The 61,006-nt window shown below is 49.9% G+C and overlaps 2 protein-coding genes across 3 annotated transcripts; both read left to right on the forward strand.

Moving 5' to 3' along the window:
- Window positions 1-5,113: 5,113 nt before the first annotated feature.
- Window positions 5,114-22,856, forward strand: SZRD1 (SUZ RNA binding domain containing 1). The gene is made up of 4 exons (XM_082274572.1): window positions 5,114-5,179; window positions 17,643-17,689; window positions 17,934-18,185; window positions 22,199-22,856. The coding sequence occupies exons 1-4, from the start codon at window positions 5,129-5,131 to the stop codon at window positions 22,299-22,301; spliced, it is 453 nt and encodes a 150-aa protein (XP_082130698.1). The 5' UTR covers window positions 5,114-5,128; the 3' UTR covers window positions 22,302-22,856.
- Window positions 22,857-40,247: 17,391 nt separating this feature from the next.
- NECAP2 (NECAP endocytosis associated 2) lies at window positions 40,248-60,048 on the forward strand. Of its 2 annotated transcripts, none has more exons than XM_082274310.1 (8): window positions 40,248-40,401; window positions 40,476-40,576; window positions 52,676-52,780; window positions 52,853-52,934; window positions 54,671-54,788; window positions 55,104-55,224; window positions 56,860-56,941; window positions 59,909-60,048. In XM_082274310.1, exons 1-8 carry the CDS (start codon window positions 40,310-40,312, stop codon window positions 59,952-59,954), a joined length of 747 nt encoding a protein of 248 aa, XP_082130436.1. In that variant the 5' UTR covers window positions 40,248-40,309; the 3' UTR covers window positions 59,955-60,048. The 2 variants fall into 2 exon arrangements, with proteins under 2 accessions (XP_082130436.1, XP_082130435.1); XM_082274309.1 differs by having other exon boundaries at window positions 54,671-54,779; window positions 55,092-55,224; window positions 59,909-60,040.
- The last annotated feature ends 958 nt before the right edge of the window (window positions 60,049-61,006 follow it).

Genomic DNA, 61,006 nt, shown 5'->3' on the forward strand with positions numbered 1-61,006 from the left:
ATGTTGAAACAATTTTCGGTGATATGGTTGGTGATGGATGGTGTTCAAAAGCAATACGTGACTTGAATTCCCTCCACCTGTTAGAATTCCTCCTTACCGGACGGAATAAAATAAGTGCTCTCCTTAACCACTTAAGCCCCGGAGGATTTTCCTGCTAAAAGACCAGGGGGTATTTTGCGATTCGGCACTGCGTGACTTTAACGGACAATTGCGCGGTCGTGCGACGCTGTACCTAAACGAATTTGACGTCCTTTTTTTCCCACAAACAGAGCTTTCTTTTGGTGGTATTTGATCACCTGTGCGATTTTTTGATCACGAGCTATAAACAAAAAAAGAGCGACAATTTTGCAAAAATAGCAATATTTTTCACATTTTTTTATATGAAATTCCCCAAAAAAAAAAAGTAAAAATCAAAATTTTTTAACATTTTTGGCCAATTTGTTTTATCCTACCTATGTTTGGTGAAAAAAATCGCAAAAAGCGTATTTTGATTGGTTTGCGCAAAAGTTATCGCGTTTACTAACAAACGGAAAGATTTTTGTCATTTTTGTTGTTTTTTTTTTTAACGCGTAATGGCGGCGATCTGCGATTTTTTTTGCGGTACTGCGACATTGCGGCGGACAGATCGGACCCTTGACTGACATTTTTGACACTTTTGGGGTTACCAGTGACATTTCTACAGTAATCAGTGCTATACATATGCACTGTTACTGTAAAAATACACTGGCAGTGAAGGGGTTAACTTTATTTGGGAGGGAGGGGCTGTGTGTGTCCCTAGGGGCGTGATTCTTACTGTGATTGGCTGTGGCTCTAGCTGTAAGGACACTGATCAACGGATCTACATACTAGATCCGAGTAATCAGTGTCTTTACAGCGATGAGAATGACAGGCAGCTTGTTTACACAAGCTGCCTGACATTCTCCCTCTTCCCCCGACGATCGCCGAGTGGCCGGCGGACATCGGGTCCGCTGGTCACACGCGCGGGGGGGTGCGTGACCGCGCGGGAGCGGGAGCGCGCCTCCGCGGGCGCGCGCTCGCTCCCCAGACCCTCCCAGGCTAGTGACGTTAATTAACGTCACTCTGCCTGGCAGGGGCTGACCGCCGCAGTAAATCTACTTGCGGCGGTCGGCAAGCAGTTAAAGGAAACAAACAATCCCAGGTGCTCCCAAATCAAAAGGTGCTCCCCACCGTGCGTATAAAGTAGCCTGCTGGGCTTCTTACCAGATGGATATAGATAACATGCGTAATTGCATCCCTCTTGGACGGGTATGTCTCTGTATCCAATTGGTCCTTATCAGCCTCTGGTGGATATGGACACCGAATACTATTGCGCTGCTCACGGGCAGATAGGATCCTGTATTCCGATGGCACTGGTAGCCGCTCCTCAAATGTAAGCAAATAACTAGATCCAAAAATCGGTAGCTGTGTCATCCACAATGCACAAAGAGGAAAACTCCCACCTAAGCACCAAGATCCATAGGAGCTGACAGTTCACAGACCTATGGCCCAATGATCTCGCTGTATAGTGTGGACGCCATCAGATGTGCACCTTTGTGCATTGTGGATGACACAGCTACCGATTTTTGGATCTAGTTATTTGCTTACATTTGAGGAGCGGCTACCAGTGCCATCGGAATACAGGATCCTATCTGCCCGTGAGCAGCGCAATAGTATTCGGTGTCCATATCCACCAGAGGCTGATAAGGACCAATTGGATACAGAGACATACCCGTCCAAGAGGGATGCAATTACGTATGTTATCTATATCCATCTGGTAAGAAGCCCAGCAGGCTACTTTATACGCACGGTGGGGAGCACCTTTTGATTTGGGAGCACCTGGGATTGTTTGTTTCCTTTAAGGAGAGCACTTATTTCATTCCGTCCGGTAAGGAGGAATTCTAACAGGTGGAGGGAATTCAAGTCACGTATTGCTTTTGAACACCATCCATCACCAACCATATCACCGAAAATTGTTTCAACATAGACACATTAGTGTCTTGGGACTTTTTCTCACATATATTTATATGTTAGAGTTTTGCACCTATATTGTATATATTTGAGGTTGCACATCATTTGTTTGCATTTTTGCACATATTTCAGATATAGCGCACCACCAACTACATATACACCTGCAAGGCACCAATCTCCAACCAGGAGAGCACCCTGACCATGTGACGTGTCACCTGTCTATACCCCCGCATCATATGGCACCAACCTCCAGCCTGGAGAGTGCCCTGACCATGTGACGTGTCACCTACATATACACCTGCATGTCTGAACTAATTTAAAGGGTTGCGCAGTGGTTTCTGGGGTCAGTATAGCACATGTGGGGTATGTAGTAAAGCCACTACTACATGGTCTACTTGGCAAGGCATTCAGGAGGAGTAATGCAGTTGCTATGGGTAACCAAAGACTAGTGCAAGGTACATTGCAGCCAGCCGTAAAGTGTGGTACCTGGCATGGCAAGGGGTCCTCCAGTAGCGAGGGGGTTGGTGATCTGGCTCCCTCCCCAGCAATTGGTTTCCAGTAGCAACCAGAACCAAACTCATATTGCAAAGACCCATGGCCTGGTCACACAATATGAGAGTAAAGAAGCCAACATATGTAGACATACCCAGTCCTGGGACAAGGTCAAATGCCAAACTGAGCCCCGCCCCCCCCCCCCCCTCCAAAATGTATGAGCATTATGTGTCAGCAAAAATCCCCCTGCAAAAACACTGATCTGCATGCTTACCCCCCCCCCCCCCCGAAGAATAAATTCCACCTCCTCCCAGTACAAATTCACCCCCTTAATGAAATCCACACTCTCAGCACAATACTTGCCCCCTGCTGCCCCCCATATTCCCCCTTCCAACGCAAATCCCCTCCCCTCAATCTCCTTTTGGCGCCCCCCCCACCTCACACGATACCACAGTGCCCAGGGCAGCCGTCCCTCCTGCCCACCCCTTGTCCCGGACCTCCCAACTTACTGAGATGGGAACAGGAACACCTATTAGCAAAAAGTATGTCTGCATAGGACACACCCCCTGCCACGCCCCCTTAAAGTGGTAGTATACTCCGCTTTTTAATTTTTACCTACAGCTGTGCCTATAATAAGACTTACCTGTTGGTAAAATGAATATCTCCTAAACCTGCACAGCTTAGGAGATCTTCACCCTGCATGCAGCCGCTGACACCAGCATCTTCCCGGACCTTCAGAGCTCCTTGCCGGAAAGTGAACCCCCGGGCCCATGAGCGGGAATGACGTCATCGCGGCTCCGCCCACTCACAGGGCCAGAGCCTCCGAACCTGGAAGAGACGTCGAGGGAAGATGTCCGGGGCTTCGCTCTAAGGTATTTCATAATGTGCTAGTATGTGATGCACACTAGCACATTATGCCATTGTCCTGCAGGGTGTTTTTTTTTTGGGGGGGTACAACCGCTTTAAAGGAAAATGATTTGAAAAAATGATTGGTTAAACTCCAATAGCTTTATTTTACCTCTGCTGTTCCTTTCATTGGCTTTTGAAATCCACAGATGCAGCGATTTAGGAATCGGAGGAAAGGTTTGGCGCTGGGGAGGAGTTTCTGAAAGATAAAAATGTCATTTTATATAGAAATATAAAGACCAGACCAACATGAGGGGGAAATGAGGGGGGGGGAGGGGGAGTCCCTGGAAATGGGGGAGAGTCGGGAGCTCTGTGTACACATGGGGTCTGCGCTTTGTACATGGGGGAGGGGGGGGGCCCCGCTCTGTCGGGGGCAGAGGTACCCTGGACTGGTGGAGCAATCGCAGCACTTCCCTCCTCAGACAACAGCGAGTAGAGACACGGGACAAGTCAACCCCCTCGTCCAGTCCTGGGCATTGATGAGCGTTCACAACATTCCCATAAATGACGGCCGATTGAAGTACGGTGACACCCATAGAGATCAATGGGGGCCAACATACTGGATGTAAGGGGGACTCTGATGGGGATCCTGATATATAGGGGGACTCTGCGTGGACCCCAATATATGGGGAATTCTAAAGGCGACCCTAATGTAAGAGGGGGTTCTGATAGGGATCCTGATGTAAGGGGGGACTCTGATGTATGGTGGAACACCTGATGTAAGGGGGGACTCCAATGTATGGAGGAGACACCTTATGTAAGGGGGGACTCTAATGGGGACCCTGATGTACAGAGGGACTCTGGTGTATAGTGGAACACTTGATGTAGGGGGGGACTCTGATGGGGACCCTGATGTAAGGGGGGACTGTAATAAGGAGCCTGATGTAAGGGGGGGGGACCCTGATGTAAGGGGGGACTCTAATGAGGAGCCTGATGTAAGGGGGGGGACTCTGATGTAAGGGGGTCTCTAATGGGGGAACTCTGATGTAAGGGGGGGACTCTAATGGGGACCCTGATGTAAGGGGGGACTCTGATGTAAGGGTGGACTCTAATGAGGACCCTGATGTAAGGGGGGACTCTAATGAGGACCCTGATGTAAGGGGGGACTCTAATAGGGGAACTCTGATGTAAGGGGGGGGGGCTCTGATGTAAGAGGGGACTCTAATGAGGACCCTGATGTAAGAGGGGACTCTAATGAGGACCCTGATGTAAGGGGGGACTCTAATAGGGGAACTTTGATGTAAGGGGGGACTCCAATGTGGAGCTTGTTGTAAGGCGGGACTCTAATGGGGAGCCTGGTGTAAGGGGGGGGGACTCTGATATAAGAGGGGACTCTGATGTATGGGGAACACTACCCCCACTATTTGTCCTGGAGTCACAGAATGTTACAGTTGTCACCAGAACATGAATATAGGGGAAATCCCCCCAATGGGGACACCGGACTGGCCATGTGACCGGAAGTAATGCGCACAGATGGCAGACAAAGATTATACCCCTCCCTGATTAATATTTCTCATTGACAATAATATAGTGTGTGTGGGGGAGGGGGAGACACACAACAGTGAGCTTATAATGACACTGCTCTCTACAGACCAGAAATGGGAGTACCAAGATGGCGGACCGGCAGTTTCCGGTTGACGCTATGCCTTTTTCCGGTCACGTCTTGCGTGTCGGCCGCGCGCGTATACGTTTACGTGCTGGTGCAAGGGTTGCGCCTGCGCAGCAAAGGCCGGCGCGCGGCCTGGTTTCCGGGGAGCGGAAGATGGAAGAGGATGAGGTCGCGGAGAGTTGGGAAGATGCGGCCGACAGCGGGGTGAGTGGAGGCCGGAGAGTGAGGGGAGACCTCTCCTGTCTGTATAATGGGGGAGGGTCTGGAGTGATTGAGGCCTAAGGGGGAGGAGGAGGCTAAGGGTCTAGGGAAGGGGAGGCCTGGAGGAGGGGGTGATGTTGGAATGAGGCTTGCAGCAGGGAGGCTGAGACCTGGGAGTGAGTGAGGAGGAGGCTGAGGCTGGAGGAGGAGGAGGAGGAGGTGAGTGAGACTGGGGGAGGATGAGTAAGGCTGAGGCCTAGGTAGGGGGTGAGTGAGGAGGATGCGGCTGAGGCCTGGGGGGAGGATGAGGTGAGGGAGGCTTAGGCCTGGGTAGAGGCTGGGGGAGGTGAGTGAGGAGGCAGAGGCCTGGGTAGAGGCTGGGGGGTGATGGTGAGGAGGAGGGGGGGCTGAGGCCTCCAGGTGGGATGAGTATACTCCTAGGTCTGGGGGGGGGAGGACCTCTCCTGGGCCATTCCATATTATGTTGGTGTCTCCTACACCTTGGTGATGGGAGTTCCCACCAATCATTGATCGTCTCTCAGTATTGGGGGGGGGGGGGGTGTCTGCAGTCTCAGCAGGAGGGAGTTGAGTACAAGGGAGCCGTGAGGAGGTGACTGGAGAAAGAGGTGAGGTGGTGGTAGGGTGAGGGGTGACAGAAGGAGGTGGGTGAGGGGTGACAGGAGGAGGTGGTAGGGTGAGGGGAGGAGGTGGGTGAGGGGTGACAGAAGGAGGTGGTAGGGTGAGGGGTGAGGGGAGGAGGTGGGTGAGGGGTGACAGGAGGAGGTGGCGGTGGGTGAGGGGTGACAGGAGGAGGTGGCGGTAGAGTGAGGGGTGACAGAAGGAGGTGGGTGAGGGGTGACAGAAGGAGGTGGGTGAGGGGTGACAGGAGGAGGTGGGTGAGGGGTGACAGGAGGAGGTGGTAGGGTGAGGGGTGACAGGAGGAGGTGGCGGTGGGTGAGGGGTGGCGGTAGGGTGAGGGGTGACAGGAGGAGGTGGCGGTAGGGTGAGGTGTGACAGAAGGAGGTGGTAGGGTGAGGGGAGGAGGTGGGTGAGGGGTGACAGAAGGAGGTGGTAGGGTGAGGGGTGACAGGAGGAGGTGGCGGTGGGTGAGGGGTGACAGGAGGAGGTGGCGGTAGAGTGAGGGGTGACAGGAGGAGGTGGTAGGGTGAGGGGTGACAGGAGGAGGTGGCGGTGGGTGAGGGGTGGCGGTAGGGTGAGGGGTGACAGGAGGAGGTGGCGGTAGGGTGAGGTGTGACAGAAGGAGGTGGTAGGGTGAGGGGAGGAGGTGGGTGAGGGGTGACAGAAGGAGGTGGTAGGGTGAGGGGTGAGGGGAGGAGGTGGGTGAGGGGTGACAGAAGGAGGTGGTAGGGTGAGGGGTGAGGGGAGGAGGTGGGTGAGGGGTGACAGGAGGAGGTGGCGGTGGGTGAGGGGTGACAGGAGGAGGTGGCGGTAGAGTGAGGTGTGACAGAAGGAGGTGGGTGAGGGGTGACAGAAGGAGGTGGGTGAGGGGTGACAGGAGGAGGTGGGTGAGGGGTGACAGGAGGAGGTGGTAGGGTGAGGGGTGACAGGAGGAGGTGGCGGTGGGTGAGGGGTGGCGGTAGGGTGAGGGGTGACAGGAGGAGGTGGCGGTAGGGTGAGGTGTGACAGAAGGAGGTGGTAGGGTGAGGGGAGGAGGTGGGTGAGGGGTGACAGAAGGAGGTGGTAGGGTGAGGGGTGAGGGGAGGAGGTGGGTGAGGGGTGACAGAAGGAGGTGGTAGGGTGAGGGGTGAGGGGAGGAGGTGGGTGAGGGGTGACAGGAGGAGGTGGCGGTGGGTGAGGGGTGACAGGAGGAGGTGGCGGTAGAGTGAGGTGTGACAGAAGGAGGTGGGTGAGGGGTGACAGGAGGAGGTGGCGGTAGAGTGAGGTGTGACAGAAGGAGGTGGGTGAGTGGTGACAGGAGGAGGTGGCGGTGGGTGAGGGGTGACAGGAGGTGGTGAGGGGTGACAGGAGGAGGTGGCGGTAGGGTGAGGTGTGACAGAAGGAGGTGGGTGAGGGGTGACAGAAGGAGGTGGTAGGGTGAGGTGTGACAGAAGGAGGTGGGTGAGGGGTGACCGGAGGAGGTGGCGGTGGGTGAGGGGTAGTCTGAAGCCCTTGGTTGGCAGTAGTGCTCTTTGGTAAGTGTTCAGCAGAGGAAGATGGTGGGGAAGCTCTGGTGACGAGGAGGATCCTCACCTAAGCTGGTCGCTCATGGTTCAGTAGGGGGACGATGTCCTGGGGTGGGGGCGGGGATTTCCTCACCTAAGTCGGTCTCATGGTTCAGTAGGGACCGGCTGGTTGCTTGTATAAATGTCCATCTACAGATTGACTTCCATACAACCACCCTGGTGAACTTTTCCCTTGTTAATCACTGCAGCCTGCAATGCTGATTGGTGGATTCTGTAGGTGGGGGAAGTCCCCCCGCTGTTATACAATCGCTCATTGGGGAGGATTCCCTCATCCACATCGATTAATAGGCTGCCCTATGGCCAGATTTCCATGTGTCTGGAAGTCATACTGACTGGGGTTTACTGATAATAATTATCTGTACTGCTAATGCTGTGATACCTGATACCAGTCCTTTCAGGCTCGGTTCTTTCAGCTGTCAGCGGTATTCCCCACTGACAGCTGAAATGTAAAAAAAAGAGAAACCACAGCGCTTATCAGCTAAGGAGCGAGGCCGCCACATTCCTAATACTGATGACAGCTGTCAGCGGGGTTCCCCTCTTTATATTTGAAGTGTAAATGAAGTCCTGGTAATTGGAGCTGTAAAATAAAAAAAGCCGGGCTGTTTATTAACAACATCGCTCAACACGGAAACCAGAAGATACTTTCTTTTTTGTATCGGTTTCTTCATCTACAGATCAAAGGAATGAACTTTCATCTGCAGATTGGGCTGTAAAAGCAGAAGATGCATTCTAGGCATTAAAGTCATTGTAAAGGTTCTTTTTTTTTTTTTCTAACAAACTTGTTATACTTGCATGCTCTGTGTAAGGGTTTTGCACAGAGCAGCCCCCTGATCCTCCTCTCCTGGGGTTCTCTGGTGTCGCTTTTGGCTCCTTCTCTTCATTGGGTGTTGTTTTCCATGGGGGCACCCATGCGGGCACGCTCACAAATCCCTCTGCTGCATCCATTGACATAGACAGCAGAACTTGGCCCCGCCCCCCTCCTTCATATCACTGGGTTTGATTGACAGCAGAGGGTGCCAATGGCTCCTGCTGCTACCAATCTATCCAATAAGGATCTGAGACAGCACCTGAAGCTGCTGGGCTCTGTGCTCATTGCTGGAACATTCGGGTTAAGGTAAGAATAACGGGGGTTCTGGGGGTGGGGGGGGGGCAGCTGCACCCAAGAAGGTTTTTCACCTTAATGCATAGAGTATAAAAGTAATAAACTCAAGACTTTACATCTCCTTTAAGATAAAAGTCCTGTGTGCAGCAGCCTCCCCAGCCCCCCCCCCCGAATACTTGAGGTCCTTCTCTGTCCAGCAATGTCCATGAGTGTCTCAGCCCTCTGAGATTCTCACTCCGCTGCTGTCAGTCAGGTAACCAATCAGGAGAAAAGGGGGCGGGGCTCTGTTTCTGAAAGGACACAGAGAGCTGTTACTCAGCTCGGGTGCCCCCATAGAAAGCTGCTTGCTGTGGGGGCACTGAACAGGAGGGAGGGGCCAGAAGAGGAGGATCCTGGCTGCTCTGTGCAAATCCACTGCAACAGAGGAGGTAAGTGTGACATGTTTGTTGTCTTTAACAAAAAAAATAAGACTTTACAATCGATTTAAAGCAACCTGTCAAATTATAAAAAAAAAGTGTGTGTGTGTGTATGTGTGTGTGTGTGTGTATGCGTGTATATATATATATATATAGTGTATATGTGTGTGTGTGTGTGTGTATATATATATCTATATATATATAGTGTATATGTGTGTATATATATAGTGTATATGTGTGTGTGTATGTGTGTATATATATATATATATATACACACACACCTAGATCTAAAGATATAATATTATTATTTTTTTTATATATAAATGTTACTCTGTTTTAACATATTAACCCTTAATTTACTCCTTTTTCTCCCTCTCCATGTAATATTTTCCTGCTGATTTTTTTTTTTTTTTTTTCACTTTGATTTCCTACCTAAACAATTAACTTTTTTTTTTTTTTTTTTTTTGCTTTGTTCATTACTATTTCTACATCTTTAACATATTTGTGTTGCACATAAAAAAAAAAAAAGTGTTTATTACAAATCCTATATATATTTTTTTTTTTTTATTTAACTTTTTTTCAATGCTTTGTACCATTGCTGACAGCTGAAGTGTAAACCAAACTGTTGCCGACCAGTATCAGTAATTGGTATCGACGAGTACAAATAAAGTATTGTGCATCTCTTGTACTAACCAATCAGGTTATTGATGTCGTTCTCTTTGCTCTCTTATAGGGAAGCAATATTTACTGTGAAGTGTAAGGTGTGAGATTTCAGGGGCGGTGTATCTATATACCTGGCTATAAATAGTGTGTGATTTCCCTTTAAGGCTCCCAGGCAGTTATTAATACCTCCATGTATAGCGTTCTTTATTTGGCAGCCGTGTGATGAAGCATAAAATGCTGAGCGTCTTCCAGACTTCTCATCAGACGTTTCTTGGGGAGAAGGTGATGAGGGTCTCGGTGTTGTGTGATCCCGGGTACTCCCCCTGCTAGACCATGGCTGAGGATTAACCCCCCCCCAGGACTAGTCTGACACTTCGCTCCTATATGTAAAAATCTCTACTTTCTCTTACGTCCTCCGACAGTCGCCGCCTCTTCATATTCGTCACATATGGGGTATTAGACTTTGCTCCGAAGGAGTAGCTAGGCAACAGAATATGTTAACAATAAAGCTTTAACATATCCCACCCTCAAGGGGTGGTCCCCTCAGTCAATACCCTCCTACTTCCTGCAACCATATCTCAGTTTTAATGTCTAGCTTGTCAGGAGTGGCTGGCTCTCTCTGTGCTGGGACTTTCTGTCCCAGACTCTTTCTTCTTTTTAATATTTTGTTTGAGTTTTTCTCTCTACCTTTTAATTAGCTGTTATTTTGTCAGCGTTAGTTAGTTCTTCGGACGAAGAGGATCATGCGGACTGGGTCTCGGGCTGATCCCCCTGGTCGCAGGTCGTGGGTCAGTGGCTTCCCAGTCTGCCATCGAGCGTTCAGCCAGGTAACGCTCCTGGCATAGTGAACGACCCATCCCTGTTCGGTGCAGGGATGATTGGTGAGGTGGCTACCTCACTGGACGCTGTGCGGTTTCTTAACCCCCATTTTGTGCGTCTTGAATTGCGACTCTCCCTGCCTCATGTGCAGCGGCTTGTTCGCCTGTGCGGGTCCCCCACGCCATGTGAGGTAAGTGTATTTATGTGGGGACCTGTCTGTCTGGGGGGGGTGTCAGTCTGGGACTGTGTAACCTGCCTCTATTCACACTGCTTGTCTCCCTATCTCTCGGCTGCATGCTGTGGGCTGCAAGGGGGGGGGGGGGGAGCTGTATGACACTGTGTGTGTCAGGCTGGGCAGTGTGAGAAGCTGTGTGCTGTGGGGCATGTTTTTTGGCATGTTAGGGCATATACAGCGATCGCTGCGGCGATCTAACATGTATCCTTATATTGGAATGTAATGTGTGTTTTAATGCACTGTGGAGCGGCGTTTTCGGCGCCAAACGACGCCATTTTGCCTGCACCCGCTCCGGCCGCATGGTTTACATGCATGGCGGCCATTTTCTTGTAGCCTCCATAGGCTTACATAGAGCGCCCTGGCAGCATCACTTCCTCTTTCCAGGAACACCGATCGAGGCAGCAGCGGCGAGGGTCTCCTCAGGTTTTATCCTTCTGTTCTTGCTATCCATTGCCTGTGTTCAGTTTGCATATTCCCTGTGGGGGTCTCATTGTGCTTGAGTGTGGTGCGGTGGGCTGCGCTTGCCGCGCTTGCTAAAAAGGGGCAGTTAACCCTTGGTTGTCTGGCATTACAGGGGCAATGGATTCTCAGGAGGGCAAATTTCCTACAGTATTGGTGGAAAGCCAGGGGACCGCTGTTTCCCCCCCAGGGGGGGATTTAGCCACTATTGTGGCTGGCCTTGCTGCTCAGGTGCAAATGCTGGTGGCTGCTCAATCTACTAAAAGGCCCAGAGTTGCTCTTTCCTCTGATTCTGAGGGTGAAGGTGATGGGGCTGTTCTGGCAGGGGCCTCCTTATCGGGGTCCCGCTCCTCTCTTGATCTAGTGGGGTCTGAGGTGGAGGCTGAAGTTGAGGGGGTCGATAATTCTCCCCCTGGCTCGCCTGAAGAGCTTGCAATCATGGATGAGTTGATTGCTTCCATTAAGCAAACGCTGCGTTTGCAGGACGAAGTGTGTCCCCCCGCTGCCTTGGCGGCTTATGGGACGCAGAGGAAACGCAGGACGCCGCAGGTTTTTCCCTGCAATGCTGATTTTCAGCGCGCTGTTAAGGATCAATGGCGCGATCTGCGCAAACCTTTTGCGGTACCAAGTAAATTCAAGCTGCGTTATCCTTTTTCGCCTGCCACTGATGAACGGTGGTGTGTGCCTCCACCAGTGGATCATGCAATTGCGGTTTTGAACAAAGCCACTGCGATTCCTGCAGAGGGTTCCCCTGTTTTCCGTGATGCCACGGATAGGAGACTGGAGTCTCTTGCCCGTCATACTTATTCTGTTACGGGTTCTATGCTTAAGGCTCTGTTTGCTTCTCTCATGGCGGCCCAGGCGATCGCAAGTTGGACGCAGATGCTTAGGCGCGTTCTAGTGGCCGATTCGGCCTCGGCGGCGACCCTGGATATGGTGGATCAGATCCACCAGGGTGTCATGTATCTGTGTGATGCGGACCTGGACCTGATTCCGTTGGCTGCACGTGTGCACAGCGTGGCGGTGTTGTCTCGCCGCCTGGTTTGGTTAAAATGTTGGTCGGTGGACCAATCTTCACGTAAGACCTTAGCCAATCTGCCTTATGATGGGTCTCGCCTTTTTGGGGAGTCCCTGGATGTGTTGATTAAGGGGATCACCGGGGGTAAGAGCACTCTCTTGCCCCATTTCCCCAAGGCTAAGGGGGCTTCTGGGAAGAAGCATGCAAATTTTCGGCCCCCTCAGGGGTCCTTTCGTGCCTTTCGGCCGCACTACAAGGGCAAACCGTTCAAAGGTCAAGGCTCTCAGAAGAAGCCCTGGTCTGGGAAACAGAAGTCCGGCCAATCCGGACCTGCAGCCCATAACAGTTCGGCCTGAAGGGGCGCCCTCACCCAGTTTTGGGGTGGGGGGACGCTTGCTCGGTTTTCTTCAGCCCTGGTTGGCCCGTGTGCGGGACAGATGGGTTCTGGAAATCGTTCGATCTGGTTACAAGATCGAGTTTCTCTCTCGGCCGGAGAGCAGATTTTTTCCCTCAAATCTTCAACTGTCTCCAGAGCGCCTGCGGGACCTGCACCTGGCGGTGCGGGACCTGAGGGCTCAGGGAGTGGTGGTTCCGGTGCCTCATCGGGACAGGTTTCGGGGGTTTTATTCCAATCTGTTCACCGTGCCCAGAAAGGAGGGCAAGGTTCGTCCGATTCTGGACTTGAAGGCTCTGAACCGCTCTGTGCGGGTTCGCAAGTTCCGCATGGAATCCCTGCGGTCGGTGGTGGCTGCCCTGGTTCCGGGGGAATTCATGGCCTCCATCGATTTGAAGGATGCGTACCTTCACATCCCCATATTCGAGGGTCATCAGAGGTACCTTCGATTTGCCATTGCGGAGGATCACTACCAGTTCGTGGCGTTGCCCTTTGGTCTCGCCTCGGCTCCGCGGGTCTTCACCAAGGTGCTTGCACCGGTTCTGGCATTATTGAGGGCCCAGGGCATTTCTGTCCTGGGGTATCTGGACGACATTCTGGTTCGGTCTGCGACCGGACAGGGTCTGGAGGAGGAACTGTCTGTCACAATGCAAACTCTGCAGGAGTTTGGTTGGACGATAAATTTTCCAAAGTCGACACTGAGTCCGTCGGTTCGTCTCCCCTATCTGGGAATGATACTGGACTCGGTGCAGGCGAAGGTCTTCCTGCCGGAAGACAAACTCAGGACTCTCCGGGAGGAAGTCAGGTCCCTCAGGGACGTTCCGAACTCGTCTCTGCGGACGTGTATGAGATGTCTGGGGTTGATGGTCTCGGCCTTCGAGGCGATTCCTTTCGCACAGTTTCACACGCGGGGTCTCCAAGCGGAGATCCTGTCCAGGTGGGACGGGCGACCTCAATCTCTGGATCTTCAAATCTCGTTGAGTCTTCGCACCAGGGAAAACCTTCTGTGGTGGCTCCAGTCCCCGTTGGTGTCCGGGGGCAAGTCGTTTCGTCCGATCTCGTGGACGGTAATCACCACGGATGCCAGCCTGTCGGGCTGGGGTGGAGTTCTGGGCGTTCTGTCCGCTCAGGGGACTTGGTCGGAGGGGGAGTCTTCCCTTCCGATCAACATTCTGGAATTGCGTGCGATAAGGCTCTGTCTTCATCGCTGGACGGACCGGCTGCAGGGTTGCCCGGTTCGGGTGCAGACGGACAATGCCACGGCGGTGGCCTACATCAACCACCAAGGGGGCACCAGGAGTGCCCGAGCGGCTCGAGAAGTGGCCGACATTCTGTCTTGGGCCGAGACTCATGTCCCGGCGATAACGGCGGTTCACATTCCGGGAGTGGAGAACTGGCAGGCGGACTATCTGAGTCGCCAGACCCTGGATCAGGGGGAATGGTCTCTCCATCCGGCTGTCTTCCAGACGTTGTGCGCGAAGTGGGGTCTTCCAGATGTGGACCTGTTCGCGTCTCGCCTCAACAACAAGGTGAAGAGGTTCGTGGCAAGGACGCGCGACCCTCGGGCAGACGCGTCGGACGCGTTAGTGGCCCCGTGGCATCAGTACAGGCTGATGTACGCGTTTCCACCGATTCAGTTGCTGTCCCGGTTCCTTCGCAGGTTACACTCGGAACGCAACACGGTGATTCTTGTGGCACCGGACTGGCCTCGCCGGTCCTGGTACGCAGACCTCGTGAATCTGGCGGTCGACGCCCCGTGGCGTCTGCCTCTTCGAGACGATCTACTGTCTCAAGGACCGATATACCACCCTGCTTTACAGTCGCTGGCTTTGACGGCCTGGCTGTTGAGACCGAGGTCCTGAAGGAGAGGGGTCTCTCTCCGGAGGTCGTTCATACTTTAATCAACGCAAGGAAGTCTTCCTCGGGGAAGGTTTATTACCGTACTTGGAAGGCCTATTTTGCCTGGTGTGAGTCCAGGGGGTTTTCACCCCGCACGTACTCGGTGTCCCGTGTGCTGTCTTTCCTTCAAACGGGTGTTGATCAGCGTTTGGCGCTGGCTACGATAAAGGGTCAGGTGTCTGCTCTGGCCGTTCTGTTTCAACGTCCCGTGGCTTCCAACCCTTTGGTTGGCACCTTTTGTTCAGGGTGTGCGGCATCTGGTTCCCCCGAGGCGGGATCCTCTGCCCCCTTGGGACTTGAATCTCGTTCTCTCTGTGTTACAACGTGCTCCTTTTGAACAGATCAGGGAGATCTCGTTGTCTATGTTGTCCAAAAAGGTCGCCTTTTTGGTGGCGATCACTTCGGCTCGCAGAGTGTCGGAACTGGCGGCTTTGTCCTGCAAGTCTCCGTACCTGGTTATTCATTTGGATAAGGTGGTCTTGCGACCTAATCCTTCTTTTCTGCCGAAACGAGTTTCGGAATTCCATCTTAATGAGGATATTGTCTTGCCTTCGTTGTGCACGAAGCCTAAACATCCAAAGGAGGTGAGATTGCACTCTCTGGATGTTGTTCGGGCGATAAGGGTTTACCTTAAATCGACTGAGTCTTTTCGAAAGACGGACTCCTTGTTTGTTCTTCCAGAGGGTCCTCGGAAGGGCATGGCGGCTTCGGCCTCTACCATCGCCAAATGGATCAGGCAGACCATTGAACAGGCCTATGCTTTGCAGGGGAAGGTTCCCCCTGTGCCTGTGAAGGCGCACTCTACTAGATCTCTGAGTACGTCTTGGGCCTGTCATCATGGGGCTTCTGTAGCCCAGGTGTGTAAGGCGGCGACTTGGTCGACCGTGCACACTTTCACAAAATTCTACAAAGTTGATGTTCAGGCATCGGCGGATGCTTCCTTTGGCCGCAAGGTTCTTAGTGCGGCTGTTCCCTAGGGTCCCTTGTTGGGGACTCCTGGCTGTTGGGATAAGTTTTGTATCCCCTGGTTTTTTTGTCTTTTCCTGGGTTGTTGCTCCTGTTGAGCACTTATTTTTGCTGTTGCCCAGCTGGTTTCCTTCCTTTGGTAAGGTTCCTTTCTTTGATGTGGAGACTGCGTTGCCTTTCGGCGCGGATGCGTTTCCCACCCCTCATGTTTGCACTGCTTTGGGACGTCCCCATATGTGACGAATATGAAGAGGCGGCGACTGTGGGAGGACGTAAGAGTAAACGGAATTTTTGTAAAATCTTACCTGTAAAATTCCTTTCTCTGAGTCCTCCGACAGTCGCCGCCCCCGCCCCTCTTTTGGGGTTTGATTGTATACTCTACTGCTATTCCATTAAAACTGAGATATGGTTGCAGGAAGTAGGAGGGTATTGACTGAGGGGACCACCCCTTGAGGGTGGGATATGTTAAAGCTTTATTGTTAACATATTCTGTTGCCTAGCTACTCCTTCGGAGCAAAGTCTAATACCCCATATGTGACGAATATGAAGAGGCGGCGACTGTCGGAGGACTCAGAGAAAGGAATTTTACAGGTAAGATTTTACAAAAATTCCGTTTTTTTTTTTTTTTTGTTACTGGAAAATTACTTGGAACCCCAAAACATTTATTTATATATAATTAGCAGAGACCCTATAAAATTAAATTGTGTATGTTGCAATTAAATCGCAGCAAAAATCATCCCAAATGTGCCTGGCTCTGTGCCTAAGAGCTGCTTTGGCGAGCTTTTAGAGCGGAGGGAGGCCCATTCAAATAAATGGTGCCGCACCAAAAAGCTAAAAAAAAAAAAAAAAAAAATGGAGCCTTTGAGGCCCAGCAGCACCTGGTGAAGAAATGAGTTTGTTTGGACCAGCTTGGCCCAAACCAACAATTTAAACTCTTAGGACACCTGGAAATCCGCTTCGATAGCCTGAGTTTATCTAAAAATCAACACAAGGGGCGAAGTGTGATGGGTCCATTGTGCTGATTCTTCTTTTCAGAGAAATGTTCCTCTGTCCCATCCTCCCCTCCTTTACAAATGACAGATCTATGAATGGAGGAGGGGGAGGAGCTATAAATGAACTGCTGTTCACCCATTCATAGATTGTGTGTCATTGGTAGAAGTGGAGGTACGGCTTCTGTGAATGGTGGATCTGGCAGGAAAGGGGAGGGCATAGTTGGGCTCTCTCAATGAGCGCTCCCAACAGACCCCTTAGCTGTATTAACCTCCGCTGAATCAGAATATTTACAGCAGAGGGGGTTAATACATCTAGGGGTCTGTAGGGAGCTATCCATCGAGAGATCCAGACTATGCCCACCCCTCTCTACCATTCATAGAAGCCGTATCTCCGCTGCTACCAATGACACAATCCATGAATGGATGACAAGCAGATCATTTATAGCTCCTCCCTCTCCATTCATAGATCTATCACTTGTAAAAGCTGCAGTATGGCTTCCACGAATGAAAGAAAAGTGTGGGCATGGTCTTGATGAGATGACCCCCCCGTGATTGACAGATGCAGGAGCCAATGGCACCTGCTGCTGTCTGAACCAACAAAGACAGCGAGAGTCTCTTCTCTCATGCACTGTACTGAATCCAGATTGGGTATGTGTGTGTGTGGGGGGGGGGGGGGGGATTAGAACTGCACCTTCATTCATTGAATGTATGGGGGGTAAAAAAACCTTCGGTCTTTAGAATCTGTAGTGTCTTGCAAACCTGGCCTGTTAGTGGGCCCTGAGGAGCGGAGTTGGGAGTCGCTGGGTGTAGAGGGGGGGAGTCGCTGGGTGTAGAGGGGGGGGGGGAGTCGCTGGGTGTAGAGGGGGGGGGGGGGGAGTCGCTGGGTGTAGAGGGGGGGGGAGTCGCTGGGTGTAGAGGGGGGGGAGTCGCTGGGTGTAGAGGGGGGGGAGTCGCTGGGTGTAGAGGGGGGGGGGGAGTCGCTGGGTGTAGAGGGGGGGGAGGAGTCGCTGGGTGTAGAGGGGGGGGAGGAGTCGCTGGGTGTAGAGGGGGGGGAGGAGTCGCTGGGTGTAGAGGGGGGGGGGGAGTCGCTGGGTGTAGAGGGGGGGGGGGAGTCGCTGGGTGTAGAGGGGGGGGGGGAGTCGCTGGGTGTAGAGGGGGGGGAGTCGCTGGGTGTAGAGGGGGGGGAGTCGCTGGGTGTAGAGGGGGGGAGTCGCTGGGTGTAGAGGGGGGAGTCGCTGGGTGTAGAGGTTTTCTTACATTGTCCCTTCCACTCATGACGTCTTTGTGTTTTACATCTAGGAGATAGAGCGACGGTTGGAGAAGTTGAAGATTAAACAGAGAGAGAAGTGAGTATTGGTGACCCCAGGAGTCGTCTCTGCTCCGGAATTCCTCCAATCGGATGCTGATCTTGTAAATTCTGATTTGTGTTTTTGGTTTCTGTGTCATGAGATAACCCGATCGATCCCACATGGATCAGATGTCAGAAATACTAACTTCTGTTACTAGGTCTTCCTCCCCCCCCCCCTCCTCTTTCAATGCACAGGTCAGTCAGCTGCTAAATACAGAATTTCATCTTCTCTCTCTTTTTAGTAAATCGAGGTCTCCTCCGAAAATCCCCGTGGTCATCCAGGACGACTCTCTGCCAGCTGGTCCTCCTCCTCAGATAAGGATCCTCAAAAGGCCGACGAGCAACGGCTTGGCAAGCAACTCCCATTGCAGCAGCCGGCCCACGGTGCCTGTTAAGTCGCTGGCGCAGAGGGAAGCGGAGTACGCGGAGGCCAGAAAGCGAATCCTGGGGAGCGCCAGCCCAGAGGAGGAAGCGGAGAAGCCAGTGGGGGACAGGTGACCCTCTGTTTTAGTGACCGTTTATAGCAAGGGTCTCAAACTGGCGGCCCTCCAGCTGTTGCAGAACTACAATTTCCATGAGGCATTGCAAGGCTAACAGTTTCAAGCATGACTCCCATAGACAGAGGTATGATGGGACTTGTAGTTCCACAAATGCTGGAGGGCTGCCGGTTTGAGACCCCTGGTTTATACCAATGCTTCAAATAACACTGCCTCCTTTCCAAGCATCCCCCCCCCCCACTACTTCAGCAGAATTTAAAAAGCTGCACATTAATGCATTTTTTGCACTGCCGATTTCAATGCGACTTTATTTACCGGGAATCTATACAAGTTGCAAAGAAGTGCTGCAGGAACCTTTCATAATTGCTGCGACACGAGTCGCGGAAAAATAAACCGCTCCATTGCCAGCAATGAGGTGAGACTTGTCAGTAGTTTTGCTACTGTAAGTTGCATCAGTGTGAACAGGTGCTTATTACTGTAATGCAGTTGGGCTGCGTGTGTTGTAATTAAAGCATTGTGTGTCTGTAAATATTTTATTCTATCTTTTCATGTGACAACGCTGAAGAAATGAGACTTTGCTACAATGTAAAGTAGTGAGTGTACAGCTTGTATAACAGTGTAAATTTGCTGACTGTTTGCAGGCTTTCTTGTCCATCATCTTTAGAAGAGGCTTCCTTCTGGGATGACAGCCATGCACGCCAATTTGATGCAGTGTGCGGCGTATGGTCTGAGCACTGACAGGCTGACCCCTCCCCCATCCCTTCAAACTCTGCAGCAATGCTGGCAGCACTCATACGTCTATTTCCCAAAGACAACCTCTGGATATGACGCTGAGCACGGCACTCAACTTCTTCGGTCGACCATGGTGAGGCCTGTTCTGAGTGGAACCTGTCCTGGTAAACCGCTGTATGGTCTTGGCCACCGTGCTGCAGCTCAGTTTCAGGGTCTTGGCAATCTTCTTATAGCCTAGGCCATCTTTATGTAGAGCAACAATTCTTTTTTTTCAGATCCTCAGAGAGTTCTTTGCCATGAGTCTCCATTTTGAACTTCCAGTGACCAGTATGAGAGAGTGAGAGCGATAACACCAAATGTAACACACCTGCCCCCCATTCACACCTGAGACCTTGTAACACTAACGAGTCACATGACAACGGGGGAGGGAAAATGGCTAATTGGGCCCAATTTGGAGATTGTCACTTAGGGGTGTACTGACTTTTGTTGCCAGCGGTTTAGACATTAATGGCTGTGTGTTGAGTTATTTTGAGGGGACAGCAAATTTACACTGTTATACAAGCTGTACACTCACTACTTTACATTGTAGCAAAGTCTCATTTCTTCAGTGTTGTCACATGACATTTCTCTTTCGTTCATTGATGGACACAGCTCCTGATTTTCATAACCATTAGTTATACTGCCCCCAACAGGAGTAGGACACTAAGCAGAAAAAATGCGCTACATAGCCCCACCGGACGGGGCTGGCATTCGAGTTAAACGCCTCGCAAGGTTGCATACGACCGGGTCTCGGCCCGAGTTGCAGCGTTCCTCCTGACCGACGGCCCCCCATTTAAATGGCGAGGGGTTCTGTCTGGAGCGGTGCCTGTCTGGTTCCTGGTATGGTGAGTAGCTCTCCCCCAGGAGGGTTTTGGGGTGGACGTGGGCCCCTCCTTGGGACGGTCAGACACCCGTATTCCCTTCCTTCCCATTGGCCACCCTCCCCTTCATCTGTCTCCACCTATGCTGGGGCTGTATTTGTGGTCTGGTCCACCTCCTGGGGTGGGGGCAGGACACTATACTGGCAATAAGGGGTGCATGGCCGGAGGATCGCCTGTGCAGGGGGGGGGATTATACGTGGTGGGGGCTCCTTCAAGGGCCCCCTGTTGTGCCTTGGCTTGTCCTTGAGGCCTAGGGATCCCTCGGAGCTGCGTGGGGCCGCCATTTTGTTGTAGCCTGTGTGCACCGCGGCCATTTTTGTGTAGTCTGGCAGCCATTTTGCCATTGAAAATAGCAGCAACTACTGATTACTGTTGTAATGTCACTAGTACCCCCAAAAGTGTCAAATGTCAGGGGTCCGATCTGTCCGCCGCAATGTCAAGAGTCCCACAAGATCGCTGCCATTGCTACATATGATGTTCATTGACGGACACAGCTTCCACCCCTCTGTGGAGTTATAATTCTCCTGACACTGCTTGTAACAAAACTCAGTGGCTATAGCATAGAGAGGGGAGTATATACCCTGGGACCGCCCATAGGTGTAGCCAAACTTTTTTTTTTTTTTCCTGCCTAATGTTCTTCCCCCTGTAGGGGGCAGTATAATCCAATGGTTATAAAGATCAGGAGCGGTCAGTCAATGAACCTCAGAGAAATGGATTTTATGGAATTAATTTTTGTGCTCTTATGGGCTAAAATACGTTTTGCTGACAGTGCAAAGATGGCTCTCACACAGTTTCGCCTCATTGGCCAGACGCACACCTCTGAGCACTGCTCTAATGGATGGCACCGCTGACGAGTGCATAGTTCAGGGGTCATGTTGGACCTCCTGTAAAGGAAGGCTGCTGCTTGTGTGAGTCACCAGTGGTCCAATTCCTACATCATCAGCACAGGGTGTTCTTAATACTAGCTGTAGCACTTGGCAGTTAAAAAAAATAAATACTGTGTGCGGCCTGACTGGATTCCAGTAATTGGGGGTTCATTTGGGCTTTAAAGTGATTTTGTACAGAAATAATAAAAAAATGTATAAAACCTGCTCTGTAATGGTTTTGCACATAGCAGCCATGTTCCTGCTTTTCTGAGGTGCCCTCCTGGTGCTTCTGGCTCAATACCCCCCCCCCCCCCCACACCCTCTGAGTGCCCACCAGAGCTAACTGCTTGCTATGGGGGCACTCTTGCAGGCTCGCTTCCGAGCTGCGCTCTGTGTCCAGTGACACACACAGTGCGGCTCAACTCTGCCACCCCCCCCCCCCTCTCTCTCTCTCCTCACTAGCTGTGATTGGACACTGAGCCAGTGCAGAGAGGGGGGAGAGATCAGACGCTGCTGTCATGCACAGTGCTGGATCGCCATTGTACTCAGGTACGTATAAAATGGTGGGAAGCTGCACAGGGAAGGTTTCCCCCTTCTTTTTTTTTTTTTTTTCTTTTAATTTTATAATGGGGTAAGAGTGTCCCGTATTAAGTGGTTAAAAGAACCTGCACTTTATAGTGGGGGTGCACCGATATATTGGCCGAAAATGGGGTTATCTGCTTTTGCTGATAGAAAAAAGGTGCTGAAAAATCCGTGCAATTTTTTACCGCAATTGCTGTGCGTTTTTCAGAAGTCATGTGACTCAAATGCAACACAGGTGTGTGTGTGTGTGTGTGTGTGGGGGGGGGGGGGGGGAATAGGGGTTTCTCTGATCAAATATGCAATAGAAAGCAGGATTTTTAACATCGTAAGGGAAACGCATTTACATTCATGATGATCAATTCAGACCCAGTACAACTCTGTATGATAATACAATTTATTTATTTTTTTTTTCTTTAAAGTGCATCCTGATTTTTTAGTTTTGGCTCTAGAATTTTGTCGTTTTGGTGCAATGTGCAGTGATTTCTAAAATTCTCACTGGAACGTTCTGTGGTTGAGTGTGAATGTGACTTTCTTGGGGAAATCTTATGCCTCGTTTCCACTGAGTGGTATGGTACGGTTCGGTATGGTACGGTTCGGAGCGGTACACATTGCGTTTCCACTGCCAATAGTACCCTTTCATGATAGGTGTGGTGTAGCAGGAAAGCTGTGATAGACGATTCTCTGTCAACCAATCAAAGTTCTGCAGAGTGTAGCTCCACCCTGTTGGTACGGTACTAATGTGCTTGGTACCCCAAAAAGTGGTACAGTTCGGAATTAGGGTACCATTCATAATGGAAACGGCATAAATAGCGTACCGAACCGTACCGCTCAGTGGAAACGAGCCATTAGTTATTTAACTTCACCGTTTCAAATGATTTCACCTAAAATTCTTCTTTTCCCTCCTTTCTAGGCCGGCAAGAATCAATCAGCTGGAGGAGAACAGACAGCCTAACAATGTGATCCGGCAGCCGCTGGGTCCGGATGGATCACAGGGTTTCAAACAGATCAGATAGATGTCATGGAGGACTTTGCCATAGTAAACTGCACTGGCCTGTCACACCAATGGACTCAAGCGGAGGGAATTGCCTCATCTACTTGCACTTTGATGCCCTTTTGCTCCGCCCACTGTGACCTTAAACCCCGTGCACTGTGACCCCCCCTCCCGCCACCCCTGTAGCTCCGACCACTGTGATTGGCACACCGCCACAGGCTGCCCCGGGCCTTCTTGGAACAAGGGAAAGCCACGTTTGGGCGTGTGTACGATGGACAGGGAGGGTGGTGAGGAATCCATGCCAAGTGCAGGAAAAGATGGGGGCGCTTTGTGCCTGTAACTGCCACTTCTGTTGAAGTTACCGCCAGCAATAATTACTGTTAGTTGTGTCTCCAGGGAGGGATGTGGGCTGCTAGTTCCCCCAACCCCCTCCTTCCTTCCTACTCACACACATACACACCGTGTTCCACACATGAATTTTCTTAATGAGTCCACGTCTGCCTCCTCGCTATGTCAGGGGGGCGTCTTTCATATTGGTTTTTCTTTCTTCTCTTTGGATGTAGTGTGCATGAGCTGATTTTTAACTGTTTAAAACAAGCCACATTATTAATTTTAATGGAGGAAAAAAGCTAATTTATAGTATTGGCAAAAGAAAAAGATAACCAACCATCTGTCAATTTTTTTATTTTTTTTTCCTCTCATTTAGATCAGCAATGACAGACGGTGATGGGTTTGGCTTCTGCAACTATATAGGGCTTGCCCGTGCTGTACGCCCTCTAGGATTGTGTGCGCTTGGCGAGTGCCGCCCTCATATTGCAAGGGCAGAATTGCATGAGCTGCTGTCCAGCATGATTTAGGAGTTGGGGAGGATATTCCTCAGGGGTCCCCCCCTCCCCTGGCGGTTTCAGTATTGTGGTATCTGCATTGAGTCTGAGACAGTTAGGAATAGTATGCCTGGGCTGTCCCTGGTGACCAGAGGAATGTGGATGATGAGAGTGAAGCTTTACAGATGTGGCGGTATTATAGTTTGGGGGGGGTCAAGTGACGCCTGCAAACAGCATAATGCATACAGTAACTGGCAGAAGAGGGAGGGTCGCTCCCAGACACAATGCTGGGATGTGGGGTGCAGAGTATCCAGTTCGGGATGATCCCTCATGGGGGTGGTATGGAGGGTGGGGGTGGACAGCTGTCCTTTCCAGGGTCGTACCCACAGGCTGCTCCCGGCCTACATTTTACTTTTAGATATCAGATCAAATCGCATTCAATAAAGTTGAAATGTATATTTTATTCAGTATTTTACATGCTTGTACTGTTTGCTGTGCATCCTTCTGCTTGGGATCTGACCTAGACAAAGACTGTGTCCCTTTTTACTGATGAAATCTAAAGACGTCTGTTTTCAAGCAGAGGTGTTATTTCTCGACACAGAGCGTAGTCAACCTGTCGGAGCAAAGGAGATCATCCCCCTCCAACCGAGCAGAAACATTATTATTTTTTTAAGCTATAAATTGAATCAGTGTCTGTAATACAATGTGTACAAACCCTTAAAATGAAGTCATCTGCAGGTGGAAGTCCCCTTCATGCCTAAGATGCCTTCCGTAGAAGAATGACAGATAATAATCATGGATATTATACAGCAAGCTTTCTAGGACTATTCGGATATCGCATTTACACCTGCTGGATCACTAGATGTAACTTATTACTCTTCAGACTAAGGGAGGCAGGAGGTCTCCGGTTGTCTATTTTCCCTCAACTTCCTGTCCTTGTGACCACGGGGGGTATTGCTAGGTGCTGAAATTCCTGCCTTCCTTGCTTGGGAGTTCAGTCTTGTATATCCGGTGTAGAATCTACTATATGGCCAAATGTTTTGTGGATACCTGAGCATCACCCCTATATGAGCTGGTTGGACGTCCTGTTCCAAAACTAAATCTATTAATACGGAGTTGTCCTCATTTTGTTGCTGTAACATCCTCCACCCTTTGGGAAGGCTTTTTATAAGCGTTTGGAGGGTGTCTGTAGGAATTTGTGTCCAATTGTGAGGTTAGGTGCTGATGTCTGATGAGAAGACCTGACTTACATGTTGGGCCTTAACGTTGGGTACCAAAAAAGACCTGGCTTGTGTGTTGGCTGCCAAAAAATACCTGGCATACATTTTGGGCTTCCTGTTTGGTACAAAAAAAAAAGACCTGGCTTGCATGTTGGGCACCAAAAGAAGACCTGGCCTGCTTTTTTGGCCTCTCGTTGTGTACCAAAAAAGACTTGCTTTGTATTTTAGGCTTCGTGTTGGGCACCAAAAACGGCCTGGCTTGCATTTTGGGCCTCCCGTTTGGTACAAAAAAAGACCTGGCTTGTAAGTTGGGCACCAAAAGAAGACCTGGCCTGCTTTTTTGGCCTCTCGTTGTGTACCAAAAAAGACTTGCTTTGTATTTTAGGCTTCGTGTTGGGTGCCAATAAAGACCTGGCTTGCATTTTGGGCCTCCCGTTTGGTACAAAAGAAAAGACCTGGCTTGCAAGTTGGGCACCCAAAAAAAAGACCTGGTGTGCTTTTCTGGCCTCATGTTGTGTACCAAAAAAGACTTGCCCTGTATTTTGGGCTTCGTGTTGGGTGCCAAAAAAGACCTGGCTTGCGTTTTGGGCCTTGTGTTGGGCACCAAAAAAAAGACCTGGCTTGCATTTTGGACCTCATGTTTTGCACCAAGATGGGACCCCTGCTTGCATGTTGGGCACCAAAAAAGACCTGCTGTGCAATTGGCATTCCAATTCATCCCAAAGGCATTCAGTAGGGTTGAGGTCAGGGCTCTGTGCAGGACACTGGAGTTCCTCCACACCAAACTGGTCACACCATGTCTTTATGGAGTTGTCTTTGTACACAAGGGGGGGGGGGGGGGTGCACAGTCATGGTGGAACAGAAAAGGGTCTTCGCCAAACTGTTACTACAAGGTTGGAAGAGCACAATTGTCTACAATGTCTTTGTATGATGGAGTATTACCAGGGCCCTTCACTGGAGACGCCTATACTGTGAGTGGATGGGGGGGCTTTTTTTTTTTTTTTTTTTTTTTTGTTCTGGTCATGTAGTGCAACTCAGGAAGCTGGGAGCTCTCTGTTGTCACGGGGACAGGAAGTGAGGGAAAATATCGTTTTTTTTTTTTTAACCCTTCCCAAATCTATCTGAAATGATAAATGTTTTGGCTGGAGTTCAACTCTCTAAGAGGAAGAAATAAATTTGCTGTGTTTAAAACTAGTAGTAAATATCTTTTAACCTTTTTCAGCTTTTTACATATGTGTTTGATGTGTTTTTATTTCTATTAGATCAGCACCGATCTCCTTCATACCTAGCTTGACTTGGGTGTACTTGTGCAATGGCTGTCTTATTGGAAGAGACTGAATGCTGTTTTTGGAGGTTCTCTGTAGCTCTTCTCTTTCCACTTTGGAAAATGACTGGTTACGTTTCTACACTGGTATTCTCTGTGAGATCCCGAAGGACAGAAATGGTACAATTGGGTTTTTGAGTTGAATGATGTCATCCGCCCTCCCTTCCACCTCAGCCAGTCAGAGGAAGCTTTCTTCATTTATAGAATACAAAGCTACCTGTGAAGGGCTGAGCAGCGCCCAGCCACACCCAGTTTTGTTCCTGGAGTGTCGAATGGGAATTCTCCATCCAATCCCATCAGGAAGCCGAGGTTCAATACGGTTACAGAAGTTGCATTCATTTAAAGCGGTTGTAAACCCTAAAAAGAAAAAAAAAAAAACCTGCAAGACAAAGTCATAATGAGCTAGTATGCATCGCATACAAGCCCAATATGTGTTACTTACCTTAGAACGAAGTCCCGTCACGGACCCCTGGACATCGCTGCGGGCGCTGCCATGATCCCTCTGCGACTCTTCCGGGTTCGGCGGCTCCGGCGCTGTGATTGGCCGGAGCCGCGATGACGTCACTCCCGCGCATGCGCGAGGGAGTGATTTTCCGGCAAGTAAAACTGAAGGTCCCCCCCGGACCTTCGGAGCGCTCGCGCTGCAAATATCTCCTAAACCGTGCGGGTTTAGGAGATATTATTTGTACCTACAGGTAAGCCTTATTATAGGCTTACCTGTAGGTAAAAGTTTCTAAAAGCGGGATACAACCGCTTTAAAGTGGTTGTAAAATTAGAATGTGCATTTTATGCATTAAGGATAAAAAGTCTTCTGTGTGCAGCAGCACCCCCTAATACTTAACTGAGCCCCCTCTTTATCCAGTGATGTCCACGAGTGCCTTTGCTGTCCAGGACTCTCCCCCCTGATTGGTTGAGACAGCAGCCCCTGGCTCTTGCGGCTGTCAATCAAACTCAGCCATTCAGGAGAGAGGGGGCGGGGCTGAATTCCAGCTCTCTGTCTGAACGGATAAATAATTGCAGCTCGGCTTGGGTGCCCCCACAGCAAGCTGCTTGCTGTGGGGGCACTCAATGGGAGGGAGGGGCCCAGAGAGCCAGCCAGGGACTCGAGAAGAGGATTGAGGCTGCTCAGTGCAAAACCCAACTGCACAGAGGAGGGGAGTATGACATGTTTGTTATTTTAATACAGGAAGCTTCAAACTATGGCCCTCCAGTTGTTAAGGAACTACTATTCCCATCAGGTCTGTGAATGTCAGAGTTTTACAATGCCTCATGGGATGTGTAGTTCCACAACAGTTGGGAGGGCCGTAGTTTGAGGATCCCTGATTTAAGCACTTTACCACCGGAGGATTTTGCTGTCTTACGTCCAGGCCACTTTTTGCGATTCGGGGCTGTGCGACTTTAACTGACAATTGCGTGGTCATGCGACGCCGTACCCAAACGAAATTTACGTCCTTTTTTTTCCCACAAACAGAGCTTTCTTTTGGTGGTATTTGATCACCTGTGCGACTTTTACTTTTTGCGCTATAAACAAGAAAAGAGCGTAAATTTTGAAAAAATAACTTTTCATATTTTTTTATATGAAATTCCCCCCAAAAAAATTTAAAAATCAAAATTTTATTTAAATTTTTGGCCAATTTGTTTTCTGCTACCTATGTTTGGTAAAAAAAAATCACAATAAGCGTATTTTGATTGGTTTGCGCAGAAGTTATTGCGTTTACTAACTAAGGGAAAGATTTCTGTCATTTTTGGTGTTTTTTTTTTTTTTTTAACGAGTAATGGCGGCGATCTGCGATTTTTCTTTTCTTTTTTTCTCGGGACTGGACTGCGACATTGTGGCGGACAGATCGGACCCTTGACTGACATTTATGACACTTTTGGGGGTACCAGTGACATTACTACAGTAATCAGTGCTATACATATGCACTGTTAGTGTAAAAATGACACTGGCAGGGAAGGGGTTAATTTTATTGGAGAGGGAGGGGTTAATGTATGCCTGGTGCTTACTGATGTGTGTGTGTGGGGAGGTGACTGAGTGACACAGGGACAGATCGCATGTTCAGCTATGCTGAACCCTGCAATCTGACCCTGCCTGTCTCTTAGGAGATCCGCCCGCTTGTGTTTACACAAGCGGGCTGATCTCCACACTCGATTCCCTGACGATCGGGGAAGAGCAGCGGCGATCGCCGCTGCTCCTCCCCTGGCCCGACTCCCGCTGTGACTGAATACAGCGGGAGTGAGCCTCCGGCGGCGCGGAAAGGGGAGTGTCTGGCGACGTAGGTCTACGTCGCCAGACGATAACCAACCACTGTGCCGCAGTAGAGCTCGAGTGAGCAGATGGCAAGTGGTAATGGAACAAAAAAGACCTTACAATCACCTTGGGGCTCGGTTCACACTGAGACCCCAAGTTGCATGACGTCAAATGTTTGCCAATGACAGCCATCCTAACTGATGCTACACAAGTCGCTCCGACTTTAGAAAAGGTTCATGCACTACTTGAGTGCGATTTCAGCCCCAGTACATGCTCCTTAATAGCATCCGCTTTGCTGTCACAGCAGTGTGAACCGAGCATTAAGAGGTAGTAAACTGCTTTAAAAAAAAAAAAATCCCCTGCAAGGTAATGTTATGATGTGCTAGTATTCGTCATGCTAGCACATTATGCAAGACTTCCCTTTAAAACAAAGCCCTCCAGCGTCAGGGCTTCCATCTTCACTGAGTCTTCTTTCCGGGTTCACTGGCTCCGCCTGTATGAATGGCCGTGCATGTGCGTGACACAGAGCTCTGAAGGCTTGGGAATGCATTCCCTTCATAGTGCAAGCGCTGGTGACCTCACCGGCTGCATCCTGTGTGAACAGTGGTGGTTGGTGCTCCATCAGTCGGGGGGGCTCTGGCTCTAATCACCTGCTTAAAAAAAAAAAAAAAATCCCCCATTGGAATCCATGCATCCGGGGGCCGGATGCATGGATGGGGGGGCGGTGCCCCTGTGCCCCCTATGGATGGGCCGCCACTGTGTGTGAATATTTCCTAAACATAAATGGTGCAAGTTTAGGCGGTATTCACTGTACCTACAGGTAAGCCGCCTTATTAATAAAGCCTATATAATTGTAGGCAGAAACTAAAAAGTGGACTTTACTACAACTTAAACCACTTGCTGACCGCCGCACGACTATTTACTGCGGCAGTCTGGCTCTCCTGGGCAAACCGATGTAAGGCTACGTCGCTCACCCAGGAGCCTCTAGGGGGCGAGCGCGCGCCACCGGAGGCACACCCCCGCTCGAGTGACCGGCGGTGCCGATGTCCGCCGGTTACTCGCGATCTCCCACTGGAGAGGGAGAAGGACGGACAGCTGATGTAAACGCAGCCGCCTATCATTCTCCCTGATCCAACTGCAGAGACTGTATGATCCTGCTATGTAGGATCGTATGTCTCTGTGGTTACATCACAAGCCACGCCCCCCCCAGTTAGAATCACGTCCCTAGGGATACATTTAAAGAGGAAGTAAGCCCTCCTCTGACACTTGTATAGGTGATCCTATGATAAGGCTTACCTATAGGTACTGTAAATATTTCCTAACCATGCACCGTTTAGGAGATATTTACCTAACATGCAGCCAGTGACGTCACTGGCGCATGCGCTCTGAAGGAACGGCCGCTGGTGCCGTGACCGTCGGCTCCCGTGCGCGGGCGTGACGTCACCGTGGCTCTGGCCAATCAGATGGCCGGATGTTGCGACCCCGGAAGACGGGCGACTGGACATGTCGCCCGTCATACAGGTAAGCGGGCGGCACGGCGGGGGCTCATTCTAAGGTAAGTATTTCATAATGAGCTAGTATGCGATGCATAATGGCTTATTATGTGTTTCTCTTTCAGGTTGCAAAAAGAGAAAAAACTTTTTTTTTTTTTTTCTGGTTTACAACCTCTTTAACCCACTGATCACCAATAAAATTAACCCCTTCCCTGCCAGTGTCATTTTTACAGTAACTGCATATGTATAGCACTGATTACTGTAGTAATGTCACTGGTACTCCCAAAAATGTCAAATATCAAGGGTCCGATCTGTTCGCCGCAAAGTCACAGTCCTGCAAAAAAAAATCACAGGTCGCCGCCATTACGCGTTAAAAAAAATAAATAAAACTTTCCCATAGTTAGTAAACGCAATAACTTTTGCGCAAGCCAATCAAAATAAGCTTATTGTGATTTTTTTTTTTTTTTTTTTTTTTTTTTTTTTTTTCTACCAAAAGTATGTAGCAGAAAACCAAATTGGCCTAAAATGTTAAAAAAAAAAAATCAAATTTTTGGAGGGCATTTCATATAAAAAAAATGTGAAAAATATTGTTGTTTTTTCAAAATTGTCGCACTTTTTTGTTTATAGCGCAAAAAGTAAAAATCGAACAGGTGATGCCACCAAAAGAAAGCTCTGTGGGGAAAAAAAGGACATCAATTTTATTTGGGTACAGCGTCGCATGACCGCGCAATTGTCCGTTAAACTTACGCAGTGCCGAATCGCAAAATAGGGCCTGGTCTTTGAGCAGCCAAATCCTCTGAAGTGGTTAAAGTCATGAAAAGGGGGATTTTTTTTTTTTTTTTTTAACTCAATGAAATTTCTCTGAGTTCATTTTCTTTATCCACGACTAAATGCCCTACGGGACTATAACAAAATGAATGGGGCTGTCTGGTCACAGATAAAGAAGCGGCTGTGTCCGAACTCGGAGAAAGTGTGTGTGTGTTTTTTTTTTTTTTTTTTTTTTTTTTTGAGGTTTTATTTTTTAAACCACTTTAGCCACGGAAGGATTTTCCTCCTTAATTACCAGGCCATTTTTTGCGACTCTGTACCCAAATAAAATTGGTCTTTTTTTTTTTTTTTTTTTTTTTCCCCCACAAATACAGCTTTCTTTTGGTGGTAGTTGATCACCTCCTGTTTGTTTATAGTGGGGGAAAAAAAGAGCGACAATTCTGAAAAAAATGTTGTTTTCACTTTCTGCAATATAAAATTCTCCAAAAAATTTTCATCATTTTCCCCCTATTTGTGTTCTGCTATATATTTTTGGTAAAAAAAAAAAAGGAAAAAAAAAATCCCAATAAGCTTATTTTGAGTGATTTGTGGAAAAGATTATCGTGTCTACAAACTACGGGAAAGATTTGTCAATTTTTTATTTACTTTTTTTTTTTTTTTTTTCTTTTACTAGTAATGGCGGCAATTCGAGATTTTTGGTGGGACTGCGACATTGCGGCTGACAGAACGGATTCCTAATTGACATTTGACACTTGGGGGGGGGGGGGGAAAGAGAGAGACCAATGATGTTACTACAGTAATCAGTGCTAAAAATATGCACTGTCACTGTACTGACACTGGTAGGGAAGGGGTTAACCTAGGGGTGAGCAAAGGGTTAATTGTGAGCCTGGGGGAGTGTTTTTAAACTGAGGGGGGAGGGACTTATGAAAATGATCATAGAGACATGTGATCCTATATAGAAAAATCACAGGCGCTTTGTGATCATTGCAGAGAGAACGGTCAGCTGTGTTTACAACATCTGACCTGACCGGTGTTCTCTCACAGCGGGGAGCAATCATGGGTGCCCGGCGGCAATCGGTGCCACTGGTCCCATGGCTCGGCATCCCTGCTGCCTAGTGGGGGCGGGAGCGCACCTGCCCATGGATCGGCATCCCCGCTGCCTAGTGGGGGGCAGGAGCGCGCCCGCCCATGGATCGGCATCCCCGCTGCCTAGTGGGGGGCGGGAGCGCGCCCGCCCATGGATCGGCATCCCCGCTGCCTAGTGGGGGGCGGGAGCGCGCCCGCCCATGGATCGGCATCCCCGCTGCCTAGTGGGGGGCGGGAGCGCGCCCGCCCATGGATCGGCATCCCCGCTGCCTAGTGGGGGGCGGGAGCGCTCCCGCCCATGGATCGGCATCCCCGCTGCCTAGTGGGGGGCGGGAGCGCGCCCGCCCATGGCTCGGCATCCCCTCTGACTGGCGGGGGCGGGAGCGCACCTGCCCATGGCTCGGCATCCCCGCTGCCTAGTGGGGGCGGGAGCGCGCCCGCCCATGGCTCGGCATCCCCGCTGCCTAGTGGGGGCGGGAGCGCGCCCGCCCATGGCTCGGCATCCCCTCTGACTGGCGGGGGCGGGAGCGCACCTGCCCATGGCTCGGCATCCCCGCTGCCTAGTGGGGACGGGAGCGCGCCCGCCCATGGCTCGGCATCCCCGCTGTCTAGTGGGGGCGGGAGCGCGCCTGCCCATGGATCGGCATCCCCGCTGCCTGGGGGTGGGAGGGCGCCTGCAGATCACTGTACAGGTATGACAATTCCCGAAGCCTGTTTCAGTATATATGTGGCAGGCAGTCAGTTGGCAAGTGGTAAAGAAACGTGTCCTACTTACCTGCTCTGTCTGTAAGGGTTTACAACAGAGCAGCCCCTGACCCGCCTCTTCTTGCTCCCTGTTAGCACTCCTGGCTCCTCCCACTTCAGTGTCCCCAATACCAAACCAAAAAAACGATCAGGTGCGTTGATCAGCAGTTCAGTATCGCTCTTCACCTGCCTATTGGTGATAATTAGACAAGTCAAAGGGTGCTGCTGCTCTCTATGGATCCTCTGTGTGGCAGGAACACATCTAGGCAAAAACACAAAGCTGCCCTAGTGTAACTCTGCTTTAATATGGTAAAGTTAGAACCCTACAATGGTAAACTCGCATAGAAACAGCATAAAGATTCCACTGTGGCCACACTCGTAAAACTACCTCAAGATCCCGACAGGTTAAATGTCCCCTCCCCTATCTGCCTGGATCCTGGCAGTACAGCCAAGGCGATCCACCACCATGTTTGATGTGCAGATCCTAATGCGCATGCCAGACCAGCCGGTTCTGTGTTCCGAGGACACACAAACCTACATAAGCAGGATATGGGGGGGGGGGGGGGGTGTGAGTGGGCAACGTCCCCCCTCCCCCCGTATCCTGCTTATGTAGGTTTGTTTGTCCTCAGACAGCGCTGGCTGGACTGTGCGCATGCGCATTAGGATCTGCACATCGAGCGTGGTGGTGGATAGCTTTGGATATACTGCCACGATCCCGGCAGCTTGGTTGAACATCCATGGCCCCCCTCCCTTGTCAGGATCTTGAGGTGGTTTTAGGGGTGCGGCCATCTTGCTGTATCTTCACACCATGGGAGTTTACCATTTGTAGGGTTTTCAACTTTACTATAAAGCTGAGTTACACCAGGGTGGCTCCGTGCTTGTGTGTCCCTCCCAATAGCAAGCTGTTTCCTACGGGGGGGCAGTGGTGCTGGTTCCCGAGCCCCATTCTATGCGTCCATAAGACTCATTCGTGGCTTTGCACTACCCCCTCCCATGTGTCTCTCCTCCCTGATTGTGATTGACAGCAGTGAGAGACAATGGCTTCTGCTTCTGTTTTAGCCAATGAGGAGAGAGAGACTTGACCACTGAGGCTGGATCCAGATGGGGCTCAGGTGAGTATTGGGGGGGGGGGGGGGGGAGTAGCACACAGGTTTTATACCTCCATGCATTCAAAGAACCTTCAGCTATTATACCAACTTTAACTCGGCTAACCTTTACTATATCTGAGTGGATAGAACTTATTATAGGAGCTGAACTCTGCTGTAATGGAGGATATAGAACATGTGACCAGCACAGGTGATGACCGATTGATGAAGACTGAATGAGTTTCATTGATAAATGTTGAATGTCAGCTAATTATTATTATTTCTTTTGATTTACATGCAGTATAAAAACTTCTTGCGGGTTATTTTTGTCCCTATTGGCTTACCCTAACTTCCTGTTACAGTGACAGGAAGTGAGTAGGATCTCTCCAATCAGAACACAGTGATTAAAGAATGATTATTAATAAAGTTGGGTAAAGAGAAACTCTGGATATTATTTTTTTTTTTTAATGCTGCGTCCCCTTTGCGATTCCCAAAGTGATATTTCACAAGGGTGGCAAAGGGGATGGTAAAAACAAGGGGTGGCCCTTGTTTTTAATGGGTGTCACCACACCACAACTGTGAGTCAAGTTGTTAGCATGGCACGTTTATCAATCCACGATCCCTTAGGAATTAACCACTTCTGGACCGGAAAGGTTTTACCCCCCCCCCCCCCCTCTTATTGTCAGGCCATTTTATGCAATACAGCACTGTGTTACTTTAACTGATAATTGTGTGGTCGTGCAACACTGTACCCAAATAAAATTGATGCCCCCCCCCCCCCCCCCCACACACAAACAGAGCTTTCCTTTGGTGGTATTTGATCAATACTGGGGGTTTTTTTTTTTTTTTTCACTATCAAGCAAAACAAAAAAAAGTGACTTTTTTACATTCTGCTATAAAACATTCCCAATAAAATAAAAATTGCAAAAATCTAATTTTTTTTTTCATCATTTTAGGCCAATTTGTATTCTGCTACATATTTTTGGTTAAAAAAAAAAAACACACGCAATAAGCGTATCTTGATTGGTTTGTGCGAAAGTTATCACGTCTACAAACGAGGGGAAAACGTTGTTCCCCAAAAAAAAAAAAAAATCTAATTTTTTTTTTCATCATTTTTGACCAATTTGTATTCTGCTACATATTTTTGGTTAACCGGTTGCCGACCGCCGCACGACTATATACTGCGGCGGTCAGCCCCGGCCAGGCAGAGTGACGTATCAGTACGTCACTCGCCTGTCACTGACTTGCGAGCCTATTGCGGGCGGGCGCGCGCCCGCCGCGGCTCGTTCACAAGTCAGTGCGTGTGACCGGCGGACTCAATGTCCGCCAGTCACACTGCGATCGCTCCTGTGAAGGGAGAAAGACAGAGCGGCTTGTGTAAACAAGCTGCCTGTCAGTTCTCCCTGTGTAAAAGTGAAGATCTGACCGTTCTACTATGTAGAACTGTTGATCTTTGCTTTTACACCAATAGCAATGTCCCTGCACAGTTAGAATCACGCCCCTAGGACACACTTAACCCCTCCCTGTCCAATAAAGTTAACCCCTTCCCTGCCAGTGTCATTTTTGCAGTAACAGTGCATATGTATAGCACTGATTACTGCAGTAATGTCACTGGTACCCCCAAAAGTGTCAAATGTCAGTCAAGGGTCCGATCTGTCCGCCGCAATGTCGCAGTACCGGAAAAAAAATCGCAGATCGTCGCCATTACGCGTTAAAAAAAAACCACCAAAAATGACAAATCTTTCCCTTTGTTAGTAAACGCGATAACTTTTGCGCAAACCAATCAAAATACGCTTTTTGCGATTTTTTTTTTTTTTTTTACCAAACATAGGTAGCATAAAACAAATTGGCCGAAAAATGTTAAATTTTGATTTTTACATTTTTTTGGGGGGAATTTCATATAAAAAAATGTGAAAAATATTGTTATTTTTGCAAAATTTACGCTCTTTTTTTGTTTATAGCGCGTGATCAAAAAAATCGCACAGGTGATCAAATACCACCAAAAGAAAGCTCTGTTTGTGGGAAAAAAAAGACGTCAAATTCGTTTAGGTACAGCGTCGCACGGCCGCGCAATTGTCCGTTAAAGTCACACAGTAAAAAAATCGCAAAAAAACCCCTGGTCCTTTAGCAGCCAAATCCTCCGGGGCTTAAGTGGTTAAAAAAAAAAAAAAACACACGCAATAAGCGTATCTTGATTGGTTTGTGCGAAAGTTATCACATCTACAAACGAGGGGGAAAACGTTGTTCCCCAAAAAAAAAAATTAAAATCTAATTTTTTTTTTTCATCATTTTCGACCAATTGGTATTCTGCTACATGTTTTTGGCAAAAAAAAAAAAATCCCAATAGGCGTATTTTGAGCAAAAGTTATCGCGTCTACAAACTAGGGGAAAGATTTGTTATTTTTTTTATTATTTTTTTTTACTAGTAATGGCGGCGATTAGAGATTTTTAGTGGGACTGCGACATTGCGGCGGACAGAACGGATTCCTAACCGATATTTGACACTTTTGGGGGGAGACCAATGACGTTACTACAGTAATCAGTGCTAAAAATATGCGCCGTCACTGTACTAATGACACTGGCAGGGAAGGGGGGGTTAACCTTTTGATTTGATTATGTACAAAAGTTATCGCGTCTACAAACTAAGGGAAAGATTTATAATTTTTATTGCGATGATCAGCGATTTTTAGTGGGACTGCAACATTGCGGCGGACAGATCAGACACCTGACTGACATTTTTGACACTTTTGGGGGGGAGCAGTGACATTACTACTGTAATAATGACACTGGCAGGAAAGGGGTAAATGCGAGAGGTGAATCACAGGGTTAAATGTGAGCCTAGGGGGTGCTTTCTACCTGTGAGGGGGATGGGCTTGCTGCATGAACACAGATCTGAGTTCCTAAATAGGAGGATCCCTGTGGTCATTACTGACAGAATAGTGGTCTGCAAACACACACACACACATCATAGGTTGAACTGGATGGACTGATGTCTTTTTTCAACCTCACAAACTATGTAACTATGTAACTATGCTGCGTTTACAATGGCACACCGCCGTTCTGTCCCCATGGGGAGCAATCGTTGGTGGACATCGTGGCCACCGGACCTGCTGATTGGTTCCCCCTGTGGCTCCCCCTGTGGCTAATCGGCACGCCCCCACTAGCTGGTACATCGTATAACGGGACAGATCCAACCTGCCGCAGTATAAGTACAGCTGATCACAGAAGTAAACAGAAGCCGTTTTACCATTGTGTGTTTTTTTTTATTTTTCCTGTTGCTGTCAGCATGAAGAAAAGAAGAAAGCTGATAACTGATTTCGGTTAGAGGGAAATGGGTCCCTTTCGTGCCCAGCAGTGGTCCTTCTTAGTGCAGGAAGTTTGCAACATTTTATAACAAAAATGTGAAAAAGTGTTTTGTTTCAAAATTTGTATTTTTTTTGTTTTAGCAAAAAATAAAAAACCCAATGGTGATTAAATTCCACCAAAAGAAAGCTCTGTTTGTGAGAAAAAATGACCATGCAATTGTCTTTATGGACCTTGCTGTGTGCACTGGTCTAAATCCTTTGGTGGAGGGGGGATTATGGTGTGGAGTTGTTTCTCAGGGGTTAGGCTTGGCACCTTAGTTCCAGTGAAGGCATCAGCATACCAAGACATTTAGGGCCCCTTTCACACGGGCGATCTGATCCGCCTGTCAAGTTTTTCAGGTGGACCTGATCGGAGCCTCCATGCATGCCCATGGGGAAGCATGGAAACATCTGACACCCGCTTCGGAGAGCGGAGATGGAGCTGTCATCTGCCTGCTCAGCAGGGGGGATCGGTGGATCAATCCCCCGCTGAGCAGAACGGACTCCGTTGAGTGGTGCACCTGTGTGAAAAGAGGCCTTGGACAATTTCATGCTCCCAACTTTGTGGGAGGAGTTTGCGGGTGGACCCTTCCTGTTCCAACATGACTCCACACCAGTGCACAAAGCAAGGTCCATAAAGACATGGATGAGCAAGTTTGGGGTGGAGGAACATGTCTAGCCTGCACAGAGTCCTGACCTCAACCCAATAAAACACATTTTGAATTAGAGTGGAGACTGTGAGCCAGGGCTTCTTGTCCAACATCAGTGCCTGACCTCACAAATGCGCTTCTGGAAGAATGGTCAAACATTCCCATAGACACTCCTAAACCTTGTGGACAGCCTTCCCAGAAGAGTTGAAGCTGTTATAGCTGCAAAGGGTGGGCCAACTCAATATTGAACCCTACGGACTTATGCCCCATACACACATGCAGATTATCTGCAGACTTTTGTCTGCAGACTTACCAAAACCATATAATATGAGGTCAAACCTAAACACTTTAAATTTGTATGCAATCCGGCAGGCCCTTGCACTACATAGAAAAGGTAAGTCTGCAGACAAAAGTCTGCAGATAATCTGCATGTGTGTACGGGGCATAAGACTGGGATGTCATTAAAGTTCATGTGTGTGTAAAGGCAGGCGTCCCAATACTTTTGGTAATTTATTGTACATTGAAATCCCATGTTTCTGATTTGAGGGCTTCCATCCATCCATGAGATTATTGAACACTGTGTGTCTCTGGAGGACTACAGTGTGTGACCTGAGGTGGGTAAATATTTACACAAACCAATGGACTGAGTACTTTCTGAATGAATATGTTCTGATCCATATATCAGTCAGGATGGCCCGCTCTCCACACGTGTTTTTTATTTCCAAGTTTCTGCCCTCTTATGGGTGAATTTTCAGCACTCCGTTGTGCCACGGAAAGAATCTAAATAAATTGCTGCAAGAAGTGGCAACCTATGGTGTAGCCTACACTGCAGGAGCTCCATATACTGAACAAAATTATAAACACAACACTTGTTTTTGCCCTCATTTTCCATGAGCTGAACTCAAAGATCAAAGAAAAGCGGGATTCATCCGTGAAGAGAACACCTCTCCAGAGTGCCAAATGCCATCGAATGTGAGCAGTTGCCCACTCAAGTTGGTTACGACGATGAACTGCAGTCAGGTGGAGACCCCGATGAGGACGAGGAACTGCAGTCAGGTGGAGACCCCGATGAGGATGATGAACTGCAGTCAGGTGGAGACCCCGATGAAGACGAGGAACTGCAGTCAGGTGGAGACCCCGATGAGGATGATGAACTGCAGTCAGGTGGAGACCCCGATGAGGACGAGGAACTGCAGTCAGGTGGAGACCCCGATGAAGACGAGGACATGCAGTCAGGTGGAGACCCCGATGAGGACGAGGAACTGCAGTCAAGTGGAGACCCCGATGAGGATGATGAACTGCAGTCAGGTGGAGACCCCGATGAAGACGAGGAACTGCAGTCAGGTGGAGACCCCAATGAGGACGAGGAACTGCAGTCTGGTGGAGACCCCAATGAGGACGAGGAACTGCAGTCTGGTGGAGACCCTGATGAGGATGACGAGAATGCAGATGAGCTTTCCTGACAGTTTGTGCAGAAATTCTTTGGTTATGCAAACCGATTGTTGCCGTGGCTGGTCTCAGACCATCTTGGAGGTGAAGATGCTGGATGTGGAGGTCCTGGGCTGGTCTCAGACCATCTTGGAGGTGAAGATGCTGGATGTGGAGGTCCTAGGCTGGTCTCAGACCATCTTGGAGGTGAAGATGCTGGATGTGGAGGTCCTGGGCTGGTCTCAGACCATCTTGGAGGTGAAGATGCTGGATGTGGAGGTCCTGGGCTGGTCTCAGACCATCTTTGAGGTGAAGATGCTGGATGTGGAGGTCCTGGGCTGGTGTGGTTACACGTGGTCTGTGGTTGTGAGGCCGGTTGGATGTACTGCCAAATTGTCTGAAACGCCTGTGGAGATGGCTTATGGTAGAGAAATTAACATTCAATTCACGTGCAACAGCTCTGGTGGACATTCCTGTAGTCAGCATGCCAATTGCACGATCCCTCAAAACTTGCCACATCTGCGGCATTGTGCTGTGATTTTATTGTGGCCTTAGGCTGGCTGCAATAAAAGGCCACTCTAAAATGTGCAGTTTTATCACACAGCACAATGTGGAAAGATTAGCATTTCATTTGGAAATGAAGGTCCCAGAGTCTGGAGGAGGAGTGGAGAGGCACAGAATCCAAGTTGCATGAGGTCCAGTGTGAGGTTTCCACCGTCAGTGATGATTTGGGGAGCCGTGTCATCTGCAGGTGTTGGTGTTGGTGGCAGCGTTTTTCTAAGGGATTTCCTAAAATAAAGCATTGGAGATATGAATAGATGAAGATATGAATAGATGGAGATATGGATGGGGGAGGGGATTTTTGCTTTGAATATTAAAAATGAATTACATAATGTTTTTGGTTTATACTGTGTATCCCTTCCCCCACCATGTTGAGGAAAAGGGGGGGGGGGGGTTGATTATGGTTTGGAAATGGAAGTAGGTATCATCCCAGTAACAAAAAGAACAAAATTCCCCATTGTTTGGGACTAGGTGTGGGTTATTATAGTCCCAACCAGTGGGGAATTTTCCCCCACCACGTGGTACCTTCAGTGCAGACACAAAAAAAAAAAAGTTAAATATATTGTATGTATAAATATATATATATACACACACATGCACGCGTGTATGGTGACTTTTAATGGGAATGTGTCAGTGAAGGTAAATACACGATTCACCTTATAAGTGAAGTCGCATTCTCCAAGCGAATATTCCCCAGAGATCAGTAAATGAGATACTTTGCATGGAATATCCAATCACATGCAAGGAAAATAGAAAAAACAGCTCTGGGGAAAATTCCCTTTCCGGAGTGCAACTTCTTATCCCCCTCCTCCCCCCAGCGCGGGGTGTAGAGTCCACCCACTCCTGCATAGGTGGGGACAATGACAAGAGGGACAATTATTAATGAAGGAAAGTGGAGGATATTATATGAAGCCTTGTATTGGGAAAATGCAATTCCCCCCATTACCAAACTGAGCCAATCATTACAGACAGTGATCAGCAGTGATATTCACAGAGGTGCACTTCTCAGTACGGCCTTTGGGGGCGCTGTGCTGGAGAATGGGGCGCTTCCCTGACTGGCCACTAGAGGAGCTGTACTCCGCATATCTGTTGACATCTCTCACCTGACTACATTGATGAGTCAAAAGACGGGTGCGCTTCCCAGGCCGACCACTGGGTGCGCTGTAGGATCGCGCTTACCTGACAGTACATTCCCCGGAGACGCTCTATCCTCAGCTGATCACGGAGAGGCGGAAGTGCCGCTGGGTGGAGGAAGATGGCGGACGCGGATTACGAGTCGGTTCTGTGTGTGAAGCCGGAAGTGCACGTCTACCGGATTCCGCCCCGGGCCTCTAACCGGGGATACCGGTGAGTGAGAGCGGCTCCGGGGGTGAGAGCGGGCGGTGTGTGCGGAGCTCTCATCTTCCTTCTCTCCCCTACAGGGCGGCGGAATGGCAGCTCGACCAACCGGCCTGGAGTGGCCGCCTCCGGGTCACCGCCCGGGGGAAAGCGGCCTTCATCAAGCTGGAGGACCGGACTACCGGTATGTGTGTCTATATACCCCCCTCCCCCCTTTATACTCCTCCCCCACCTACCTACACTGTATACCCCCCTCCCCCACCTACTTACCTCCCCCACATTCTTATCTACCCTGTTCACTCCTCCCCCACCTACCCACCCTTTCTACTCCTCCCCCACCTACTTACACTGTATACCCCTCCCCCCTTTATATCCCTCCCCCACCTACTTACCCTGTTCACTCCTCCCCCACCTACTTACACCCCTCCCCCACCTACTTACCTACCCTGTACACCCCTCCCCCCAACTACTTACACTGTATACCCATCCCCCTTTATACCCCTCCCACACCTACCTACCCCTCCCCCACCTACTTACACTGTATACCCCTCCCCCACCTACCTACCCATCACACCACCTACTCTGTATACCCCTCCCCCTTTATACCCCTCCCACACCTACCCACCCTATATACCCCTCCCCCACCTACTTACACTGTATACCCCTCCCCCTTTATACCCCTCCCACACCTACCCAGCCTGTATACTCCTCCCCCACCTACCTACCCATCCCCCACCTACCTACCCTGTATACTCCTCCCCCACCCTACTCTGTATACTCCTCCCCCACCTACCTACCCTGTATACTCCTCCCCCACCCTACTGCGTATACCCCTCCCCCACCTACCTACCCTTTTTACTCCTCCCCCAACCTACCCTTTCTACCCCTCCCCCACCTACCTACCCTGTATACTCCTCCCCCACTTTACTCTGTATACTCCTCCCCCACCTACCTACCCCTTCTACTCCTCACCTACCTACCCTGTACACAACTCCCCCACCTAGTACCTACCCACCCCCACACCTACCTACTCTGCATACCCCTCCCACACCTACCTACACCCCACCCACTTACCTTGTATACCATCCCCCACCTACCTACTCTGTATACACCTACCTACCCCATATATATCATCTATATACAGAGAGGACCAGGACTGCTGGTATGTGTGTCCTATATTCCACCCACCTACCTTCCTTGTATACCCCTCTCCCATCTACCTACCCCCTCCCCCACCCAACTATCTACACCTCCCCAAACCAGCTACCTACCCTCTATACCCCTACCCACCCTCTATTCCCCTCCCCACCTACCTACCCACCCTCTATACCCCTCCCTATATATATATATGAAAATTATTGGTGTTCAGCGCCAGCAGTACCTGCGCAGTGTAGAGTGATATAGAAGTATAAAAAACAAAATATGTAAAATGTAGAAAAGAAACCCAAATTTAGGAGCCGCAACATGAAAACGTATAAACCGCGAAATGTGAAAAAAATGTTACAATGATAGATAATGGCTGCGCTCTATTGAATGTTATAAATTCTGAAACAAGTGTGAAACGTGCGATGCCGGTGAGAATGAATTACATAATGCGCTATGTGCAAAATTAAATCTATAAATATCTATAAATATCACCGGTATCAGATATATATATATAGATCAATCCGCTGCAATAAGATATCAAATCAAATAGCAACAATCAGATATAACAGTGCATAAATAATAACCGGTCCTAAAGTGCAGAGCAAGTGACTAAATAATTAGAGTGCAAACAATAGATAGTAAATAGGATCATATACTCAGTCCCAATACTCAGTCCCAATACTCAGTCCCAATACTCAGTCCCAGTAATCAGTCCCAGTAATCAGTCCCAGTAATCAGTCCCAGTACTCAGTCCCAATAATCAGTCCCAATTGCACTGTCCCAGTGTTGGAATAAAGTTTCTGATAAATCCTATAATCTCCACCAACACACAGGACCCCCCGATGTGCACAAACTGCTCACCAGATTGAACAGACCCCTTTATTATCGGGGGTCGGTTCAGGCCTTCATTCACAGATTAGAGACCAGGAAGTTCAATGGGTGAAAAAAACCAAAGTTCAATTTCCAATAAGTGACTCCAACCAAGTTTGTATCATCCACCTTGGAGTAATCTCAAAGCCAAGGAACGGAACTCCCATTGATCATAAGATAACAAGGAAAACTCTCTCATCTCATGGCTGTCATCCCAGAAGGAAGCCTCTTCTAAAGATGACTGCAGCACGGTGGCCAAGACCATACAGCAGTTTACCAGGACAGGTTCCACTCAGAACAGGCCTCACCATGGTCCACCAAAGAAGTTGAGTGCCGTGCTCAGCGTCATATCCAGAGGTTGTCTTTGGGAAATAGACGTATGAGTGCTGCCAGCATTGCTGCAGAGGTTGAAGGGGTGGGGGAGGGGTCAGCCTGTCAGTGCTCAGACCATACGCCGCACACTGCATCAAATTGGTCTGCATGGCTGTCATCCCAGAAGGAAGCCTCTTCTAAAGATGATGGACAAGAAAGCCTGCAAACAGTTTTCTGAAGACAAGCAGACTAAGGACATGGATTACTGGAACCATCTCCTGTGCTCTGATGAGACCAAGATAAACCTATTTGGTTCAGATGGTGTCAGGCGTGTGTGGGGGCAACCAGGTGAGGAGTACAAAGACAAGTGTGTCTTCCTACAGTCAGCATGGTGGTGGGAGTGTCATGGTCTGGGGCTGCATGAGTGCTGCCGGCACTGGGGGGCTACAGTTCATTGAGGGAACCATGAATGCCAACATGTACTGTGACATACTGAAGCAGAGCATGATCCCCTCCCTTCAGAGACTGGGGGGCAGGGCAGTATTCCAACATAACGACCCCAAACACCTCCAAGATGACCACTGCCTTGCTAAAGAAGCTGAGGGTAAAGGTGATGGACTGGCCAAGCGTCTCCAGACCTAAACCCTATTGAGCATCTGTGGGGATCCTCAAACAGAAGGTGGAGGAGGGGAAGGTCTCTAACATCCACCAGCTCTGTGATGTTATCATGGAGGAGGGGAAGAGGACTCCAGTGACAACCTGTGAAGCTCTGGTGACCTCCATTCCCAAGAGGGTTAAGGCAGTGCTGGAAAATAATGGCGGCCACACAAAATATTGACACTTTGGGCCCAATTTGGACATTGTCACTTAGAGGTGTACTCACTTTTGTTGCCAGTGGTTTAGACATTAATGGCTGTGTGTTGAGTTATTTTGAGGGGACAGTAAATTTACACTGTTATACAAGCTGTACACTCACTACTTTACATTGTAGCAAAGTCTCATTTCTTCAGTGTTGTCACATGAAAAGATAGAATAAAATATTTACAAAAATGTGAGGGGTGTACTTACTTTTGTGAGACACTGTGTGTGTGTGTGTGTGTGTGTTATATATATATATATATATATATATATATATATATATATATATATATATATATATATATATATATATATATATATTAGTGTATTTAGAGGGGGCTTGATCCAGAGGGCTGTATATACACAGAAAGAAAACAAAAAACGTACACACGCCCTCAATATACAGAAAGGACTGGACACGGCTCTCTATATCCTCTATATACACCTTTTTGTTTTGCTCTGAGACAGTGGAAGAATCTGATTGGCTGTCACAGGCAGTGAGATAAACAAGGCTTATGGACAGTCTTGTGATTTTGGTGAATTCAAATGAAATTGCTGATTCAGGATCTGCAGAGAGTGATGAGGAAGTGAGAGGTCGGGGAGTTCTCCGCTCCCAGGAGGATAAGTTCAGTGTTATTCACTGATATCTGTGACCTCCCGTGTACCCCTCTCCCCTCCCCCACTGTACCCCCCCCCCCCCCCCCATTTCCTTCCTTCACCTCCTCTCAGTACACAGCGAGTAGAACGCCGTCATCATCTTCCTCTACACAGCTAACCCCCGTCAGCTCCCCCCATAGGGAGTAATTACCTTCACTTCATGTCCCATAGCCAAAACAAGAAATCCCTCCAAAGTGAGGGAATCCCCGGTGTCTCCAAAGAAATATTTCCCCTCTATTCCTGTTCTGGGGACAACCCAACATTTGGGATTTCCCTTTTATTCTCAGTGATGACCGTAATCGGGACACAAAGAGTGAATCTCCCTATTGGGGACACAGGTGGCAATAAAAACTGACAGGCGGTCTAATTCCTCTCCACTCCATCCAACACTAAAAAAAGTGTTCTACTTTAACCACTTCCCGCAAATTGATCTACCTGTCCCTGCACCTTTCCCTGTCCCTGCACCTTTCCCTGCACCTTTACCTGTCCCTGCACCTTTCCCTGCCAATGTCCCTGCACCTTTCCCTGTACCTGCCAATGTCCCTGCACCTTTCCCTGCCAATGTCCCTGCACCTTTCCCTGCCAATGTCCCTGTACCTGCCCATGTCCCTGCACCTTTCCCTGTACCTGCCCATGTCCCTGCACCTTTACCTGTACATTGGCTTAGAGAAGTGGTTTTAGTGGGATGATCTGCAGCTGCAGGCATCACCCCGGTACCGTTCTTTAGAGCCGGTGTTCCGTGAAAAAACCATACCCGTGAGAAAACCATACCCTCGTCACTTCCGGAGGGTATGGATTTCTCACGGCAGTGTGTTTAACGTTATACTTCCCGCCGTTACATTAAAACAGCTCCTCTGCACTATGAGTGATCTCCGCTCCTCTCCCTCTCACTTCCCTGATCTGGGGTAATAAATATAAAAGCGGATCACGGAGCCGACATTTACATCTCATACACCTGCCGCCGCTTTCATATTTATTAGCCGACATCAGGAAAGTTACAAGGATAGGAGTGGAGATGTCTCATAGTGCAGCCGCGCTGTTTTATGTAACCGACGCAAGTTTAACATTACATTCACTACCGTAATTATTTCATACCTTCTGAGCATGCGCACTTGTCATCTTCTCTGCTCTTCCATGATGTTTCCGGCTCTCTGAGCATGCGCACTCCGTCGCTGCTCAGCTGTTTCTCACAGGAAGTGACGAGAGTATGGTTTCTTCACGGGGTATGGTTTTTTAACGTTACACCGGCGGTCGGCTCTCAGAAGATAACAACCAATGCGGCTCGGGAGCCACTCAGCCGTTATCCCAGTGAGCAGGAGGGGACGTTCCTGCCTGAAGTCACACCCACAAATGAAAACGGTGTTCCAACCACACATGTGAGGTATCGCCGCGATCGCCAGAGCGAGAGCAATAATTCTAAAAAAAAAAAAAAGACCTTCTCTGTAACTCTAAGGCTCCATGTACATGGGGCGCTGGAAATGGCCGTTTAGGAGCAGTTGGGCGTTTTTTTCAGAAGCCCCTGAACCCATCTACATTTTATCTTATCTGTCCATGTACACAGGGTCGTTTACAGTCATTTGCAGGCAGTTGCATTCAGGGACTTTTTTTAGAACGCAATTATTTGCGTTCGAACGTGTGTTTCCCGGCGTTTCAAACGCACGAACGCGTCCGAACGCGATGACCCGCGTTTAGCGTTCGCGTTTTTCCATTTTAAAGGGGAATAATTTTTTTGACTTCTAGGAACGCTTCTAAACGCAAACGCCCGCTAAACGCGGGTACAAACGCGACCGAACGGACGTTTCAAACGTCTTGAAAATTCCAGCATTCAAAGGGACTTTTAACAACGTCCCGTGTACATGGAGCCTAAACTGGTAATTGTTAAAACGTCACCTATGGAGATTTTTAAGTTTCATAGTTTGGCGCCATTCCACAAGTGTGCACAATTTTAAACCGTAACATGTTGGGTATCTATTTACTCGGCGTGACATCATCTTTCACAATATTCCAAAAAATTGGACTAACTTTACCGTTTAGTTTTTTTTTTTTAAATGCAGTGAAATTTATTTTTCTCTTACGTCCTCCGACAGTCGCCGCCTCTTCATATTCGTCACATATGGGGTATTAGACTTTGCTCCGAAGGAGTAGCTAGGCAACAGAATATGTTAACAATAAAGCTTTAACATATCCCACCCTCAAGGGGTGGTCCCCTCAGTCAATACCCTCCTACTTCCTGCAACCATATCTCAGTTTTAATGTCTAGCTTGTCAGGAGTGGCTGGCTCTCTCTGTGCTGGGACTTTCTGTCCCAGACTCTTTCTTCTTTTTAATATTTTGTTTGAGTTTTCTCTCTACCTTTACTTGGCTGTTATTTTTGTCAGCATTAGTTAGTTCTTCGGACGAAGAGGATCATGCGGACTGGGTCTCGGGCTGATCCCCCTGGTCGCAGGTCGTGGGTCAGTGGCTTCCCAGTCTGCCATCGAGCGTTCAGCCAGGTAACGCTCCTGGCACAGTGAACGACCCATCCCTGTTCGGTGCAGGGATGATTGGTGAGGTGGCTACCTCACCGGACGCTGTGCGGTTTCTTAACCTCCATTGTGTGCGTCTTGAATTGCGACTCTCCCTGCCTCATGTGCAGCGGCTTGTTCGCCTGTGCGGGTTCCCCACGCCATGTGAGGTAAGTGTATTTATGTGGGGACCTGTCTGTCGGGGGGGGTCTCAGTCTGGGACTGTGTAACCTGCCTTTAATCACACTGCTTGTCTCCCTATCTCTCGGCTGCATGCTGTGGGCTGCAAGGGGGGGGGGGAGCTGTATGACACTGTGTGTGTCAGGCTGGGCAGTGTGAGAAGCTGTGTGCTGTGGGGCATGTTTTTTTCTTGGCATGTTTGGGCATATACAGCGATCGCTGCGGCGATCTAACATGTATCCTTATATTGGGATGTAATGTGTGTGTTTTTATGCACTGTGGAGCGGCGTTTTCGGCGCCAAACGACGCCATTTTGCCGGCGCCCGCTCCGGCCGCATGGTTTACATGCACGGCGGCCATTTTCTTGTAGCCTCCATAGGCTTACATAGAGCGCCCTGGCAGCATCACTTCCTCTTTCCAGGAACACCGATCGAGGCAGCAGCAGCAGCGAGGGTCTCCTCAGGTTTTATCCTTCTGTTCTTGCTATCCATTGCCTGTGTTCAGTTTGTATATTCCCTGTGGGGGTCTCATTGTGCCTGAGTGTGGTGCGGTGGGCTGCGCTTGCCGCGCTTGCTAAAAAGGGGCAGTTAACCCTTGGTTGTCTGGCATTACAGGGGCAATGGATTCTCAGGAGGGCAAATTTCCTACAGTATTGGTGGAAAGCCAGGGGACCGCTGTTTCCCCCCCAGGGGGGGATTTAGCCACTATTGTGGCTGGCCTTGCTGCCCAGGTGCAAATGCTGGTGGCTGCTCAATCTACTAAACGGCCCAGAGTTGCTCTGTCCTCTGATTCTGAGGGTGAAGGTGATGGGGCTGTTCTGGCAGGGACCTCCTTATCGGGGTCCCGCTCCTCTCTTGATCTAGTGGGGTCTGAGGTGGAGGCTGAAGTTGAGGGGGTTGATAATTCTCCCCCTGGCTCGCCTGAAGAGCTTGCAATCATGGATGAGTTGATTGCTTCCATTAAGCAGACGCTACGTTTGCAGGACGAAGTGTGTCCCCCCCGCTGCCTTGGCGGCTTATGGGACGCAGAGGAAACGCAGGACGCCGCAGGTTTTTCCCTGCAATGCTGATTTTCAGCGCGCTGTTAAGGATCAATGGCGCCATCTGCGCAAGCCTTTTGCGGTACCAAGTAAATTCAAGCTGCGTTATCCTTTCTCGCCTGCCACTGATGAACGGTGGTGCGTGCCTCCGCCAGTGGATCATGCAATTGCGGTTTTGAACAAAGCCACTGCGATTCCTGCAGAGGGTTCCCCTGTTTTCCGTGATGCCACGGATAGGAGACTGGAGTCTCTTGCCCGTCATACTTATTCTGTTACGGGTTCTATGCTTAAGGCTCTGTTTGCTTCTCTCATGGCGGCCCAGGCGATCGCAAGTTGGACGCAGATGCTTAGGCGCGTCCTAGTGGCCGATTCGGCCTCGGCGGCGACCCTGGATATGGTGGATCAGATCCACCAGGGTGTCATGTATCTGTGTGATGCGGACCTGGACCTGATTCCGTTGGCTGCACGTGTGCACAGCGTGGCGGTGTTGTCTCGCCGCCTGGTTTGGTTGAAATGTTGGACGTAAGACCTTAGCCAATCTGCCTTATGATGGGTCTCGCCTTTTTGGGGAGTCCCTGGATGTGTTGATTAAGGGGATCACCGGGGGTAAGAGCACTCTCTTGCCCCATTTCCCCAAGGCTAAGGGGGCTTCTGGGAAGAAGCATGCTAATTTTCGGCCCCCTCAGGGGTCCTTTCGTGCCTTTCGGCCGCACTACAAGGGCAAACCGTTCAAAGGCCAAGGCTCTCAGAAGAAGCCCTGGTCTGGGAAACAGAAGTCCGGCCAATCCGGACCTGCAGCCCATAACAGTTCGGCCTGAAGGGGCGCCCTCACCCAGTTTTGGGGTGGGGGGACGCTTGCTCGGTTTTCTTCAGCCCTGGTTGGCCCGTGTGCGGGACAGATGGGTTCTGGAAATCGTTCGATCTGGTTACAAGATCGAGTTTCTCTCTCGGCCGGAGAGCAGATTTTTTCCTTCAAATCTTCAACTGTCTCCAGAGCGCCTGCGGGATCTGCACCTGGCGGTGCGGGACCTGAGGGCTCAGGGAGTGGTGGTTCCGGTGCCTCATCGGGACAGATTTCGGGGGTTTTATTCCAATCTGTTCACCGTGCCCAGGAAGGAGGGCAAGGTTCGTCCGATTCTGGACTTGAAGGCTCTGAACCGCTCTGTGCGGGTTCGCAAGTTCCGCATGGAATCCCTGCGGTCGGTGGTGGCTGCCCTGGTTCCGGGGGAATTCATGGCCTCCATCGATTTGAAGGATGCGTACCTTCACATCCCCATATTCGAGGGTCATCAGAGGTACCTTCGATTTGCCATTGCGGAGGATCACTACCAGTTCGTGGCGTTGCCCTTTGGTCTCGCCTCGGCTCCGCGGGTCTTCACCAAGGTGCTTGCACCGGTTCTGGCATTATTGAGGGCCCAGGGCATTTCTGTCCTGGGGTATCTGGACGACATTCTGGTTCGGTCTGCGACCAGACAGGGTCTGGAGGAGGACCTGTCTGTCACAATGCAAACTCTGCAGGAGTTTGGTTGGACGATAAATGTTCCAAAGTCGACACTGAGTCCGTCGGTTCGTCTCCCCTATCTGGGAATGATACTGGACTCGGTGCAGGCGAAGGTCTTCCTGCCGGAAGACAAACTCAGGACTCTTCAGGAGGAAGTCAGGTTCCTCAGGGACGTTCCGACCTCGTCTCTGCGGACGTGTATGAGATGTCTGGGATTGATGGTCTCGGCCTTCGAGGCGATTCCTTTCGCGCAGTTTCACACGCGGGGTCTCCAAGCGGAGATCCTGTCCAGGTGGGACGGGCGACCTCAATCTCTGGATCTTCAGATCTCGTTGAGTCATCGCACCAGGTAAAAACCTTCTGTGGTGGCTCCAGTCCCCGTTGGTGTCCGGGGGCAAGTCGTTTCGTCCGATCTCGTGGACGGTAATCACCACGGATGCCAGCCTATCGGGCTGGGGTGGAGTTCTGGGCGTTCTGTCCGCCCAGGGGACCTGGTCGGAGGGGGAGTCTTCCCTTCCGATCAACATTCTGGAATTGCGTGCGATAAGGCTCTGTCTTCATCGCTGGACGGACCGGCTGCAGGGTTGCCCGGTTCGGGTGCAGACGGACAATGCCACGGCGGTGGCCTACATCAACCACCAAGGGGGCACCAGGAGTGCCCGAGCGGCTCGAGAAGTGGCCGACATTCTGTCTTGGGCCGAGACTCATGTCCCGGCGATAACGGCGGTTCACATTCCGGGAGTGGAGAACTGGCAGGCGGACTATCTGAGTCGCCAGACCCTGGATCAGGGGGAATGGTCTCTCCACCCGGCTGTCTTCCAGATGTTGTGCGCGAAGTGGGGTCTTCCAGATGTGAACCTGTTCGCGTCTCGCCTCAACTACAAGGTGAAGAGGTTCGTGGCAAGGACGCGCGACCCTCGGGCAGACGCGTCGGACGCGTTAGTGGCCCCGTGGCATCAGTACAGGCTGATGTACGCGTTTCCACCGATTCAGTTGCTGTCCAGGTTCCTTCGCAGGTTACACTCGGAACGCAGCACGGTGATTCTTGTGGCACCGGACTGGCCTCGCCGGTCCTGGTACGCAGACCTCGTGAATCTGGCGGTCGACGCCCCTTGGCGTCTGCCTCTTCGAGACGATCTACTGTCTCAAGGACCGATTTACCATCCTGCTTTACAGTCGCTGGCTTTGACGGCCTGGCTGTTGAGACCGAGGTCCTGAAGGAGAAGGGTCTCTCTCCAGAGGTCGTTCATACTTTGATCAACGCGAGGAAGTCTTCCTCGGGGAAGGTTTATTACCGTACTTGGAAGGCCTATTTTGCCTGGTGTGAGTCCAGGGGGTTTTCACCCCGCACGTACTCGGTTTCCCGTGTGCTGTCTTTCCTTCAGACGGGTGTCGATCAGCGTTTGGCGCTGGCTACGATAAAGGGTCAGGTGTCTGCGCTGGCCGTTCTGTTTCAACGTCCCGTGGCTTCCAACTCCTTGGTTGGCACTTTTATTCAGGGTGTGCGGCATCTGGTTCCTCCTAGGAGGGATCCTTTGCCCCCTTGGGACTTGAATCTCGTTCTATCTGTGTTACAACGTGCTCCTTTTGAACAGATCAGGGAGATCTCGTTGTCTATGTTGTCCAAAAAGGTCGCCTTTTTGGTGGCGATCACTTCGGCTCGCAGAGTGTCGGAACTGGCGGCTTTGTCCTGCAAGTCTCCGTACCTGGTTGTTCATTTGGATAAGGTGGTCTTGCGACCTAATCCTTCTTTTCTGCCGAAACGAGTTTCGGAATTCCATCTTAATGAGGATATTGTTTTGCCTTCGTTGTGCACGAAGCCTAAACATCCAAAGGAGGTGAGATTGCACTCTCTGGATGTTGTTCGGGCGATAAGGGTTTACCTTCAATCGACTGAGTCTTTTCGTAAGACGGACTCCTTGTTTGTTCTTCCAGAGGGTCCTCGGAAGGGCATGGCGGCTTCGGCCTCTACCATCGCCAAATGGATCAGGCAGACCATTGAACAGGCCTATGCTTTGCAAGGGAAGGTTCCCCCTGTGCCTGTGAAGGCGCACTCTACTAGATCTCTTGAGTACGTCTTGGGCCTGTCGTCATGGGGCTTCTGTAGCCCAGGTGTGTAAGGCGGCGACTTGGTCGACCGTGCACACTTTCACAAAATTCTACAAAGTAGATGTTCAGGCATCGGCGGATGCTTCCTTTGGCCGCAAGGTTCTTAGTGCGGCTGTTCCCTAGGGTCCCTTGTTGGGGACTCCTGGCTGTTGGGATAGTTTTTTGTATCCCCTGGTTTTTTTGTCTTTTCCTGGGTTGTTGCTCCTGTTGAGCACTTATTTTTGCTGTTGCCCAGCTGGTTTCCTTCCTTTGGTAAGGTTCCTTTCTTTGATGTGGAGACTGCGTTGCCTTTCGGCGCGGATGCGTTTCCCACCCCTCATGTTTGCACTGCTTTGGGACGTGCCCATATGTGACGAATATGAAGAGGCGGCGACTGTCGGAGGACGTAAGAGAAAACTGAATTTTTGTAAAATCTTACCTGTAAAATTCCTTTCTCTGAGTCCTCCGACAGTCGCCGCCCCCGCCCCTCTTTTGGGGTTTGAATGTATACTCTACTGCTATTCCACTAAAACTGAGATATGGTTGCAGGAAGTAGGAGGGTATTGACTGAGGGGACCACCCCTTGAGGGTGGGATATGTTAAAGCTTTATTGTTAACATATTCTGTTGCCTAGCTACTCCTTCGGAGCAAAGTCTAATACCCCATATGTGACGAATATGAAGAGGCGGCGACTGTCGGAGGACTCAGAGAAAGGAATTTTACAGGTAAGATTTTACAAAAATTCCGTTTTCTCCCAAAAAGTTGCGTTTGAAAGACCGCTGCGCAAATACCGTGTGACAAAAACTATTGCAACGACCCCCATTTTATTCTCCAGTCTTTGCTAAAAAAAAAAAAAATATATATAAATATATATATATTGTTTAGAAGAAAAGTAATTTTCTAGCTAAAAATACAGTTTTTAACTTGTAAACAACAAGTGTCAGAAATCGGCGCGGTCCTTAAGTGGTAATAAAAGGAAATGCTGAGCGCGTACCTCGATGCATTTTACCAGCCCAGCATGTGTAATGCGCCCCGTGATGCGTGGCGGCTCTTGTGTGAATGGGCCCCTATGAACGATCACAGAGGTTTCTTGGTGTAAGCCGCCTCCCCTCTTCTCTCTTCTCGGTAGGTGAGCTCTTCGCTCAGTCCTCGGTGGATCAGTTTCCTGGCATCGCGGTGGAGAGCGTGGTAGACTCCAGCCGATATTTTGTTATCTGCATCGAGGACGGGAACGGTGAGTGTCTCCTCTTGTGTGTTGTTTGTGTAGAGAAGCTTTGTAGCCACATCTAACCCTCTGCTGTATTAGGGAGACGAGCGTTCATCGGGGTGGGGTTTGCAGACAGAGGAGACGCGTTCGACTTCAACGTCGCCTTGCAGGATCACTTCAAGTAAGTTCCCACCATGCTTCTTACACTCATATAATATAATATAGCGCTCTTCTTTTCCAATCATTCATTGTTTGAGTTCAGGTTTGCACCGATACGGAGTATTGCTACAAATTAGTGATCGACCGTTATCGATTTTCTTTTTTTAATGCTGATAACGATATTTTGGTCATCGGATATTGGTATTTGCCGATATTTTCGGACATTTAAAAAAAATAATTTTTTTAAAATAATTTTTATTTATTTTATTTTTTTTACAGGTTGTCTTGTGGAGGGATCTGGGGGTCTAAAAGATCCCAAACCTCTCCTCTGCACTTAAAAGCATTCAAAACGCCAAGTTTGGCTGTTTGGAATGCTGTAATTTTTCTTAATTTGGCGCTGAGTACCCGGAAGTGATGTCATGATATCACTTCCAGGTTTTTACATGGAGACCCAATCAGACCTGAATGCGGCTTTGATCGGGTCTTCGGCGGCTGTGGAGGTGGGATGCCCGGGTCTCCCGGGCGAGCCGTGGAAGGCGGTGGGAGGGGGTAAACGTCCCCTCTCGCTCCTTGTAATGACAGCTGAGCGGCTTTTCAGGCGCATCGGTTGTCATTACAAGACAGCCGACCATCTGCTATGGACGCCGGTACCGGGGTGATGCCTCTAGCTGCAGGCATCACTCTGGTACAGCACTTTCTCTAAATATCGGCAATATTGGCCACCTCGGTGGCAGATTCCGATATATCAGGGAAAGTGCATATCGGCCCTTGATATATCAGCCTTGCCAATAATCGGTCGATCCCTACTCAAGAGTTCCATGAATCCCTGTGCAGGCAGTTCCATTCAAGTCAATGGGAACACAGAGGTGGCACAGACACAGAGGTGGCACAGGCACAGCCTCTGCTCCCAATTTTGACATCCATTTGGGTGAGTGTCTCCAAATTCACACTGTCTTCTTTTGGGGACGTGCTGCTCCCAATCTGACATCTGTGTAAGTACATGTCCCCGAATGCAGACAGTGTGAATTCGGGGACATGCACCTGCATGGGTACCAAAATTGGAGCAGCGGCTGTGTCTGTGCCTCGGCTGTGTCTGTGCCTCGGCTGTGTCTGTGCCTCGGCTGTGTCTGTGCCTCGGCTGTGTCTGTGCCTCCTCTGTGTTCTATTTGACTTGAATGGGACTGACTGGACAGGAATTTACAGAACTCCTGTGTGGATAAACACAGCACTTGCACAGGTGCTATAGTACCCCCCCCCCCCCCCCAGCGTGTGAACACGGCCTTATAATGACATTAACTTTGTGTTGTCAGCTTAGATTTATAGACGGCGCTTAGCATGTAACCTCTGCGGTGTACACAGCGTCCTGTCTCTGTTCTCTGGCCTGATTGCCTCAGAATAGTCACCTTGTTCACACCATGTCCATTGAGCTGTTTTTTTTTTTTTTTGCAATCCCAGCACATGTATGATGTGTATATAACACATAGATAATAGTAGTGTGTTTTTTTTTTTTTTTTGTTCACACCATACGTGTGCAGTGATCTGCAAAAGAAACTCAGCGGATGTGGTTTGACTAATCCCTCAATATTACTGCATTGGCTGTTGTAGGAGCGCTCCCGTTTCTTGTGTGCCCGGGGGGGACGCCCCCGTTTCTTGTGTGCCTGGGGAGCGCCCCCGTGCCTTGTGTGCCCATGGGGGGAACGCCCCCGTGTCTTGTGAACTGCAATTACTCCTCCTGTATTAACACTTTCCTCTCTGCAGATGGGTGAAGCAACAGACAGAGTTTGCTAAACAGGCGCAGAACCCGGACCCCGGACCCAAGCTGGACCTGGGATTCAAGGAAGGACAGACCATCAAGATTAATATAGCGGTAAGGCTCGTCAAGTGGGGGTTCTCTGGCTCTCTAGGCTTAGATGTTTCTGCATGAAGGAACCGTTCCACAAGCTGCACTCTGCGTCAGGTCCCTTCCATCTGCTGGGATCACACACAGGACGGAGTTCCCAGCAGAGTCCTTCATGAATGGACAAGGTCTTCCTCTGACACCGTGCACTGATAGCTCATTCATTCAAAGAAATTCTTTTCATATGTGAGAATCCACACAGAGGTTTTGTCCAGTCTGGTTTCTTTGATTGGAACTCTTGTATATCTTTTGTTTACAATGATCTGTTCTGATTTCTCATAGAATATAAAGAAGAAGGAAGGTGGCCCAGCTGCTAAACCGCGACCACTCAGCGCAGGACCCAATCTGCTTCCCCCACCACCAGGATCTAAAACTCCCATTCAGCACAGCACTCCACAGCCAGCTGCTAATACAGGTAACCTATCACAGCCTTGCGCTGTCACTTGTACGTCTGTCACAGCCTTGCGCTGTCACTTGTACGTCTGTCACAGCCTTGCGCTGTCACTTGTATGCCTGTGAGGGCCCTGGGCTGTCACTTGTATGCCTGTGAGGGCCCTGGGCTGTCACTTGTACGCCTGTGAGGGCCCTGGGCTGTCACTTGTACGCCTGTGAGGGCCCTGGGCTGTCCCTTGTATGCCTGTGAGGGCCCTGGGCTGTCCCTTGTACGCCTGTGAGGGCCCTGGGCTGTCCCTTGTACGCCTGTGAGGGCCCTGGGCTGTCCCTTGTACGCCTGTGAGGGCCCTGGGCTGTCCCTTGTACGCCTGTGAGGGCCCTGGGCTGTCCCTTGTACGCCTGTGAGGGCCCTGGGCTGTCCCTTGTACGCCTGTGAGGGCCCTGGGCTGTCCCTTGTACGCCTGTGAGGGCCCTGGGCTGTCCCTTGTACGCCTGTGAGGGCCCTGGGCTGTCACTTGTACGCCTGTGAGGGCCCTGGGCTGTCACTTGTACGCCTGTGAGGGCCCTGGGCTGTCACTTGTACGCCTGTGAGGGCCCTGGGCTGTCACTTGTACGCCTGTGAGGGCCCTGGGCTGTCACTTGTACGCCTGTGAGGGCCCTGGGCTTTCACTTGTACGCCTGTCAGGGTCCAGGGCTGTTCCTTGTACCTTGTCAGGGACCATGCGCGTGTCACTTGTATGGAATCCTTCCCTCTGAATTATCATATTCTGACAGCGGGGAGACTTCCCCCCCCCCCCCCCCCCCCCGCCTGTTGGTTGTGTTTTTTTTATTTTTTGTCATCCTCCTGACATTGTACAGATAAATCTACTCCCACCATCTGGTGCCCTTGCCAGTGCTGTTTCCGGGTATGAGGGACCGCTAATCCTGCACTGCACATGTGCCTGCACTTGCTGGTCCCCCAACAATCCCCATGTGCAAACATTACATCTGTTCTGAATTCTGAGAGAACCCCGCCGCTGGACAACCAATCAAAAGTGTCCATGTCACAGAGAAAAGGACATGGACGCACAAAGAAGGGCCCCGCTTACTGCAAACAGAAGAGGAGAGAAGACTTGCGGCTGGAGCGTCATGTGAGTAAAGAGGGCGTTGGATAGTGGTGTGTTTATGGCCCACGCTCAGGCTGGGTTCACACTGTAGACGGGTGACAGCAGGGGTCAGGTGCGTCTCTGTTCTCCATTTCAGGGACGAGTCTGGCCCGAATTTTTAGCTCGATTCGGACCTGAAACAGAGCCAAAGACGCACAGGACCTCTGCAATCCGCTCCACAGCCGCTCTGGAGATGTGTGAACCGGCTCCATTGAGAGCCGGGCACACTTTTCTGTCATGCAAATTGGATGCGGGGAAACCCACATCCAGTACACATAAGTGTGAACCCAGCCTCGGTCAGAACGGTGTTGGGGCGGGAAATCCTGGAGTTCAGCTTTAAGATTTACTTCTCAGTCTGCAAATGTCGGGATCATCTTGTGCTTCCCATTAGACGTTTCATACACAATACTGAGAACAATTCTGCTCACCTGCATTCGGCCCGGCCATTCTCCGCTTTGCCTTATCCCCCTCTGTACCATCATATTCACTAATCTGTGCCTCTTCTGGAACAGGAATGCTCTTTGACCTTGGAGGATTCTCATCTGAGCCAGCGGCTTCCACAGACACCTGGGGAGACTTCACTAAGGCATCCAGGTACGGTGTCATGGCAGGACTTCTATTGTCTGTGTGTGTATAATGTACATTGCAGGGTCCGCAACCCCCAGGAACATGTCCCCACCCGGGTCAATGATGACTTCTGTGCTGGCCCCAGCATATTCTTTATTTATTTCCCCCAATTTATGTTTTATGTAACTTTTTTGTTTTTTTATGTGTCATTGTGACTATTTGAATATTGCCACTTGTGAGATTATTAGACTGAGAACCGCAGATGTTTGCAGAGTTTGGTTTCTGGTTTTCTCTAAAGTGATACTAAAGCTAAAAACATTTTTTTTAACCTTTATGCATTCCTTACATTAAAGTAATACTTACCTGAACCTGTATTCCATCCAGCGCTGTGCATGTCTGCAGCTCTTCTTTCCGGGTCTCACTGGCTTTGGTGCCCATTGGTTGCGAGTGCTGTCAATCAAAGCCAATGACGAGGGAGCAGGCGGCTGAGCCGAGTCCCGCTGTCTGTGTTAATGGACGCAGTGAGTGAGCACATACAGGATCCCCCATAGGATGTAGCTTCCCATGGGGACACTGGATAGAGAGGAGGAGCCCACAGCGCCGGCAGGGGACCAGAGAAATCCTCTCTATTTGTGCTGTTTACCATTTTATATTGAAAGTAAAAGAGAATCCCAAATTTTGCATTGTCCCCAGAAAAGTAATAGGAGGGAAATCTTCCAATGGTGACCTGGGGGCCCTCAAGGAATTCCCTTAATTTGCAGGTATCTCCTTTCACTTCCTGTTTGGCTATTGGACAGGAAGTGAAGGGAAATCTCTGCAATGGGACACAGATGGTGAAAAAAAAAAGACGGTTTATAACTCTCCCTTGCTCCATCCAAAATGGAAAAAAATGTTTTTCCTATAGTTCTACTTTAATAAAAAGAGAAAAAAATTACTATAACACTTTCAGTGTTTTTTTTTTACTTTGGATGGAGTAAGGGAGGGGTATAACCCCTGCCAATTTATTTTTTTTTTTTCAAAGCATAGCAAGTGGTAGAATAAACAGAAGATCCAAGGTGACGGCGGATGGTAATGGCACCGAGGGACACACTAAGGCAAGGACAGCAATGGCAGGCAGAGCCAATCAGATGGCAGCTTCCCGGAGATAAAGGAATCTCTGTACAAACCCAAGAACACAAAACAAGGAGCGCCACTCTTAAGTGCAGTATGCAGTAAAAACAAAACATTGTTTATTAGTAAAATTTGCATATTACGGTGTAGTAGACATCAAAGCGCATATCGGACCCACCAGGGTCGGAAGGGCAGTCCCTCAAATGGTACACACAGACAGAGAAAACAAAAAATGCAAGAACGCAATAACAAGGAGTGCCAAGTGCAGTATAAAAAAAATCTTTATTTGTACAATTGGCAACTTACAATGTAGCAGACATCAAAGGGCAGTCACACCGGAACCCACGTGTGGAGACAAGGACGTCCGCACCATGTAGGGTCTGTCCATGTGTGGCCGGGTGGTAGGCGGCGTGTGTGGCCCGGGTGGTAGGCGGCGTGTGTGGCCCGGGTGGTAGGCGGCGTGTGTGGCCCGGGTGGTAGGCGGCGTGTGTGGCCCGGGTGGTAGGCGGCGTGTGTGGCCCGGGTGGTAGGCGGCGTGTGTGGCCCGGGTGGTAGGCGGCGTGTGTGGCCCGGGTGGTAGGCGGCGTGTGTGGCCCGGGTGGTAGGCGGCGTGTGTGGCCCGGGTGGTAGGCGGCGTGTGTGGCCCGGGTGGTAGGCGGCGTGTGTGGCCCGGGTGGTAGGCGGCGTGTGTGGCCCGGGTGGTAGGCGGCGTGTGTGGCCCGGGTGGTAGGCGGCGTGTGTGGCCCGGGTGGTAGGCGGCGTGTGTGGTCCGGGTGGTAGGCGGCGTGTGTGGTCCGGGTGGTAGGCGGCGTGTGTGGTCCGGGTGGTAGGCGGCGTGTGTGGCCCGGGTGGTAGGCGGCGTGTGTGGCCCGGGTGGTAGGCGGCGTGTGTGGCCCGGGTGGTAGGCGGCGTGTGTGGCCCGGGTGGTAGGCGGCGTGTGTGGCCCGGGTGGTAGGCGGCGTGTGTGGTCCGGGTGGTAGGCGGCGTGTGTGGCCCGGGTGGTAGGCGGCGTGTGTGGTCCGGGTGGTAGGTGGCGTGTGTGGCCCGGGTGGTAGGCGGCGTGTGTGGCCCGGGTGGTAGGCGGCGTGTGTGGCCCGGGTGGTAGGCGGCGTGTGTGGTCCGGGTGGTAGGCGGCGTGTGTGGCCCGGGTGGTAGGCGGCGTGTGTGGCCCAGGTGGTAGGCGGCGTGTGTGGCCGGGTGAACGCTGAAGAGAACAGGTGTCCACGAGACGCAGGACATCAGTGACCGGGCATGACGTTCGTGCTGGCATCGGCCATTAAGCTTTGAGAAAGGAGCCGTGGGCATTAGCTACGTCTAACCCCACCCCCAGCGCTGTAGTCTGGCTTGGCCACCGATCTACAGCGTGTTCGGCATCCACACACGCTGTATACCACCCAGCCAGACCCTATAGGGTGCGGACATCCTTGCCCCCACACACGGGTTCTGGTGTGACTGCCCTTTGCGTTTTGATGTCTGCTACACTGTAAGTTGCCAAGTGTACTAATAAAAATGTTTTTTTACTGCGCTTAGAGTGGCGCTCCTTGTTGTGTTCTTGCATTTTTTTTTTTCCACCATGTGTGTCCCATTTGAGAGACTTCCTGTCCCATAGCCAAAACAGGAAATGAGAGGAAATCCGTGATTGTGTCACCAGAACGCGTGTACCCCCGTTGTAAGATTTCCCCTCTTTTCCTGTTGACTACCCAAGATTTGGGATTTTCTTTCATTCTTGAAGATCGTGGTCACCAGGATAAATAAAGGGGGGTGGGGCACAGACGTAAATAAAAACCTGACAGGTGTTCTAATCCATCTCCACTCAGAACTAAAAAAAAAAGAAACAAGTTTTTCCCTTTAGTTATATTTTCACCTTTTTGTGTCTCCCTGCAGCTCCAGCAGCAGTCAGTCCAGCTCCTCCGGGTGGGTCCAGTTCTGATGGACAGGTTGTGGAAGATGGGATCTCCAGGAAGGACTCGGCGGTTCCCCGGGCGGCAGCTGCTTGTGATTTCCTCAATGATCTGCCTGTGCCGGAGCCGCCTTTTGTGACTTGTTCATGTTTGGAGGGATTTGTGTCTTCATTGCTGCGGAGGATGGAGTGAGGCTCCTCGGGGGCGGGACTCTCTCAGCCCCTCTGATGAAGGTGATGGTTTTCTTGATGATGAATTTATTTTGTGGTGGTGGGGGGAAGGGAGGGAGGGGGTGCTCCTGTAATTACGCTGCTTGAACCACCAGCTGTAGGCCTACTGACTCATCACCCGGGGGCCCATCATCCAGCACAGACCAGGAGCCGATTATGGTGGGATAGCTTTGTGTTTTTATCACCAGGCGCCTGGCTTCATCCTCCTCCTCCCAAACACCAACAACTGTCACTGTGGGGACTGTGCGGACTTCCTCCCTTTACTGGAAATACTCCCTGCAGGAATTCTCATTTCACTAAACATTGCACCACTCCAGGCATGGTGACCCCGCATGGCACCGTCTGACGTCAGTCACTGTCTGGAGTTGTGCAGCTTTTTTTTCTGTATCTTTAAAATGTAACCAAAGGCAAAACTTCTTTTTTGTTTCGTTTTTGGATGGAGTGCGGAGATCTCTATTACCATCATCATCATTGAAAGTAAAAAGAAAATCCCACATTTTGGGTTGACATCTGAACAGGAATATCAAAGTGAACATGTAACGGGGGGAGGGGATGATACATAAAAATATATAATAAATACAAAATGACTTTATTGAACAGAATAGTGAAGGCTGAAACATTGGGAAAAATAAAAAGCCAACTAACTGTACATGCATCTGTAATAATACAGAGCAAATAGTAGATGCAATGTATCGCTATCGAGTGAGTGTGGTACAAATGCCCAACGCGTTTCCAGACTAAAGCTCTTCATCAGGGATCTTAATTACTTACAACACCCAGAGATATGGTAGCAGATCAAGTGTAGGGGTATAGCCTGGAATATAGAGGAAATCTTCCAATGGGGACACCCA

Source organism: Pelophylax lessonae (genome assembly GCF_965119305.1).
Source record: "Pelophylax lessonae genome assembly, chromosome: 12".
NCBI classification, from domain to species: Eukaryota; Metazoa; Chordata; class Amphibia; order Anura; family Ranidae; genus Pelophylax; species Pelophylax lessonae.

Excerpts from the sequence above, each read along its gene's own strand:
- NECAP2 (XM_082274309.1), top strand. The coding sequence starts at position 40,310 with ATGGCGGACGCGGATTACGAGTCGGTTCTGTGTGTGAAGCCGGAAGTG. Across the intron at positions 40,577-52,675 it reads GCTGGAGGACCGGACTACCG|GTGAGCTCTTCGCTCAGTCC; the intron begins GTATGTGTGTCT and ends TCTTCTCGGTAG. Across the intron at positions 54,780-55,091 it reads CCATCAAGATTAATATAGCG|AATATAAAGAAGAAGGAAGG; the intron begins GTAAGGCTCGTC and ends GATTTCTCATAG.
- SZRD1 (XM_082274572.1), top strand. The coding sequence starts at position 5,129 with ATGGAAGAGGATGAGGTCGCGGAGAGTTGGGAAGATGCGGCCGACAGC. Across the intron at positions 17,690-17,933 it reads AAGATTAAACAGAGAGAGAA|TAAATCGAGGTCTCCTCCGA; the intron begins GTGAGTATTGGT and ends CTCTCTTTTTAG. Across the intron at positions 18,186-22,198 it reads GAGAAGCCAGTGGGGGACAG|GCCGGCAAGAATCAATCAGC; the intron begins GTGACCCTCTGT and ends CCTCCTTTCTAG.